The 70,861-nt window shown below is 42.1% G+C and overlaps 2 protein-coding genes across 3 annotated transcripts; one reads left to right on the top strand and one right to left on the bottom strand.

Moving 5' to 3' along the window:
- Window positions 1-10,591: 10,591 nt before the first annotated feature.
- On the bottom strand, window positions 10,592-16,054 carry LOC109871056 (nuclear receptor subfamily 4 group A member 2). Its single transcript, XM_020461844.2, has 8 exons — window positions 15,840-16,054; window positions 15,146-15,250; window positions 14,033-14,904; window positions 13,345-13,474; window positions 13,015-13,178; window positions 12,424-12,626; window positions 12,084-12,262; window positions 10,592-11,970 (listed from the first exon to the last, which is right to left on the bottom strand). The coding sequence occupies exons 3-8, from the start codon at window positions 14,900-14,902 to the stop codon at window positions 11,714-11,716; spliced, it is 1,803 nt and encodes a 600-aa protein (XP_020317433.1). The 5' UTR covers window positions 14,903-14,904; window positions 15,146-15,250; window positions 15,840-16,054; the 3' UTR covers window positions 10,592-11,713.
- A 3,141-nt stretch (window positions 16,055-19,195) lies between these two features.
- On the top strand, window positions 19,196-60,708 carry LOC109870627 (glycerol-3-phosphate dehydrogenase, mitochondrial). Of its 2 annotated transcripts, XM_020461184.2 has the most exons (17): window positions 19,196-19,317; window positions 25,644-25,750; window positions 26,336-26,507; window positions 28,634-28,758; window positions 29,888-29,985; window positions 30,766-30,929; window positions 34,474-34,638; window positions 35,716-35,860; window positions 36,812-37,005; window positions 40,377-40,511; window positions 40,884-41,059; window positions 42,012-42,143; window positions 42,808-42,966; window positions 46,855-46,967; window positions 47,286-47,364; window positions 49,464-49,562; window positions 56,731-60,708. In XM_020461184.2, exons 2-17 carry the CDS (start codon window positions 25,649-25,651, stop codon window positions 56,890-56,892), a joined length of 2,220 nt encoding a protein of 739 aa, XP_020316773.1. In that variant the 5' UTR covers window positions 19,196-19,317; window positions 25,644-25,648; the 3' UTR covers window positions 56,893-60,708. The 2 variants fall into 2 exon arrangements, with proteins under 2 accessions (XP_020316773.1, XP_031661991.1); XM_031806131.1 differs by lacking the exon at window positions 34,474-34,638.
- The last annotated feature ends 10,153 nt before the right edge of the window (window positions 60,709-70,861 follow it).

Below are 70,861 nucleotides of genomic sequence, written 5' to 3' on the forward strand. Positions count from 1 at the left end.
CCTAGGAAACATTAACTCTTTACATAAAGGGAATGTCATTTTTTTTATTTATTTAGTCAATAAGGTCAAAGGACAAGGTTCAAATGTTCAATACTGTTGCATGTTGCTTCTGAAAGCAACATTATGAAATGTTTTTCACAAGAACTATCCATGTTATTCATGTAAATAGCCATCTTAAAAACATTTGGGCACCACCTCCAGCCAGATAATTCTATCAATCTCATTGCATGAATAATTCCTTGTTGCCAGCACAATGGATCCCTAGTTCAAGTATTGCATTAATGCATTTCCATGTGTTGACCAAATTTAATATAATAATTTGACAATATCCATCAGAAATCAATGTGACATAACAGACTAGCCACAGCTGTTAATAGGAAGTAAATATGTATGATTGATCTGACTGGGCATCAAGTCCAGTCAATCTTCTTTAAAATAATCTTTGCAAACGATTAACCTCATTTTACTGGTCCTGTCCCTCTTGCTGATGGCCATTAGAGTTGAGGAGGACAGAGGACTTTGATTTTTGGCTCCTCATCATTCACAGCTTGTCACTTCCCTTCATTCGTCATACATGGCTGCTGAATTGATTATCTGTTTAGTCCTATGAATGATAAAGCCGCTGTGAGTCAGGGCAAGCCAAGGCCTCCAGAGGCTCCTTTCTCTTCTGTGCAAGGTGTATTCTGTCTTCACTCTCTTTTTTTGAAAAGCAGGGGGTTTTCCCCATTTTTGTTATAGATGTTTGACACAAACTTCCCTCAATATCATTGAGTAACACATGAACTGTTTCTCAGTATACAACAATGCATTTTAGCATCGGGATGTGCTTATCCACAGTGCCTCAATACTCATTTAAACACATGCCCTTCCAAATACTACCAAAATCAATGTCCAAGCAAGCGCCCAGGATAGGACATGTGCTGAAGGGATAACTACTTGTAAGGGGAAGGGTCAGGGGCCACGGGTGAGTGCAACCAAGCACAGTCTACCAACATGGTGGGTCTGTGGGCTGAAGATAGGCTTGATCAACTCTGCTGTTCTGACAGCACTCACAAGTTTCATACCATTGAGTAGCTGTAGCAGACACCGAGCTGAGTGTCCATTAGCTGGATCCTCGCAAGGAGAGACATTTTTTTGGTTATTATTTTTCAGGGTATCCTTCAGTAGGGTTATGTCTGGTCATCACATGCAGGTAAGAAAGAGCAGCTTCCTTCGCGGAGCTGAAAGTTGTGTAGAGTCGGTAGGCTAGAGTAAAGAGATGATGGGGAAGGATGACATGGGAAAACAGGAAGAACATGAAGTGATATGAAGTGCTTTGAGTTGTTATGAAGTGTTATGGAGTGAAAAGACTGCCTGGCCTTGGTCTCCTAACTCCGCTCACTTACAGTCAAGAGCAGGCCCTTGACCCACATCTTTTCTCAGGGTCACCAAAGGTCAAAGGTTCACATGAGTCATGCCAAGGGTTGTTCGGAATACATATTTGTGCATGAGCAGCTCCTATTTAGATAGATTCAAATTTGTATTTTTCTTGTCACATAAATGAGCAATCAAACACACTCATTGTGGTACTTGATAAAACTGCCACATCCAGATCCATGTTCAGTTCATATGGATATTTTGCTGCTTTGCAGGAAGGATTTGTGTGACTAAATCAAATCTAAATACCAGAGGTCCATAAGCCAAGCAGAACATCATAACAACAAAATACACCTATTTCCAGCATAGGCCTAATACTTCCTTGGTCAAATAGATTTTAGTGTATGATGTTGTACAAGTTAAGATAATGTCTGTTCTAGTATTTCTAGATCACAGGTTAGTCTAATTTCTTTAAAACAATTGTGGAGGTTTCAATATAATTCATGGTCAGCCTGAGTTTTTTTTTACTATTACATGATAACATTTCACCAGTGTTGCAGCACATCGAAGGACACTGAATAAATTGTGTGAGGAAATACACTGAAGAGGGATTTTAGCATTTAACTTGCATAGGTCTGCAGGAGTTAATAGTAGCCCTATGAACTAGCAGCACTCTCAGAGGAGGAGACTTTACCCTTATCATTTGGGGGCTTTCTCACTACCGGTGCAAGCACTTAGCAGAGGACATCTGGGCTCTGTTCCATCTCTTATGGAGACCGTCCGTAAGCATGCTATTTATGGCACTCTCTCTCTCTGCTGCTTTCTCTTTCGACTCTTTACAGACCATACACTTGCATAACCCCGTTAAGGTCCAATAACGCTATAAGATTAAAATGAGTGCTATAGTAAAATTTATACATTCAGGTCCATCATTATTGGCACCCTTGATAAAGACGAGCAAAAAAGACTGTATCGAATAAGTAATACAAATACTGAGGTAATATGTAAGTACGAGGTACTTTCTGCATATGCTTCCGTTTTTCAACGCCAAACCCACCGCTGGTGTGTGTGGCCAAAGAGCTCTATTTTCGTGTCCTCTGACCATAGCACCGGTTCCAATCCAAGTGCCAATGCAGTTTATCAAACTCCAGGCGGTGCCATGGTCAGATGACATGAAAATAGAGATTTTTAGCCGCGCACACTAGTGGTGGGTTTGGCGTTGAAAAGCGCATATCCAGAAAAGTACCTCATACCTACAGTCAAATATGGTGGTGGATCTTTGATGTTATGGGGGTATTTTGCTTCCACTGGTCCTGGGGCCCTTGTTAAGATCAACGGCATCATGAACTTTATCAAGTACCAGGACATTTTAACCAAAACCCTGGTTACCTCTGCCAGGAGGCTGACACTTGGCCACAATTGGATCTTCCTGCAAGACAATAAACTCAAGCACACATCAAAATCTACATAGAAATGGTTAATTGACCATAAAATCAACGGACTTGAACCCCATTGAAGACCTGTAGTTTGAATTGAAGACGGCAGTCCATAAGCGCAGACAAAGGATATCAAGGATCTGAAAAGATTCTGTATGGAGGAATAGTCTAAGATCCCTCCTAATGTGTTCTCCAATCTCATAAAACATTTTCTAAAAAGGCTCAGTGTTGTTATCCTCGCAATTGTAGGGTGCTGGAGTATTGAAAACAGGGGTACCAATAACTTTGACCCCTATCTTTATTAGATTTATTTTATTACTTGTTAAACAAAATCTCTTCATCTGAGTAATTGTATTATTATCAAAGAATGTACTGTTCACCAAAAACATTTGCATGCAATATAGCTCAGTATTTGTATAATTTAGTTTATACAGTCTTTTTTGCTCGTCTTTATCAAGGGACAAGGTTGGCCTTTTTTATGGAGGAATGTACAGTCAAACACCCTTGTATTGATGTTAAGTATGCTGGTAATTAAGCTGTAAAATGGGACTAAAATCCCCTTACATGTATGTGTATGCACAGCCACTGTCAAAAGTGTTAGTGTCTGTTTCATTGTGCAGAGACAGACATCTCCTAACCAAACTGTAGTTGGAATCAACAGAAATGAACTTGTGACATTGCAAAGCACCCCTTTCAACAGATCTGCTAAATGTCACCAGACCGGTTCTGAATGTAATCCCAATTTGTCTTGGAATTAGTACTATGCAGTAAAGATGTAATTATTTCGACAATATATAGCCTTCTGCTAAGAACTTTCAAGAGGAGCTATACTGCTGCCAGTGTTGATCATGTGATAATTCTTGTATCATTGTGGATAAGTCCCAGACATAGCCTCGAAGGCTCACATCACTTCTCTTTTACGGGAGAGTGATGTGACCAGCAATGACAGTTTAAAAAATCATACGCAACCAAAGCTATTGCCTGTTTGGGTATTTGCCTGTAGTTTCTTAATTGCAACTATAATGTAGCTTTACAATGATGAACATAGTCTCAGAAAAATATTCTATGTCTATCTACTTTTATGTGACAATGTCTAGGCTATGTGTATGTCGATATATATAATGCAGTGTGTGCAAACGAAAACAATAAAGAGATGCAAATATAAGAACTACAGATTTAGTGCATGTTGAGATGCTGTGATGTGTTGGTGGCTACGAGGCAGACTGAAGGAAAAACCTTAGGAAGACTTCGACATAGGCTACCAGTCACAAATTGCCAGTTGCATTCCCTGGGGGAATACTATTACATAGGTCTAAAACATACTGTATTTACTTGATGAGACACGCATTTGTCAAATAGCCATCTGATATCACAAAACGTGGCATGACAATTGAAATACCCTCATTACATCGATTCAAAGTGTTATTAAATGACTACAATATATGTCACCTTTTCTTAAATGTCAATCCCAGAACAACAGCAAAGGACCTTGTGAAGATGCTGGAGGAAACAGGAACAAAAGTATCTATATTCACAGTAAAACAAGTCCTATATCGACATAACCTGAAAAGCAGCTCAGCAAGGAAGAAGCCACTGCTCCAAAAGCACCATAAAAAAGCCAGACTACGGTTTGCAACTGCACGTGGGGACAAAGATCATACTTTTTGGAGAAATGTCCTCTGGTCTGATGAAACAAAAATAGAACTGTTTGGCCATAATGACCATTGTTATGTTTGGAGGAAAAAGGGGGAGGCTTGCAAGCCAAAGACACCATCCCAACTGTGAAGCACGGGGGTGGCAGCATCATGTTGTGGGGGTGCTTTGCTACAGGAGGGACTGGTGCATTTCACAAAATAGATGGCATCATGGGGGCGGCAAATTATGTGAATATATTGAAGCAACATCTCAAGACATCAGTCAGGAAGGTAAAGCTTGGTCGCAAATGGGTTTTCCAAATGGGCAATGACCCCAAGCATATTTCCAAAGTTGTGGCAAAATGGCTTAAGGACAGCAAAGTCAAGGTATTGGAGTGGCCATCACAAAGCCCGGACCTCAATCCTATAGAAAATTTGTGGGCAGAACTGAAAAGCGTGTGTGAGCAAGGAGGCCTACAAACCTGACTCAGTTACACCATCTCTGTCAGGAGGAATGGGACAAAATTCACCCAACTTATTGTGGGAAGCATGTGCAAGACTACCCGAAACATTTGGCCCAAGTTAAACAATGTAAAGGCAATGCTACCAAATACTAATTGAGTGTATGTAAACTTCAGACCCACTGGGAATGTGATGAAAGAAATAAAAGCTGAAATAAATTGTTCTCTCTACTATTTTTCTGACATTTCACATTCTTAAAGTAAAGTGCTGATCCTAACTGACATAAAACAAGGAATTTTTACTAGGATTAAATGTCAGAAATTGTAAAAAAGTTTAAATGTAGTTGGCTAAGATGTATGTAAACTTCTGACTTAAACTGTAGCTACGAATAGCAAATATTGGTTGGCTGTAAAGATGCTTTATAATACAACTCCTAGTACTTAACTCAAAACTTGCCTAAGAGCACGACATTCGTTTTGTAGTGGGCATTGTGTTTTGTAGCCACCGTGCTTCTACACCTGCATTGCTTGCTTCTACACCTGCACCTGCATTGCTTGCTGTTTGGGGTTTTAGGCTGGTTTTCTGTACAGCACTTTGAGATATCAGCTGATGTACGGAGGGCTATATAAATACATTTGATTTGATTTGATTTGATTTTGTGCTATGTTGCGGCAAAGCTGCTTTCAAAAACAACTTGTTTTTGTTCAGAGTAATAGTGTCAGTCGTTCCAACAATTCGGTATCTTTTGAGAAGTGTATAAAAAAAGATATGTTTGATTTCACCTAATTTTCTAATTCTGTCATAAAGAGCATGTTCAACTTCATTAAAAATATGTTTTCCCATCTCAAGAGGTTAAATTAAAAAAACGACTTTAGCGCCACATAGGCCTAAAGTAACGGGATTGACCATAACAGGGTTGATGATTTCATCTTAAATCAGTCATAATAAATCCTCTTATGACTGGGAGAATGGAAGCTTGTTGTGTGCAACATGGGGTGACAACTCTTCTTTAAGCCCCGCCACAGAATTTTGGGCAATCAGTCACAGCGCTCCAATGGATAGCAACGGTCATCAAGTCTGACACCTTGGACAAGCTCATGTTTAAAACACATGAAAGCCAGTGAGGGCTATGGCAAAACTGAGTTTTCTTCAAAAAATACATGTTTAAATGGCCAAATAATTCAACACTGCACCAGGAGTACTTGCTACTGTGATTCCTTGATGGAGGTTTTTGTTACATTGTTTGCTAGCTGCTCAGCTGCTTAGCTAGCTGTCAGTCTCATTTTGCCACCAAACGTTGCTAACGCTAGCTAGCTAGCCACTTAATATATGTATAGTACCAGTCAAAACACCTACTCATTCCAGGGTTTCTCTTTATTTGTACTATTTTCTACATTGTAGAATAATAGTGAAGACAGCAATAACATATAGAATCATGCAGTAACCTATTTTTTTTAAACAAATCCAAATTCAGAGGAGACTGTGTGAATCAGGCTGCATGAAAAGAAACCACTACTAAAGGACACCAATAAGAAGAAGAGACTTGCTTGGGCCAAGAAACGCGAGCAATGGACATAGACCGGTGGAAATCTGTCCTTTGGTCTGATGAGTCCAAATTTGACATGATTGGTTCCAACCGCTGTGTCTTTGTGAGACGCAGAGTCGGTGAATGGATAATCTTCGCATGTGTAATTCCCACCGTGACATATGGAGGAGGAGGTGTGATGGTGTTGGGGTGCTTTACTAGTGAACATGTCAGTTATTTGTTTAGAATTCAAGACATACTTGACTAGCATGGTTACCACAGCATTCTGCAGTGATAGTCCATCCAATCTGGTTTGTGCTTTTGAAAAAAAATTGTTTTAACCTTTATTTAACTAGAACAAATTCTTATTTACAATGACGGCCTAGGAACAGTGGGTTAACTGCCTGTTCAGGGGCAGAAGGACAGATTTGTACCTTGTCAGCTCAGGGATTTGAACTTGTAACCTTCCGGTTACTAGTCCAACACGCTAACCACTAGGCTACCCTGCCACCCCAGGCTACCCTGCTGTGCTTAGTGGGACTATCATTTGTTTTTCAATGGGACAATGACCCAACACACCTCCAGCCTGTGCATGGGCTATTTGGAGTGATGGAGTGCTGCATCAGATGACCAGGCCTCCACAATCACCACACCTCAACCCAAATTAGATGGTTTGGGCTGAGTTGGACCGCAGAGTGAAGGAACAAGTGCTCAGCCAACAAGTCCTCAGCATATGTGGGAACTCCTTCAAGACTGTTGGAAAAGCATTCCAGGTGAAGCTGGTTGAGAGAATGTCAAGAGTGTGCAAAGCTTTCATCAAGGCAAAGGGTGGTTACTTTCAAGAATATAAAATATATTTGATTTGTTTAACACTTTTTTGGTTACTACATGATTCCATATGTGTTATTTCATAGTTTTGATGTCATTACTATTATTCTACAATGTAGAAAATAGTCAAACAAATAAAGAAAAACCTTTGAATGAATAGGTGTGTCCAAACTTTTGACTGGTACTGTATGTTAGCTAGCAATGGTATGAATTGAACTCCCATCTGCTGTCGACATCAGGAAACAATTTGAGAGTGCTAGTTAGTTCCAAAAGTGGTTCTAGATATGACTGCATGCTGACATTGAATTTAGAGCAATTCAGTGGCTAGCTACACTTCAAACATAATTTTACTAGGTTCCCGCGAAGCAATTGTAATAACAGTCCACCACAACATAACCAAGAGTTTCGTGACTAGCAAGCAGTAGTCTGTGTTTAATTTATTTGTGTATTAGAAACACATTGAGGTCATTTCGCCAGTGGTTGAATGGGGAATTGACCCTTGTCAAGGCTCCCGCCTTGTTATTTTCCTGGGAAGCCTTTTTCTCCACTCAAATCCCCTTACAATGATCTCAAACGGTGTTTTTAATGCACAATGAAATTAAACAGACGACCCCTTGCTAATCAGGAAACTTTTTGATATGTTGTGGTAGACTGTCATTAAAATTGCTTGACAGGAACCACCTGGTAAAATTATGTTTGTCGTGTAGCTAGCCAATGAAGTCAGAATGCAGTCAAAGCTACTGGACACTTGGGAGCTAACTAGTGCTCCCAAATTATATACTAATGGGATGGGAGTTGTATTAATAACGTGACGAATATAGCTAGCTAACATACATATCGATAAAACAATGTATGTGGCTCGCTAGCGTTAGCAACGTTTGGTGGTCAATGAGACAGAGAGAAAAATACTCCAACAAGCTCTGCCTTTCAGAAATCACAGTAGCAAGTACCTCTGGTGCAATGTTAAATTATTTTGCCATTTAAACAATGTATTTTTTGAAGAAAACTCAGTTTTTCCCTCTTGCCCCGACAGGCTTTCGTTTGTTTCTAACGTGAGCATGTATGAGACTCGACAAACTGTTGCTATCAACTGGAGAGCTGCGATTAGTTGCCCAAACTTTTGGGGCGGGGCTTAGCGAAGGGTCAATTGAATGCACGCTTCACAACAACAAATATAATTAATAAAACAATTATTAGCTGTCTATCAATGGGTAACAGGGTTGACATGTTATGCTCCATCTGCTCAGTTTCCCACCACAAAACACTAGAAAATTGCCAAAAATGGTAGAACCAGCTCCCCTGCTTTTACACTATGATTTGACTGATAGATGTTCAATGTTTCTTTTCAAAATAACATTTATAAAGGAATTGTTTCACCATATTAAATCGAGAGTTCATTTCACATAAAAGGGTTGACCTTAAAATGAGGGACATACATAAATTAATCACTAATCACATGATAAATATGTATATATTTTTTTAAATACTCTGTCAAAGCAACAAAATATCTAGGGCTTTACAATGATGGTGAAAACTTAGAGAAATGTTGGGGTTAAGTGGGTTAAAATACTCCTAGAATTCACAGAGGGTGCATGGAGTCTTTAGTCATATAAAAAATCTGATTGATTGAATCCTCCATGTGGTCTATAGTAAATGGCAATTCATTTTTGGTGCACAATTACTACTTAAAATATCAAAGTGACCCAAAAGGAAATATGTTCTTGCAACGACCCAATACCCTAATGAATTAACTTGATGCTATCGCTTTTCAATTTGAGCAATTTCTTGTTTGACATATTATTTTGAGTCTAAGTCTGTACCGGCGTACTGCTCTGATGTTTGTTTGCACACGTCTGGAACAACTGATAACCAGAACAACTTCACAAAACGTCTGAGTTCACAAATGACAGACCTATTTCAATGCTGAAGGTTACGCACCTCTGACATCGCGTAGGCCAAGCAATACTCTACTAAAAGCTTAAACTTAAATGTATATTTTCAGTAATTATATAGTCATCATGTATATGAAAATGATTGAGACTGGTGCAATTGAAATAAGGATTCTTTATTTAGTTATTTTCCTAAATCTATACGCTATAAATCCAAAGTATTGACTATGCTTGTCTGTTAACTTCGTTCCAAAAAAAGCGCTTATTTTTTAAATTACATTGTCCATTATTTTGTACACAATAAATCCGATTTAGGACTACTGTTTTGTAGTTGTTGTTTTTTTTACAGAACTGTTTGTCGAAAATCCCAAACTGTCAGAAATTATGCTAAATGTGACGTCCATCCAACTGTTTTAGAACTGTTTTACTTCATAGCAGCCTAGTCTACCCGTCTTTCTGGATAATCTTTTCCGAGTTCCAAATTGTAAGAAGTGGTTGCATAAATAAAGACTGGGAAATCTCGTATTATGTTCTCGGCTGTCACTTATTCTATTCATTTCATATTTGAAAGTATGATGAGCATTGACGCTATATCAGCATGCCACTTTAACTTCTCTTGATATTTCAATGTCCCCACTTGTTGGTCTTTTGGAATAGCAGGCCAGTCGCCATATGAGAAATGAAAAAACAATGTAAACGTTTTGTCCAATTATTTTGAGTCCAAGACTGTTCAGCCTTCTTTTAGAAAACTGCTAGTGTGAGTTCCCAATTTTCTTGCAAAACGAATCCAAATAAAGTCTCCGACCTCAATGAAACACTAGCCTACGCTCTTAGAAAAAAAGGTTCAGTATAGAACTAAAAAGGGTTATATTGCTTGCTTCATATATGGCACCCCTAAAGGTTCTATATAAACCCTTATGTAGGGTTATTTGATCAGATCCCCGGGGGTTATTCTACACTGAACCAAAATCGGAACCAAAAATACTCCTTGGGTTCCATATTGGGTTCTTTAGGAAACCAATTATCTTATTTATATAACATTAAGGGGTGCCATATATGAAGCAAGCATAGAAACCTTTTTGGTTCTATCCAGAACCTTTTTTTCTTAGAGTGTAAACCATATAGCCTACCTTTCAAGCAAGCATGCCCATTTCTGAGGGTTATCTATTTTTAATCAACGATTTTTGTTTTTGCATTCATGTAAATTGTAAGTTATTTCACTGTAATCAAACATTCACTGTAATCAGAGCCTAATTAGTAACACCTCATTTCTACTGAGCTTGAACAAACTGAAAATATTCCATACAGCATAGAGCTACCGAGAAAGAATTTAATCAAAACGTAAAATCTATATTTATGCCTACAGGAAAGCAAGCAATATTTCACTCAGTTAATTTTGAATTAAATAATTTCATTTAGATGCACCTGCATTTGTAAAGAAAAATCAGTTAAGAGAAATTGTTTCGGAAGAAAAATGATTTAAAAGATTTATTTGTAAACATTAAATATCTCTTTCTCTCTAAACGTTTGGAATTCGGCACCGAATGCATTGCAATACCCTACTCAAATACACCATGAAGGCAAAGGACGTACCGCACACTTAATTATATTTTATATAGGACGAATTTTTCATTTTCAAATGTGTAAAATTATAACAATCTAAACGTCTATAAGACATAAAACATAGACAACGTGCTCAGCATGAATTATGAAGGTTTGAAATCATTTAAAAATGCTCCATGCTTAACGTCGCTTTTGGCAATAAAATAATAAATATATAAACGTTTATATTCAACAGCAACAATACTTACAACACATACAAACAAGGAATGTCTGACAGTTTTACAAACACCATGGATCCCTCTTTATCTATGCAGATGGAGATACTATTTCACATATGCGTCATACATAAAAGGTGTGCCAGTACTACGAATCTTTATAAAATCTAGCAGACTACATAGTGTCCAGTATATAATGTATAATATAGACATGTCTCCTCGACAGCCAGTGCCTATAAAAACCTACAACATGCGTTGTCTTTTCGAAATACTTTCGCACCTCTGGGATCCTGACAGAAACACATATAGGCACAAGTCATAAAAGTCAAATGAAATTTTGTCATTAACAAACTTTTTACAAGTGTTATAAATTGACGCTTTGGACGCATCACATAATCTATCATATATGTGTATATATAAATGGAATATATTACATCTCAGTATGCGTTATCAATGGAGCAGATGGTTAGTCAACAATAAGGAATAAGAATTGCAAGAAAGTGTTTCACTTGGTCGAAAATTATCCACATTAAGTCAAGAGAAGCCTTGGAGACTTTCCCCGGTGTGGGGTCGATCATGGGCTACTCACAACATTTCTGGCAATTACATTTAAAAAAATCGAAGATCAGTAGGTTTTCTGAACCCAATTTTCTCACTCTTCTTTATATCAATTTCGTGGATCCTTGATTGTAATATGGAGCTTGCAAATATTCAGAGATAAAATCTTTCAAATCTGTTAGGCTGACTCAAACAGAGTCTGTGGAAGTTCTTTGAGGTCTCGTCAAAAGTCCGTTTTAACGTCTATTTAAAAAGGTAGAGTGTCGAGGAAAAGTTTGTCAATTATTGCTGGCGGAGGAACCAAGTCTTCGAGTTTTAAGTAGAAGATACGTTGCAGACCTTGTGTACATAGGGTGCGAAGTTCAGGGAGCTTTCCCAAAAGTTTTGACAAGTAGTTCGGACGATTCAAACCTCCGCCATTGAATGTCACTTGGTCTTTAAGGCAGTTCACTATCTTGTTTTGAAGTTCTTCAACCCTTTTGGGTTCCTTAAGCCCATGCCTCTCTGTAATGTGAAAATAATAAAACATAATTACCAAAACGTGAATATAAGAAATGCATTTAAACAGTGTAACATTTGAGAGAGTGATTCAATTCAAGTATATCCTATTTGCGCACCTGTTACCATGGCAAGAGCGGCGATGCAGGAGAATGCTGATATGTCGATGTTCATGCTCTGCAGGTTAGAGGAAAACTCCACAATCGAGTCTATCCATTCCCCAAATCCTCGGACACACTGCAGCCTGTGTAAGACCACCCCATTGCAAAAAATGAGTTTGCCTTCCACTGGGTTGGACCTGCAATTAATAACAAAGTGTCATTAATTACCTTGAGCAATAAATAGGGATTTAAGAGGCTCCTAATTATTGGATAGCTAATAAAAGCCAAAGCAGCGGAGCTTGAAGGGGGCTGATCTTTATTATAGTCGAGGTTATTTCATAATTAAGAAGAGGCTTACCTGTATGCCAGCCGCAGAACAAAAAGTTCCAGGAAGGCTGATTCGAAAAGGAGATCTTGATCCTGCTTCGGAAGATCAGAAAACCCAGGGATCTTCTCCGCCCAACCTCGGATAATCTCCATGGAACCCGTCAGGAGATCATAGAACTGCTGGATGTGCTGGGTGTCGTCTCCACTCATTTGGTAGTCAGGGTTAGCCTGAAACTGGAATTTAATTTCAACAGGGCTTAATGAGGTCCTTTAAAATATATTACCCGTGAAATTGCAAAGCCTATTTCTAGGAGGGGAGTGCTTTTTTTACTATTACATTAATGTCTTCTTTTTATTGAGTTCTCCGTTTCAAAGTAATTTACTTAAGTAAAATATGCCACCTTAAAAGACTGACAAAGTTTAGAATGCAGACCTGTCTTGCACAAAACATTTGAAGTCGATACATTGTGTGGCAAATGCACATCCAAACACGATCAAATACATCCAGACATGCACTGCTTTGTACAAAGGCTGTATTTTTACTCTAATAATATTATAAATTAGCAGCACGGTGTTTATGTTCATACACAATTTGTTAAAGGGAATTAAATGGTAAACTCACTCTTGAGTAGTCCAAGCCAGACATGGACGGGTTGGAATCGACATGAGCCCTAACAAGGGCACTTATGAGACTGACAGGTGGCGAGGGTGGTGAGGGGTCTTGGGGACTTTTAGGTTTGGAGGGAAGACGGCCTCTTCGGCCTTTTAGATTAGCAGTCCGGACAACTGTGTTGAGAGGAAGACAAGAGAAAATATAGACTTGTATTTAACTTTGATTGTTGTGCGTAAAAGGTTAAACTTGCTTTACGCGCAAACTTTACGCGCAGGACCGCAGGTGTTTTATGGCCATGCACGGACACAAACAATCAAAGTGACCACAATATGTTCTTACCCTCTTTGACCATTCCGACAACCATGCACTTCTGGAAACGGCAGTACTGGCAACGGTTTCTTCGGCGTTTATCGACAGGACAATTTTTGTTCGCTAAACACACATATTTAGCATTTTTCTGAACAGTGCGCTGCAAAGAAAAATACAACAGGGTTTTAAGCATGGACATCAGCACATGTAAAATGAATACACCGTTGGCATACATTCAGCTGCGCTATGGGGGATAATTGATATTGTAACAGAACATCCATCCTTCCCGTTTTGGGCAATTATATATGTGAGGAACCGGAGAGGTAGACATTCAGTAAAAACAAAAATCCGTGGGCATTCATATTTTTACGGCCCTCTGAGACGACCTCTAATTAAATATGTAAGATTAGGCTATTTAATCGGGGGTTGGAAATAAAGTGACCATTCAATTTTACCATGGGGAATATTGCACTTCCTTGTCCAGACAAGACCGTAATTTCACAAAAAGACCTCACAACACTGACAGTTTTTAATGACGTGATGAAAGTGATATCCACAAGTTATTACAGTTGTCATAATTGTTTACTAGGCTTAGTCCCACCACTAATAACAAGGGGATTATGAAAATAACAATGCTAAAATTAACAGGACTGATAATACAATGAATAATTGTAATAATTGAATTAAGCTACATAATTCACAATCAGCGAACGCCCACCTTAAAAAATCCTTTGCAACCCTCGCAGGTTCTCACTCCATAATGTTGGCAAGCGGCGTTGTCCCCACACACTGCGCACAGACCCTCGTTTGATGGTGACCCTCGGGACGGGGGCGAATGAACTTGGCTGTCCATCAACTGGTGTCCATGGCCGAGCTGAAGGGAGTGAGGAAAGGCTAACCCGGCCTGTTTCCTTAGAGCACTGGGTACCGCGAAGCTCTGGCTGTCTAAGCCTCGGTGTGCTCCTGGGTTGTCGTGGTTCATGGAGACATGCAGTGGGCCATCGAATCGCATCTGGCAACTCGACACAGGGGTACCAGGAGGGGACTGTTTGAAGGAGAATAGTGACAGCCTTGACACCGGGTTTTTGCGCTGCTCTATCATATGAGAGGTCGCTGCCACATAGTTCTGGTGGAAACTGTGGAGGGACCCAGGGTCCTCCCACATGTGATTGGGCTGAACCTGGAAGTTTGGTGTGGTTGGGGCATGAGGCGAGGAGGGTTTGAAGTACATAGAGCCGGAGTGGGCCATCATCTCTTCCGACTGAGCTGGCAAATGGCTCTGCTGATGATAGCTGTGCATCTGGACGTCCTCGACTTTGATGGAGGACTGCTCTCCAGAATGCGGCATTTGATATAGACAGGGCGGTTTAACGTCGTAACTGGTGCTATAGTTGTCCATGAACGTGCTGAAACTAGGGAGAGAAGTAGTAGCTGTGATCTCAGTGTTGGTCAGGTCCATACTAAACTTAACAAACTCAGGTGTTAAGAAGTCGCAGCTGTATTCTCCAGCGGTGTGGTAGCTGTAGCTCTGAGAAGCGGGACTGGCTCCTTGCGGTGATGACCCATACTGAGCCTGAACGCAGGGCATGGCTGAAAACGAAAGTGGCAACATGTTCATGTTCAAACCCATTTGCAAGCTACAAAGTATAGACATTCCATATAATCTACAAAATAACAAGTATTGTAAAAAATTCTGATCCGGATCTGATGTTCAGATAACTTATTTAGTCGCATGTTTTAAACGGGCGATCGGGAACAGTGAACTTCATGAGATTTATTCATAATCTTTTTTATTATTTTTTATTATAGACTGTATAATAAGCTTTCCTACCTTTAGTCTTGAGACTGTTTTTCGGTGACACTTGAAATTGATAATGTTGTCTGGAGGAGTATGGGGTCAGGATTCAAGAAAGTGTCTCTTTTCTGGAATCGTCCCCTAATGAAATAGATACATTTAACTTATATTCATCTAGAAAACGCAATGCCATCAGATAAGTCAATGCTCCAACAATTCACGAGAAACAAGTTAGGCAATTAATAAGCACAATTTTCCGACACTTTCACTATGCTTTTACTTATATTTGCCTCACAGCCTGCCCTACAATATAGCCTAAATGACAAAAGGTCAATTATAAGACCATATGGATGAGCTTTAAAATCACACGCTGCTTCGTAGTTGCCTGTTATAGTCTATACACACGCATGACATTTTGAATGAAGAAATTAGAAGTTTAAATGTCGCTGAACATCCACCCTCCACGGCATTGACGTCGATGACTTTCTCCACGTCTCCTTTCCAAAGTAATGTTGCACATTCATTGTAAAATGTAACAATTCTCAACCCGTAAGTACCACTCCCAATGTGCAAAGTAACAATTCTCAACATGACACAATACGTGAGAAATAAACTGTTACAGTAAAACTGGTCTGATGACTCCCAATAAATTTTTAAAAAGAAGTAAGATGTCACAACACATAACGCGTATTAAAAAAAACATACCACTTATTCAAATAAATCAACCTACCTTCTTTCACGTCAGAATCGTGGTTGTCAATCCATGCATAAAGCATGTAGATAGTGCTTTTCAATTCTGTAAAAAGCTCCAAAGCGTGAGCGACAGTACAGCCTACAATACCAACCAAGCAATCTGTATGACTTCCTCAGAGCACTGCGCGCGATACAACCTTCGACTACCGGGTCTGCCAATGTGCCTTTGTTTATGTGAGCTCTCCGCACCACAGCCCACGTGTTTCAAATATCAACGTCATCTGCGTCGCCAGTGACATGCACCAATCCCTTTTGGAACATGGTCCAGCCAACATGATGAGTCCGTTGCATAGTCTGTGTACATGTGTACCTGGGACTACTCTCTTTTATTGATTATAACCATAAAAAGTATTGGAAACCGCGTTATTTAAACATTTGAATATTTATATTCAAGTAAAGCTTAACTGTGCAATTGTGTTTAGAATGAGCGTCATTCTCAGCCTCTACCAGGTGTCTCATCTTACGTGTTTCGAAGCAGCAGCAGCAAGGTGTTCAAATAGCCTAGGAAAGACGCACAGCAGGCCACATAGGTTTACACGATTTTGACGGGTAAAGCTCTGTTGCAATGTGTGAGTATGTCAGTCTTAACCACAGTAGTCTATAATATAGGCCGTTTTTGACGAGTGGAATATTTGCTCAACATTGAATAATGTTTCATTGGCTGTGATTTGTTTATCCAGGCATGTCATAATCAGAGTGGTTCACAACTTTGTTTGGTTAAATAATGGACGGTGGGTCAATATTATCCCTGTCTATCTTTAAAATCAACTAGTAGATTTCAATTGGACTCCAAATTTAGACCTCATAATCGCGTGGGCGTGTGGCCTAGTTGTTTCACATGCCGTCAGTCATGTTCTCTGCTGCTCTTGAGCAGACTATGGGGTGGGCAGGGCTCATTATTTAGTGTGTAGAGTCAGTTCTTCTGGCTGAGCCAATTTGATCGAGGAAGGGAAACGCGATAGTGAGAGCACAGAATGGAGAGTGACGCAGACAACGCAGGCTTTGACGCAGTCAACAGACCTCCAGAAATAGTCCTGGCCGTATTGTTATTGTATTGTAACAATATTACTGGTCTTTAGCTTACACCTGCACGTGTATCCATTATAGGCTTACTCACTTTTTTCCCATGACTGTTTATTTTAAAAGCATGGATCTGCCACAGAGGCTAATGATTGGGTATGAATATCCTGGGACAAATTTATGCAGCATTGGAAGACAAATGATTTGGCCTAAGCCAACAATTCAATGGTCTAATACTTGCCTATTTGCTCACTTAAGTCCATATTTCCGTGGAATTATGAACACACATAGTCCATGATCAGTGAGCTCTGTCCCATGTAGTCATAACATAGTGGACGTTGGGGAGAGAACCCTAACAACACTTCATGGTTGCACTCACCTCTAGAGGACACTATTGTTCATCATCCATAGATCATCCAATCCATATTTATCTTTGATTTGAATGAACTAATGCTACAGCATAACACTTCAGGAGCGTATAACAATCTACCATACAGACATGGAAAATCTAGTGTTTTGTAAATGCGGACTTAGCTATACTTGCTCAGTGGAATTTGAGGAGTTGTTAGCCTAGGCCTAGATCCTGAATGAGACTAGGTTCATCAGATCAATAGTTTTGAAACAGTGTTGCATTTGCATTAAGTGCTTGGCAAAACTGGATGGTCTCTACCTCTCAGTCAATCTACCCTCTGAAAAAGTAGACGGCCATAAGTGTGTGTTCAAAACAGAATTTAAAAAAGACCTCCAATCTTTGTTCTTGGCCTAAGGCGCATCAGTTACAAGTGAATTACAGGTGTTCTTGTATGGTGAGTCAATTGCAAAGTTTCTCAAATTGTCATAGGCTTGGCATCCTATAGGTCCACTAGTGACCATACAAAATGGGAGCATTTCAGGTTTTGCCTATACATACAGATACTCCCATACGCATTGTCATTTCTTTTTACATCAAGGACTCATTTGACTCGTTTACCAAAGGCAACTTAGTGAATTAGCATATAACAACAATCACATTTTATTGGCCTAACAAGGATGAGTAATAAAGTCCAACAACTTTATCCTGAAAGTCTGAGCCTACTGCTATTCCTTAATCTACTGTTATCCATTTACCAATTAAAGTTTAGAATGGAAATACAATTAGCAGTTTAATTGCCCATTTTACTGTGGAATAACAAAGCACCTCATTTATATGCACAATAAATTGACAATCATTTGGACGTGGGGAGCTAATAATGTATAATCAAATCAGAGCAAAGATATTTCCCCAAAAATATTTGTATATGTGGTAGATGGAATTCAAAATGACATTGCTAATCAAGGTCAAATGTGTGTGTGTGTGTTTCCGTGCGTGTGTGTAATGCACTCTGTATTTTATTGGCCCGGCAGGATATTAGGACTCTTTAGATGATAATTGTGCAGTGTGTTTGTGTGTGTGTGTTTGTGGGCGTGTGTGTGTGTGTGTGTGTGTGTGTGTGTGTGTGTGTGTGCGTACATGTGTGGGCGTGTGCGTGCATGTGTTCTGTCCATGGACTGACTATAAAAACATTTTTACTGTCCATGGTGCTGAAAAAGATGTGTTGTCATAGACAGTAAAAAAAAAAGGTGATCTGTCCAAGGTGCTGAAATAAGTGCTGTCCAAGAACCATCATGAATGCTTATGGACCAATAGTTTATATATACACTAGAGGACTTACAGGGGGCGCTGTTTTGAAGCCACTGTGCCACCATCTTGGCATTCCCCTACCTTTGTATAAAATATTTAGAAATTATACAAATGTATTTACTAACGTGTACATTTGTTTTTGCCACCTTTATTCTATTACAGACACTTTAATGCAAACTTTTAAATTAAACACGAAAATAAATAATGAAAAAAATATATACAAACATTTTTTCTTGAATTCTAATTATATGTACCTTAACCCACTACAACAACAAACACACTTAAATACATGTAATTTTGTCCTTGAAACATTCAAATGAAATAATGTAGAATTCCATTCATTCCTATGAGGACTGCTTTTCTGAGGAGTGCCAATATGGCCGACCAGAGGCTTCAAATCTGCTCCATGGCCAAAACATAGCATTATCTATACAGGGTTTATATGCATCATTGTTATGGACAGGGCATTCTAGCCCTGACAAGGTCAGCATCTGCTAAACCGGCCTCTGCCACAAATAGATCACAGGCAAGGGTTGCGCAGTTTAGCTCCAAGATAAAATAGGCTTGATCATGATTGGACAAGACTCTCTTATCTCTATTTTGATTGGTTTACTGTGCTGTTCATCATATTAATCTACTTCCTGGTTCGACTGCCAAGAGGTTGTTGCTAGCAACCAGACGCCTACCTGACTGTCAAGTTGTTGTTTTCACGCTCTGCAGTCATTGATCCGGGGGTCTGTGCAAGTTGATAGCTGCCAGAGACATCGGAAGAACTGTAAGTCCCCGGCATGCATGTCAGAATGCACCCACAGATTCCGAGCCATCTTATTTTGCATGCATTCTGAGCCTGTGCTTTTCTCTTGCTAACTCTGGCTACCGTAGCCAGCTCAGCTAAGTAACATTTAGGCTACGAGGTGACGACTTATGTCGGTCAAGATGTCATGGCATTTAGCTCGATCTAACGTTAGCTAGGGAGACTGCATTCACTAGAGTAGAAATACTACTCAAGTAGCCTAGATACAGCAACTGCCCTGCCCTGTCATAACAACCATGTCAGTGTTAAATAATAGCTACCTAAATAAACCATTTGTTTATTATGGCTAGCTAGCTAGTAGCCTAATTAACCAGCCACTATTCGTGGACCAAAGCTAGCTAAATTGATCATGATGATAATGATTGCTTCTCAGTAGCAGGCCTACATTTACTAGCTGATATGAACATGCATGGATGTCCAGTCCACCCAGAATGATACACAGGTCAGGTTGTTTTTGGCTACAGTACACAAGTTGCAACTTGCTCATGCAACTCATGAGTAGGTGGGTCATTCACATTTGAGAATTGTAACTTGGTTTGATTTCACCTAATTGTAACATTCAGTCATAAAGAGCAAGTTCCACTTAATAAAAAAACAAATTTCCCATCCCAAGGGGTTAAATAAAAATAGACTAGTAAATGCCTATTAAAGCAAACTGAAGACAATAAACAACTTATCTGATAGAAAGTGTTTATTTTGTCAAAACTGACCACAAATTGTAAATAGGATAATGTTGTTCATAAAGTCAGTCTCGTCCAAAGTTTTGTAGGTGAGTTCATCATGACTTACTTGAGGGTTGGATTTTGATTTCGACAATGCTCACTTGCCCAGTACCCACTAAAACAGGATAAACAGCTGTGGTGATTGCCTCTATCCAATCCTACCACAGAACACACAGATAACAGGACACACCAGCCCATCAGCACAGTGGATCTGACTTTGTTTAAATAAAGTAAAACAAGTTTAATTTTTTTTACGAACACCTTAGCTACATATAAATTCAATATTGGTGCGAGACTGACTTTATGAACAACATTATCCTATTTACAATTTGTGGTCGTAAAAAAAATGCAACTTGTTTTACTTTATTTAAACAAAGTCAGATCCACTGTGCTGATGGGCTGGTGTGTCCTGTTATCTGTATGTTCTGTGGTAGGATTGGATAGAGGCAATCACCACAGCTGTTTATCCTGTTTTAGTGGGTACTGGGCAAGTGAGCATTGTCGAAATCAAAATCCAACCCTCAAGTAAGTCATGATGAACTCACCTACAAAACTTTGGACGAGACTGACTTTATGAACAACATTATCCTATTTACAATTTGTGGTCAGTTTTGACAAAATAAACACTTTCTATCAGATAAGTTGTTTATTGTCTTCAGTTTGCTTTAATAGGCATTTACTAGTCTATTTTACGAATGTAAAATTGCGCTTCTACAACCTCTTTAAAAATGTAAACATTAACTACACATTTCTTGAGTTATCTTAGAATCATTCGGACTATTTTGAGGAAGTAATACTGCCTTTTTCCCTATGGTGTCTCATGGGGGACAAACATCAGTAACTGCCACATCGAACCACACCACCAAGACTGAAATCAGTTTTTTTCTTAATGAGCAACAGAGAAACATGCGGAATTGGTGCATTCAGTCTCTCTTTAAGTGTTTGACCATAACAGGGGGAATGGAAGCTTGTTGTGTGCAACAGGGTGGGGCAATTTAATGCAAACTTCACCCCCCAAAATGTTTAACGTTAAAACATCTCTAGCCTGTAGCCCTATCTATGGGTAACAGGGTTGATGGGTTAAGCTCGACCCACTCAATTTTCCACCACAAAGCACCAGAAAATTGCCAAAAAGAGTAGAACCAGTTTTCCTGCTTTGTTCAGGCTTTCTTTTGAAAAAAAATATTTAAAGAGGAATAGTTTCTCCATTTTAAAACGAGAGTTCTGTTCACGTAACAGGGTTGACCTCAAAATAAGCGACATATGAAAATGAATCACTAATCACATTTAAACAAATAATTATCTTCAAAAAGGACTTTGTCAAAACAACAAAATAACTAGGGCTTTATTTACAATGATGGTGAAAACATGGAGAAATGTTGGCATTAAAGTGGGTTAAAATATCCCTAGAAGTCAGAGGGTGCACTGGGGGGGGGGGGGCTGAATTTGGCACTTTAGCAAATCTTTATTCTATATTAAAGGGCACTTCATTTAATATAACATACGTATAAATTCAATATTGGTGCACCATTTCTACAGGAATGCAAAAGGCACTCTTTTTGTGGATTGACCCAGGTAACCTATTGATGTAATAACAATCACTGGCAGTATTACCCAGTATCTGCCTTTGTTACTACGATGCAATGTTTCAGGTCACTCATTGTTAACTAGGATAACGGATTAGGTTGCATACTGATACATGGATTTAGGCTAGTTTAGTACCTCAGGGGATAACAAGTTGCCACAGTAGGCTATTTGATTTATTTGTTGATAGAACTGACCAACCTCATGACATTGACTGGATGGAATCTCAACTTTCCCAGCAGTCTCACCCTGAAGGCATTCCATTGCCCTATGTCTTTTTTCCATTTCTACATTCCCATTTTACAAGCTTAAATGTCTACTTAATATGCTTTAATGCCTACTCTTTAGAGCCAGGGAGCACTTCATCACTTTAATACACCTTTATATAACATACTGTTAACTAGCAATGCCTTATGGAACAGCTTGTCTTGCAGCTGGAAGGCGCCGCCATGGTATGATGGAGGTACCCGTTCACCATTCACATTGCGACAGTAAAATGGGGATAGAGGCCTTTGCATAGTACTGCCTTTATATCAGTCAGTGATGAATATTCATGAATCACAGTGTCATGACATGCTCTGTAATTGGCAGCAACATTAGTAATGACACTGCTGGTATTGAGTGCCTGCATATTCATGTCGTGGGCCAATATTTCCTAGTTGGGGTGTTTCCCCCCCCCCCCCCCCTTTTTTTTCTTTCTCAAAATATATTTTGAAGCTGCAGGTGGCCTTGATGCCACAATCAATTGCCTGTTGGATTGTGCTCGAGTGAAAATCAGGGAAACCAAGCTTGTTTTGATGATTAATCTAGCTTGCCTAATCATCGTGGAAGACAAGGGGATCCAAACAGGCAAAGTTAGGCCTAGCCTAAATCTCATTGTTACGCTTTGTATGAATTTAGGTCTAGCATGTTTTAGGCCAGTTTATCTACTTGTATTCAGATAGGTTTTTGTTAGATGCGATTTTGTCTTACTCTGTCTTAAATCACCTTTCTATTATTCAATGAACTCATTCTAATTGATCCATATTTGAACCAGAAATAGAGAAAACCATGAGGCAACATTGTCTCTGACTGAGCCACTTGCCACTGTTTACTGTTATTCCATCTTTGCTTCATAATTTGCTGTGATTCCATTTCAGTCCTTCTAAAGTCTCCTGGAATGGATGAGGGAATTGGCTCAAGTTTTGTATAAACTGCATGGCTTTCTCCTTAAGCAGTTGGATGGCAGTATTTTCTCGCCTTGTGCCTGTGCTCCAACTTGTGGTGCTGATGATGTGGCTATCCTGGCAACAGTTTAATAGGCTAGGCCAGGTTTCCCCAACTGTACTTGGCCACCCAAGTTTCCTGAGCAAAATACAATAATATTTTTTTAATTTTTGGACATAAAATACCTTAAAAACACGAGCAAATCAGCTCCAAGTTATTAAAAAAAATATGTTCCAAAGTATTCCCACGCATAATTTAGATATACACTGAGTATACAAAACAATGGACTCTACAAGGTGTTAAAAGCGTTCCACAGGGATGCTGGCCCATTATTTCCCACAGTTGTGTCTAGTTGGCTGGATGTCCTTTGGGTGGTGGACCATTCTTGAAACACACGGGAAACTGTTGAGCATGAAAAACCCAGCAGCGTTGCAGATCTTGACACAAACCGGTGCTCCTGGCACCTATTACCATACCCCGTTCAAAGTTACTTAATGCTTTTGTCCTGCCCATTTACCCTCTGAATGGCACAGACATTATCCAATTGTCTCAAGGCTTAAAAATCGTTCTTTAAACTGTCTCCTCCCCTTCATCTACACCGATTGAAGTGGATTTAACAAGTGACATGAACAAGGGATCATAGCTTTCACCTGTATTCACCTGGTCAGTCTATGTCACGGAAAGAGCAGGTGTTCCTAATGTTTTGTACACTCAGTGTATGTGATCATACAGAAATGTAAGCAAGGTTTGAAAGTATTATGTTTTACTCAAATACAGTTGAAGTTGGAAGTTTACATACACCTTAGCCAAATACATTTAAAATCAGTTTTTCACAATTCCTGACATTTATTCCAAGTAAAAATTCCCTGTTTTAGGTCAGTTAGGATCACCACTTTATTTTACTAATGTGAAATGTCAGAATAATAGTAGAGAGAATGATTTATTTCAGCTTTTATTTCTTTCATCACATCCCAGTGGGTCAGAAGTTTACATACCAAATACTAATTGAGTGTAGCATTGCCTTTAAATGGTTTAACTTAGGTCAATTGTTTCAGGTAGCCTTCCACAAGTTTCCCACAATAAGTTGGGTGAATTTTGGCCCATTCTTCTAGACAGAGCTGGTGTCACTGAGTCAGGTTTGTAGGCCTCCTTGCTCGTACATGCTTTTTCAGTTCTGCCCACAAAAGTTCTATAGGATTGAGGTCAGGGCTTTTTGATGGCCACTCAAATACCTTGACTTTGTTGTCCTTAAGCCATTTTGACACAACTTTGGAAGTATGCTTGGGGTCATTGTCCATTTGGAAGACCCATTTGCGACCAATAGTTAACTTCCTAACTGATGTATTGATATGTTGCTTCAATATATCCACATAATTTTCCCTCCTCGTGATGTCATCTATTTTGTGAAGTGCACCAGTCCCTCTTGCAGCTAAGCACCCCCACAACATGATGCTGCCACCCCCGTGCTTCACGGTTGGGATGGTGTTCTTCAGCTTGCAAGCTTCCCCATTTTTCCTCCAGACATAACGAGGGTCATTATGGCCAAACAGTTCTATTTTTGTTTCATCAGACCAGAGGACATTTCTCCAAAAAGTACTATCTTTGTCCTCATGTACAGTTGCAAACCTTGTCTGGCTTTTTTATGGCGGTTTTGGATCAGTGGCTTCTTCCTTGCTGAGCGGCCTTTCAGGTTATGTCGATATAGGACTCGTTTTACTGTGGATATAGATACTTTTGTACCTGTTTCCTCCAGCATCTTCACAAGGTCCTTTGCTGTTGTTCTGGGATTGATTTGCACATTTCGCACCAATGTACATTCATTTCTAGGAGTCGGAACGCGTCTCCTTCCTGAGCGGTATGATGGCTGCCTGGTCCCATGGTGTTTATACTTGCGTACTATTGTTTGTACAGATGAACGTGGTACCTTCAGGCATTTGGAAATTGCTCCCAAGGATGAACCAGACTTGTGGAGGTCTACAATTTTTTTTCTGAGGTCTTTGCTAATTTCTTTTGATTTTCCCATTATGTCAAGCAAAGAGGCACTGAGTTTGAAGGTAGGCCTTGAAATACATCCACAGGTGCACCTCCAATTGACTCAAATGATCAGAAGCTTCTAAAGCCATGAATTTTCCAAGCTATTTAAAGGCACAGTCAACTTAGTGTATGTCAACTTCTGACCCACTGGAATTGTGATACTGTGAATTATAAGTGAAATAATCTGTCTGTAAACAATTGTTGGAAAAATTACTTGTGTCATGCACAAAGTAGATGTCCTAACCGACTTGCCAAATGTATAGTTTGTGAACAAGACATTTGTGGAGTGGTTGAAAACGAGTTTTAATGACTCCAACATAAGTGTATGTAAACTTCTGACTTCAACTGTATATCTGTTTGGGCTTTTGCAGTCAATTTGCAGTCTCCAAATATTTGCAATTATGTTCTGTCTCACTGACCCTTCACTCAAGAAAAAATTGGCCCGTGGCTGAATCTAGTTGATTATCCCTGGGCTAGGCTCTGGTGGAGATTGATGGTTTCAGGAAAAAGTCACACACCAAACCACCACTGTTAGTCAGGTTACATTAGCCAACACAACACTAACGCCCTTGAGAGCAACTTCCTGAACTTTGAACAAACTGAACAAGCAAAAAATGAAGGGGTATGTTAATACCAACTGCTTTCAAATGCAGATTAGTATCATGACTATCATGACTAGTCATGATTACTATCATGACTATCGTGTGTTTTTCTCAGTTCCAGTTGTATTTTGTCTTACAGGAGGCATGGCGATCCGAAAGGCAGTCAAAGGAACTGCTGCCGTAGCAAGTGGAGGCTTGGTAGCCTTTTATGGCCTTACACAGCTGACCGAATACAGGAAAAGACAGGTGAGCCTCTAGCGTTCACGTTGTTGAGATGCTACAGTGAAACTTGAAGACTGCATGTCAGCCAGGTCAAATACTGTATGTGCAGAAATCAGCTTACTTTTTGGTGACCTTGGTAATGTTTGTCCTTGTGGATCTCAATTTCTTGATGTATTAAAACGTTTATGTGTAGATTAGGCCCAGTTATCAGCAGATGGTTTGGGCAGGTTAATCCCTTCCCTCCTAATAGACTACTTTACTTCATTTTTGTTTGGTGTAATGCTCTTTTATTGTACTTTACCATCCTAGCTTAACATATATGCATGTAGCACGCAGATTTTGCCATTCATCTAGATGGACAATATTTTGAAATGGGGTGGGGTAGTAGGGAGATTGTAATAAATTAGCATGTGATTTATTGTTTTTTATTCCTTGGTAGGGTCTGAGTTTTTTTCCCCCACAGAAAATGCCTGCTTTCTTTTTTCCTAAATCCATCATAAAGAATGTGAAGACGTGCATAATAATGAAACACATTTATTAATGTGCACTGTCCCCTGGAGTCATATGACAATGAAATGGATGACTGGTTTGTTTGCGTGGATGGTCTAGGCCCGACTCTCGCGCGTGGAGGCGGTTGAACAGGTGAACATGGCCTTCCAAGACGAGCTCCCGTCCAGGCAAGCCCAGCTAACGGCCTTACGAGCCACCCAGGAGTTTGATGTTCTCGTTGTAGGGGGAGGAGCCACGGGCTCAGGTTGTGCCTTGGACGCTGTGACACGGGGTAAGTTGCCTTTTGCAGTCTTTGTCACTTGCAGTCTATCAGTTGTTCCTAATGCTTTAACTGTCCTTTGCATGTGGATCATTTCTGTCATCATCTTTTAGAATATCACCAACAAACAATACTCTGGGCTCATGGAATGACTAATCTCTGTAAAATAACTGCTAAGAAACATAGTGAAATTGGCTGATTGCTGTACATAAACTATGACCACTTCATTGTGGATATCACAAACTATTAAGGCAAAACTATTTTGATTAGTCTCACATTTTTCTCTCTCAAATTCAGATGAATCCCCTTTATTCAGCTTTCACAACAGCTGCAGTTTGAATCCGCATTTAGCAAGGACTTTGTTCACTTTTGTTCCGGTCCCCCCTCACAGCAGCGGGAGGATATTCTCTGTCCTGATATTGCATAACCTTCTAGTCATGGTGCAGAAGCTGCCTCCAAGCCATCTCCCTGGGATTCAGCCTGTAAGGAGCTTCAGAAGCCAGCTACGGAGGCTGGAACTCCAGAATAGCTAGGATTGAATAGCTAGGATTCTTTTCCCTGGAAGAGACTAAGAGTCCAATCACCAAAAATTGAAAGATGTCTCTTTCATTCCCCTGATGAGGGTTCCTCTTGCGGTTACCATTACATCCTAATCAATTATCTATGCTGCTCCAGTATCCCTGCACATGTAAATATGGTATCGGAACTGACTTTTCAAATATTTCCTGTATATAGTATGCTTACTTAAAAGCCTTTAACCAACAATGCAGTTTAAGAAAATCGATTTAAGGAAATGTTTACTAAATAAGCAAAAACATTATTCTTTAAAAACATTTTTTTAAGTCTGTGTGGTCATTTTATTAATTGTTCAGCAGTCTTATGGCTTGAGGGTAGAAGCTGTTAAGGAGCCTTTTGGACCTATACTTGACGCTCCGGTACCACTTACAGTGCGGGAGCAGAGAGAACAGTCTATGGCTTGGATGACTGGAGTCTTTGACAATTTTTTTGGGCCTTACTCTGACACCGCCTAGTATATAAGTCCTGGATGGCAGGAAGCTTGGCTTCAGTGATGTACTGGGCTGTACGCACTACCCTCTGTAGCGCCTTATTAATGTCGGATGCCGAGCAGTTGCCATAGCAGGCTCTGATGCAACTGGTCAGGATGCTCTCGAAGGTGCAGCTGTATAACTATTTGAGGATCTTGGGGCCCATGCCAAATCTTTTCAGTGTCCTGAGGGGAAATAGGCTTTGTCGTGCCCTCTTCATGACTTTCTTGGTGTGTTTGGACCATGATAGTTTGTTGGTGATGTGGACACCAAGGACCTTGAAACTCGCAACCTGCTCCACTACAGTCCCTTCAATGTGAACGGGGGTGTGTTCGGCCCTCCTTTTCCTGTAATCCACAATCGTCTCCTTTGTCTTACTTACATTATTGTGTATTTCATACTTCCAATTCTTATTTCTTGTGTGCATTGTTGGGTTATGAGTTTACAAGGAAGGCATTTCACTGTACTTGTGCATGTGCCATTAAAACTTGAAACTTGGTTAGAGGTTTCTTTAAGATGTTTTTCTCCTTTATCGATTTGACGGTCTAATGGTGAAATAGCAGGGGTTTTGTAAACCCCCGCCATATCCCCCTTTCCTAATCCACATTTATTTTCCCTTTTTTTTTTCTTCAAAATTGGGATTTACGGTGTCTTTCTGTCAGGGACAGCAAACAAGCCTCTAATGGTGGGAGTGAGGAGCAGTTTCAATGTTAATGAATTCTCTGGAAGTCAAGACAATTTCTCCTCCAATATACTCTCCTTTTTGATAACAATATAATTACAAAAACATGATTAAGTAAAGTGATTTGTACAGTCTTTTTTATTACATGTTTTACTTGTTAGGACCTTGAATTATTATCAAACATTTTGACTCGTTTTTGTGGTTCATACCGTCGGTGTAATGAAAATGTTTGCAGTTTTTACCCAATGGAATATGTATGCCTGCACAATATTTCTCCCATCATCCATTATTACAGCAGTAGTCCATGCATATGAAAATAATGTGTGATGTATTCTAAAGATTTGGGACAGTAAGTAGCCAAATCTCAGCTTGCCGTTGATCTGTTGCCTCGGTTCCCTTCCTGCCGCCAGATCTTAAAACTGCCCTGGTGGAGCGAGACGATTTCTCATCTGGGACCAGCAGCCGGAGCACCAAGCTCATTCACGGAGGAGTCCGATATCTACAGAAAGCCATTGTGAAATTAGATTACGAACAGGTAAATGCCTCATTTTTTCTCTGCAGCTGACACTTATCCGGTGAATTCCTGGTCCGTCTGGTCATATTGCTTTATTTACCATCTGGAATCATTTTTCATTCAAAAAAAGGTCTTGACATGCTTGCCTTGAGTGAGTGCCTATGATTTTCTAAGTTATTTCAAAGAATTCCTACAACTGGGAAAGAGAGGAAGGAGTAGCTAGCGCCCCTGTCATTATCAAGATGGGAATTAGGCTAATACAGGACATTTATATCAGAGTAATGGGAGGAATAAAGCATTTGGGCCTTGTTTTGTCTGTTTATTGTTAAGAAGAGTCACCGAGGTTCGAACTCAAATGTCACAGTTTTCTGTTACATTTCAGAGCACTTGAAGAATCTCATTATTTTAGGGCTGTGTGTTTTTTTTTTTTAAGTCCTTTTTTTCCTATCTGTTTGAACATGCTGGGGCCTTGGAGGTGAGCTGGAGAAGGGGCCAATTAGTGTGATTGCAGGAAACATAACTGCAAAGTCAGAAGCAGTGCAGCAAAGTACAGACTCCTCACCTACTCCACCAGCCAGCGAGGAAATGGAAAGCAAATTAAGGCAATTCATTCCATATTTGCTTTGGGCCGGCCACTTTGGTCATCCATGATAACAATAACATTTACACGTTTCTGCCTAGTAAATGATTAATCACCATTATACCATTTAAGTCCCTCACTTAAGAAGACATGACCCATGTATACTGTATATCTGTTAAAGAAATACAATGAACCTGATGTTACTGTATTTCATAGCACGCCATTAGGATTCAGGGTTAAATGTCTATTTATTCACACTTAATGGTTATATTAGCTACTCTGATAGGAGTCAGTGTAGTTCAGTATTTTTTTCTCACGTGACCTCAGCACTACCGCATTAGGCATTGAGAGAGACAAAATATAACCAGTCTTCAGAAAGTGCTAAGTGGATCATGTTTTTAATTGTATCCTTTTGCTCATTGTTTCATTTTTACATTGTATAAATGTAATTGTTTAATTTCTTAAATGTTTTAAATGTATATTTTGCGTTCCATGTCTGAAATGTGCTGTATAAATAAAGCTTGATTTGATTTGGATGTAATCCATTTTTGATCTTTTTTTCTCCTCCAGTATATGATGGTGAAGGAAGCACTGCATGAGCGTTCCAACCTCCTGAATATCGCCCCTCATCTGACTGCACTTTTACCCATCATGCTCCCCATATACAAGTAAGAATAACCTCCAGTCTCCGCCTCTCACATCGTTTCTCACTACATATACCACCGAAAATACCACATGACGCTGTAAACCTTTCACATAAAGTTTTGAAGATGGAGATAAGTTCACCTGAATGGCAATAAACTTTAAGACAATCACCCGGGGCTGAGAGGCCCATTGTGGGTATGGGTAAAATGGCTGATGGTCCACCTGTACCTGCTCACAATCTCACCATCTCACTCTAGCTCTCTGAGCCTTGTGTGAACTTAGGGGCTTGATTTGATTGGTGATGCCTGGTATCATGAGCATTAATTGCACATGACATTTAAGATCTTCTCTGGTATTTAAAGCAGTGAACAGGTGTGTCTCATTACTGAAGGGTGTGGGAAAACCGGTTTGGCTTCCAGTGCTCTGTCATGCACTGCCTAAAGTCATCATGCCAACACAGACCCTATATCCGTCACACTCAGAAGTGCACATCTTATACCTACCTTCCCAATTCTATTATAGTCCATAAACCTCAGAATGTATTATCTATTGTATATTTAGCGTGAACCAAAAATACACTTACTGAATGACACCTAATTGATTCTTAGTAAATCATCGGAACGTGATGACATCATCAAGTGGCACTTTCTTATGACCTTTTCTAATGATCTTTTTGATTACAGAACGTAGAAATGCAGCGTTTTCACATATGTAGACACTGGTATGGTGCTGGAGATGTTGAACATGAGGCGAAAAAGTGGTGGAACTCCCCTTTTAATTGTAACTTTTCCACTGTGTGTGAGGTGGTGGCAGCTTCCCTACTACTGGGCAGGGATCAAGATATACGACCTGGTGGCTGGAGCCCAGTGCTTGAAGAGCAGCTACATCCTCACCAAGACCAAGGCTCTGGAGCTCTTTCCTATGTTGAAGAGAGACAAACTGGTCGGAGCCATTGTCTACTATGATGGTAAGCCGCAAACCTTTTCACCAAATATAGAACCACTGACCCAATCAGTCCTGCAAAAAAAAAGACTCTGCACCTTTTAAAGTCCTTTTTTTCACTAAGAATCCTGTTTTGTAAGTGAAATCTGTGTCATTAACATATATGATATAATTAAGCAATAAAGCACGAGGAGGTTTGGTATATTGCCAATATATCACGGATAAGGGCTGTTCTTAAGCACGACGAAACGAGGAGTGCCTGGATACAACCATTAACCATGGTACATTGGCCATATATCACAAACCCCCAAGGTGTTTCATTGCTATTAGAAACTGGTTACCAACGTAATTAGAACAGTAAAAAGTATGTTTTTGTCATACCGTGGTATTATAGCACAGCTTTCAGCCAATCAGCATTCAGGGCTCGAACCACCCAGTTTATAATCCTGCATAGAATGTAAATTATTATTATTTTGTCTTTTATGTTCCTTCATAGAAATAACTCCTTTTGCGTACACAGCAGTGTAATTGCTGGCTATGTGGGCGTAAACAAATTAGAAACAACGTGGTTTTAAGCAGAAAATAGCCAGTAGGCAATCCCTTGTTGGTTCCATCCAGTCCCAGGACCCATCTTTCCTTCCGGCTATCCGTGGTGCGTGTTGGCATCAGAAAAACAAAGCATATGTTGATTGTTAGCCGGGGTGTACATAGCATGTCCTGTTTACTCAAGGTCTCCTACGTAGCCTCAAACTCCCAACTTGGTTTCTCCAGGCTATCTGTCAGACCTCATTAAACATTTTGAGGATATGTGGATTCCCATGTACTGCAAAAAAAAGGCAACATATTTATTTCTAAGGGAATGTGGCTGCGATCTGAGCAGTGATCTATCTGTCAGCCTTACTCATTTAGCAGAAGTGAGTGGGAGAGAGGGTGTTATGCTGGAGCTCTATCATTTAACTCTGTTTTATAATATCACTTCTCCGTTTGGTTTTCTTCAATGTCAAAATACAATTTTACATATATATTTTTTTAAGCACTTCTCTAAATATCATACTATTTTGGTAAATGACTGAAACTTAAAAGGTGTAAAGACCTGGATGAAAATATTACGTTGTGTTGTATGTGTTAGGCTAGTTTGACAGACATTTTTTTCCACCCCTTCTGTTATTCAATCGGTAACAATTATGGCAATGACATTTTAAAAGCTGACATTCCTTAGGTGGGATTGGGCTTTGACTGCTTCCGTTTATCTCCTCAGGATTCTTCAAGTCATCACGCTCACATAGTTTCAACATGTAGACATGCCTTAGCCTTAGATCATACAATTTAGTCCAAAATATTCAAACTGAAATGGATCCATTTCAAAGTTGATGGCAGTGAATACTATATATATATATTTTTTTTTTAAATCTAGGCAAATCAGTTAAGAACAAATTCTTATTTACAATGATGGCCTACCGGGGAACAGTGGGTTAACTGCCTTGTTCAGGGGCAGAACAACCTTTTTTTGTTTTTACCTTGTCAGCTAGGGGATTCGATCCAGCAACCTTTTGGTTACTGGCCCAACGCTCTAAACACCAGGCTATGCAATATCCTATGTCCTATGCAATATTACAGTATAGCTGTAATAATGTGATATATGACAATTATTACACTTCATTATTTTCATATGCATTTTTTAGGAAATACAGACTCTTTGTGTGTGTTTATCTCCCCTCCCTTCGTTGCCCTCCTCTCCTTTAGCCAGAGGAGTCATTCGCAGAAGCGTCTGGGATAATAACTGCGTCCCCCGCTGTACCTGCAACAATTTAATTGGACAAGTCAGCCCAGCCAAGCATCTCTCTCTCTCATGACTGGGAGACATGATGTCATTATTGTCCCTGTCATTTTGCAGCATTTTGTCCAGCCATGGAGTTCCTCTCACTCCAATGAGTTTTGTACCTCCAGGAGGCGCGGATTATAGTGGAGGAGGAGGTACGGGGCTGTAGGGGAGGAGGCCCGAGGCTCCCACTCAACTGTCTCTCCTCTAGGGAGACATGACACTCAGCTCCCTCCCTATGCTCATTATTGATGGCCTGCGCTTTAATGTTCAGATTATTTGTATTATGTATTGTCATTATTAGCGTTATCAGATTATAATCCCATTATTATAAATATGGCATAGTAATAATCCTTTGTTACGTTATCTGTCTAAAAAAAGTCACATTGAACATTGAACATTGTGGTGGTAAGTGTGGTGGTGGTAAGTGTAGCTGTAATCGGATTATTTTAACATTGTGATGGATGTAGCTGTAATCTGGGCGATGTGAATGTGTGACTGGCAGCGGAGCTAGGCTCATAGCGGAGAGCTGTGGATCATGAGGTTAGAGGTCAGCAGGGGGCTCAACAATCATCCAGGATCAGACACACTGACTGTACACCCACAGCACAACACATGTTAGCCAACCATACACTCTAATGGTCATATTCAGCCTACAGAGATGAGGAAGTGGATTCTATGGTCCTCCTAATACATCATGGCAGGGTGCATACTCTTGTATGTAATTCATTCTAAAATGTGGCCTTTAAATGTGTTGTTTTCTCATGTTTTACTTTTTGTTTCCAATTAATGAATTTATTTTTCTTAGTGGTGGAATGGCTCGGAGCATGTAGTAGCATTAACCAGCAGAGCCTACCAGTTACCTAGCCTCTGGTCGTTCAAACCGCAAATAAATCAAGGCACAAAAGAACATTCCTGCAAAGTAACAACATTCTCTTCCCCTCAAGGCCAACAATGAGGACTTGAACCTCGCCTGGCAATAACAAATAGAAAGAAAGTCGCCCAAGACACCAACATTAAAAGTGATTAATCATCTCTGTTCTTTTCTCTACTTTGAACCAAAGGATTTTCCAGCGATAAATCTTCAAAGATGTACATAAGAATCCCTTCCTAATGAAACCGGGCTTTGTTCATTTGTCACCTTTTAGACCCTTTCATTTAAATTACAAAACTTATGACCTCCTGACTCTTGAATATAGATCTGAGTATATTCTCAAGCCAGCGAGGGATTAATCCATAAATCTTGATACCAGATTCCTCTCTTCATTAAAAGGATTCTGCGGAGGGATCTTCTGCTTTACAAGTAGATCCGTCACTGTCAGAATCCCACTCCTGATGCTGATGTACCAGGGACATTGCAAAGAATTATTTTCGATGATCATTTCCCCACATTTTGCACCCATTTTGAAAAGGAGCAGTATTATTGATTGGTTGTAAGTAGATTTTGTCCTCACTTGATAGCTTGGTAGGTTTAACACTTTGACCAGCCCAGCCCAGCCCAGCCCGCTGTTGTTCTTGTGGAGCCCCCCAGCCCAGTGCAGGGTGGTGGGGGCTCCATAAGAACAGCACACACAGGCCAAAGGGCCACTGTGGCTTTAAGTGTGCTCCTTGTGTGGCCAGAGCAGCCATCCCACTGATGCAAAGTGACAGGGACAGATGTGACATATCGGTTCCGACACACTTCCATACCACCAGTCACAGGCTGGGGGTGACTCACATCCTCTCCCCTGGTCCTGTCCCCTCGCTGCAGGACAACACAACGACGCTCGAATGAACCTCGCCATCGCCCTCACTGCTGCCAGGTATGGGGCTGCCATAGCCAATTACACTGAAGTGGTGCACCTACTGAAGAGGGTAGATCCTCAGATGGGCAAAGAGAGGGTCTGTGGAGCGCGCTGCAGGGACGTGATCACAGGTGAAACTACAGCTACAAAGCTGCTGCTTCCGCCCTTCCTCCCTGCCCCCTAGCACTCACCACAGGGCGTCAGCTCTCAGAGCCTGCCTGTTAGGTAGCCCTGTTAATCAGTGGTATTTTGCACATAGTCATCGCAGATCTAATGTGGGGCTTTAATATTTTATAAGCATTTTATGGTGTAGAGAGCTCCTTCCGATCTGCTAGCAATATAATATGGAATTAGCGTACTCCAAATGGCCTAACTTACCTTTTTAAATGTCACGCATAGCAGTGGCTTTGGAGGAATAAAACATAACCAAGATTTGAGGGTCTCAACACATGACTGCCCCCTGATGTTTTGAAAGATATGTGTGCTTTCTTTCTTTCTGAAGAAGAAACGGCTCACTTTCTTTGGTGTGAAGAGAGGCCTCACAAGTAAAGCGCTTGTAAGAGTACTTTGAATCACGCTAATTCAGTTGACTGTATTCCTGTTTCTCTCTACGATGTGAATGTGTCAGGTGTTACAGTTATATGCTTGAAAATTCGTACAAAATGTCATTTCTATGTCGCTCAGTTTAGCTTTTCGCTACTTTCGTTATGACATGGTGTCACAAGTCAAATTAGGAGGGTAGTCCGTTCTTTTAAGTCGTTGTCAAAACAGATCATTTAGTATCATCGTGCTACGTTTGATATGGGCCCCATTGTAAAGGCTCGTCAACACCAGGCAGCACATTAACAAACATGGACTGCATCCCAAATGGTACCCTAATCCCTACATGGTGCACTACTTCTGATCGGCCCTGGTCAAAAGTAGTGCAGTAAATAGGGAATGGCATGCCATTTGGGATGCATACATTTCCCTGTGCGCATTAAAAGCACTCCCTCGCACACTGCCTCTTGGGCTGCACTTTGACACAAAGAGGCGAGAGGGAAATTAGGTATGTCTGGTTCCTATTAATTACAGTCTTCTGAAGTCTCCCATGGACACACGCGAGCCACTCTATTACGGAAGGGGTGTTGGCTGATAAATTAATAATCCCGGTTGTCACTGGGTACAGATGAATGGCCCCTGGTGATTGATGCTGTTTTCTTACATAGGGCAGGAATTTGATGTCAGAGCCAAATGTGTTATCAATGCCACGGGACCTTTTACCGATGCACTGCGGAAAATGGATGATCAGAAGAACCCCAACATCTGTCAGCCCAGTGCTGGGGTGCACATCGTCATCCCGGGCTATTACAGGTAACAAACGACGCCCCCTTCCGTCACCCCCCCCCCCCTTTGCATCACTGCATCATTAGCGCCTGGCTGATCAATTCATTAGCACCATCGGCTGAGCCACGAGACGGGGACAGCCAGGACAAAACATAGGCACTCTTACGATACAAGATGCTCTTGCATGGATGGTTCAGAACAAGTGCTTGGTGCTGAGGGGTTCTGTTCAGGGGAATCATGTCTCTTTGTGTTTCTTCACACTCCCTGTTAGGTCGAAAAGGCCATTTAGATGAGTTTAATCAAGCTAACAGATGGCATTGTATGCCGTTTATCTCCAGATGAATATGGATTTTTGAAGAGAGCTGTTGGCCTACTCAACCAGACTTTCCTGTAATGCCTACACTTTTAGGAAAAAAGGTGATATCTAGAACCTAAAAGTCCCAATAGGAGAACACTTTGAAGAACCCTTTTTGGTTCCAGGTAGAAGCCTTTTACACATAGGGTTCTACATGGAACCCAAAAGAGTTCTACCTGGGACCAAAAAGGGTTCTCCTGTGGGGACAGCCGAAGAACCATTTTGAAATCCTTTTTTCTAAGAGTGCTGGTTTTCTTGTTGATGCATGTTACTTGTGTTTGCAGGGCAACAAAAAAGTGCCCCCCCCTTTTTCCCGCCACCTCTACCCCTCCCCTGTTTCCTGTATTAAATTGAGTCAGTAGCGTGTGCATGTGTTTGAAACAGGACAATATGAGTGCTATGCTGTCGCTGGAACTATACGGGAGCAGTGGCGTAGCTGGAATTGAAACCAGCAGAATTAATCTCCTGGAAAGACCGTTGACAGGAGCCTGATTATGGGGTGTCCCCCAGTCGGCCTGCTCACGACCCCCAGCAGACCAAAGGTTAATGCAGTCTTCTTGTTTGCTTCCCCCACTCTACTTCCACCACACCCCCTCCACCACACCCCTGCACCCTACCTTCAGTCCAGACAACATGGGGCTCCTGGACCCAGCCACCAGCGACGGACGCGTCATCTTCTTCCTGCCCTGGGAGAAGATGACCATCGCCGGGACCACGGACACGCCCACGGAGATCACACCGCACCCCATCCCCATGGAGGAGGACATCAACTTCATCCTCACGGAGGTCCGCAACTACCTCAGCCCCGATGTCGAAGGTGACTATGACCTGCGATGACCTGCTTATGGTTTCTCCGAGGGATTCACAGTGCAGGGGTAGAAGATCTCTACTATAATCATGAATTGACATTTCTTTACCAAACTTTTCATAATGCAATATGCGTTATCTATATAATAACTCAATTAGCCAGTTATATCTTTATAATAACTGGAATATCCAGTCATTTCAGAAGTCTGGATCGTTTTGTAAAAATGATATATCAGTGAAATGCTTGTATTCTATACAGCTTTTTTTCCCCAAGTCAATCTTCCAGAGGGTGATGGACAGGAAGGCCATGATGCTAAAGTTATAAAGGTAGCAATGTCAACACATACGGTATTTCCTTTACAAGCCATGAATCACTCGTGTGCTATACTTTTACACTTACGGCACTATAATGACGTTACAATCATACCTCATTCATAACAGACATTTATGATAATAAATACACGTCCGACAATCTCACAGTATCCCCCCCCCCCCTCTAGATTTACAAATAGCTGATGGAGCAAGCAGCTGACTGATATAAATGGGCTAATGTGATGGCAGTGTAGCACAGTGTAGGACTTCCGCCAGATATTAATTCATCAGGCGGCCACAGAGTGCAGACAGATACAAATTCCTGCTTTAATTATGTATGGGGACCTGCAGTCGAGAAACAGGAGACATCAACCAACAACACTCTGAGGATTTCTTATCGGAACTTTGTGAAGCCCTATTTCATTTCGTCCATAGTTGTTTTGTTTCCTTCGACTATAATGCACTGCTGCTTGTTGTTTCCCTAAACACTTAGGACAAAATAGATTATCTGCTTTCTACTCACTATACCTCCACATGGGAGGTTTGTTATGAATAAGTGAAAAATAACCAATACCACATTAAATTATATTGTTTTCGATTTGCGATTTTTATGAGACCTTCCTGGAGCCCTTATTATGTATTTTGTATATGTTTTTCCGATTTGGGGCCTCTGATGGCCTTACCGATTGACTGGTTTATCAAAACCCAGGGAGACTTTATTAAATGAAGGACCGTTGGGTGTCTAAACAGAATGCAGTGCTATTGATTTTGGAGAAGTGGTCTAATTGTTTTCAGTGCACAAGGGGTTGTCGAGATTATTTGATTGATTAGCTTGATTCTAGTCTACATCCACATCCTCTCCTGGCCAGCCAATCTAATGGCACAGTAATGCCAAAGCACTGCATTCTCCATCATTATTTTCCATCTATCTATATCCAGCATAATATTTACCCCAAAAGGTTTTTGCACATTTCCTAATTATTAGCTGCCAGCTTTCCTTCTACCAAGACCTTGAGACAGTAGAGAGGTGGCACCTGTACAGTACAGTAGCTCTGTCTATATGGAGCGTATGGAGGAGGACTATGTGTCATGGGGGCTCTGCGACTCAGGTCTCAGACCAGCGTCCGGGCAGCTCCATGCTGCAGCCAGCATGCTCTGTGCTCTGGACGGCCCGCCAGGCTGACATGTGGCGTATGTCTGGGCGAGACCCTGTCTCCCCAAGTCCTGTGGTCACAGTCGGAGCAGAAGACCCTACGGCCTGAGAACAAAAAAACCACACAAGTGTGAAGTGATGGAGCCGGAGGCCATGAGGGAGCGGACTTTTCTCCTCCGTCTCATCTCTCCGTCCTTGCCTGTGGACGTGCTGGGGCTCCAGACGTGGAGTCTCCAGTAATTCTGAACGGCAGAGGAAAGGAGAAGAGGAGGATCTTTCCAGGGGGGATTTGTCACATTATGTGGCGGTGACACCTCAGAGGAGACATAGTGGCCTGGAGTGGACAGGCAGTGTTTCCTCAGTCCTTCCTCCAGTCCTTCCCGTAAGGAAGTGGTCTCCATGGCTTCTCACAGTCACACCAACCTCTGAGTGACACCCAGCAGACAGTTCAAGATCGCTACTGGAACCAAACCTGGGTTCAATTACTATTTGAAATAATTTCAAATACTTTAGCTGGGCTCGATTGAGCTTGCCTGGCACAATGGAACCAATAGAATAGTTATAAAACTGCAAATACCACCCATCTGGCACTCCAAGCAGGCTAAATCAATTGTTAATAGTGTTTAAAAGATTTAAAATAGTTTTGAACCCAGGTCTGACTGTAACAGGACCGTACCAGTAACACATCCCTGGCCTGCTGTTGCTGAAGCACTGGGCCTGCTTTGTTCCTCTACTGCAGTACGGACTGGACTCCATTATGTCCCAAATGGCACCCTATTCCCTATATAGTGCTCTACTTTGGACTTGGGCCCATTGGGCTCTGGTCAAAAGTAGTGCACTATATAGGGAATAGGTTTCTATTTGGAATGCACCCTCTCTCGGCATGGTGGAATGTTTCCACACGGCCTCCATTCCCTGATAATGAGTCATCCCAACAAAGGACCCGTCAGTTCAACTCATATTGTCTCTTATAATCCAAAAATGGCACTCTTTTTCATATTGTATCCTTCACATCCCAGACAACCCACATTTCTGCGTGGAAGAATATGTCCTTTGTTCACAGCCATACTTTTTGAGGAAGGGTAAATGTATATGTTTTCAGTGTGAGTTGAATGGTTTTTAGGTATGAATCAATCTCAGCAAGACTTCTGAGACTGTCCTAATATGGACACCATACTGAACTAGAAAGTATACCCACAAAGTTGAAGTCAATCAGACTGAGCCGGTGAACTCTTGAATGCAGCCAGCAGGTCCCCTATGTTGAATACAGCCAGAGTTGGAGCCCGAGCGGGCTGTTTCCCTATTCCCCTATATTGTGCACTAGTTTTGACCAGAGCCCTATGGAACCTGGTCGAAAGTAGTGCACTAAATAGGGAACAGGATTCCATTTGGGTTGCAACCAGAGATGTTGTTTATCATGCATAGCTCTCACTTTGCACCGCCGTACAAATGAGCTTTGTCTCTATCTGCTCCCGTTTTACTGCCCATGTGAGGCCTTCAGCCCCAGAGCTACTCAGCTGTCATAAATGTTTAAAAAATGCCCTTTGATAACGAGTTTGTCATTGTTTTATTCAGAAATATCAACCAGCCCATTATAGTGGCAGCTATTTTTTCAATCGATACACAACATCATATTAATATTTAATTCTTTATATGTCACCGCGATATGAAGAGAGAGCGGCTGTTGTGGCATATGAGTTGGAAGTCATTTATTTTCTAGCAGTAGAGGAGGGAGGTGTTATTTAGGCGTGCAAGGATTCCACTAGCTGTCCATCACTCTCATAGCTTTGTGTTTCTACTGCTTTGTGTAGCCTAACGTGTGTGTGTGTGTGTGTGTGTGTGTGTGTGTGTGTGTGTGTGTGTGTGTGTGTGTGTGTGTGTGGTCTCACTCTGTCTGGACTCTTTGTCCTGTGCAGTGAGGAGAGGAGATGTCTTGGCAGCCTGGAGTGGTATTCGTCCGCTGGTCACAAACCCCAACTCCAAGGACACTCAGTCAATCTGCAGGAATCATATTGTCCACATCAGTGACAGCGGACTGGTCACCATCGCTGGTTAGTCTGTACAGTCAAATGTTTCACTGCATTTTATCAATGCTAATCATGCTGTACATGTAACTTACTCTGTGTGAGATAATATAGGCCTATACTATACTTGAATTGCAGCACTAACAAGTCTATTACAGATAGTGTGGTAATAACAACATATTAACACAAGTCTATTACATATAGTGTGGTAATACCACCATATTAACACAGGTTTTACATATAGTGTGGTAATAACACCATATTAGCACAAGTCTATTACAGATCGTGTGGTAATAACACCATATGAACACAAGTCTATTACAAGTAGTGGTAATAACACCATATGAAGTCTATTACAAGTAGTGTGGTAATAACACCACATTTTAAATCCTTGTCTAGGTGGGAAATGGACAACATATCGCTCCATGGCGGAGGATACCCTGGATGCTGCAGTCAAGGCCCATAACCTTTCTGCTGGCCCCAGTAAGACAGTGGGCCTGATGCTAGAGGGAGCTAAAGACTGGACTCCTACCATGTACATCCGCCTGGTACAGGACTATGGCCTGGAGGTGGAGGTGGTTGCAAAATTACTACTAGTTGCAAAATTCTGTTAACTTTCCCAACATTCCCAGGTTTTTCTGAAATCCTGGCTGGAAGATTCCCGAAATCAGGAAGGAATAAGCAGAAGATTCCCGGAATCCTCCACCTAGGGTTTCTGGAAAAAAGTTACCAATCATTTTAGGTAGTTGTAATGATTTATTGAGGTGCCAACTTTAAAGTAATGGTCTGCCATAATTGTATGACATCAATTTGTAGGTGGATACTAATGAATAGTCAGGCCCATTTGTAAAGCTGAATTGAATGGCTCCTTTGGTACATGAGTCCACACAATCCCGGAAGCTGCTGTCAAATGAAGATTGTGCCATCAGTACCCTGACATCCCAATGATGAGCCACATGTGTTCATCTTGGCCAATGAGTGAATTGAACACCAGTGCTTTTAGCACAGTGGATTAACAGTGCAGCTTGCACTCTCTCTGTCACTGCACCACTCAGACACATCTCCAGGACAGTCCACGCCATGTTAGACTTCAAATGAACTGTACAATGACCTGCAAATGACAAGCCGAGAGAGTTGCAGCCCCCTGTGACTTAGTGTGAATGAGATTTAACCCTTCGTTAGCACGGAATAGGGAAGAAAGCCTAATCTATGATCCTGATGTTGCCGGAATGTTTAAAAAGGTCAATGTGCTGATATTTTTGACAGCGCGTGACCTTTAGTGGAAAAAAAGTAACCAAACCGGTTGAATTGAAATAACTTCTTCTTTGTTTAGTTCTGGCACATAATGTATCACAGTCAAAGCATGCTGTCTCCTCTGCAGCCATCTCCACCATGAGTGACTCGACTGTTAATACATCGTATTGATCTCATATCAAAAGGTGCTGTTTAAGTGCAATGGATTTCCCAGGGAACATTGGCCCATTCTGTTTGGATTTTAACTGGATTGCAAATGTGTGTGGTGTCCAGGTGGCCCAACATCTGGCCTCTTCCTACGGAGGGAGGGCTTACGAGGTCGCCAAAATGGCCCATGTCACCGGCAAACGATGGCCCATTGTCGGCAAACGCCTCGTATCTGAATTCCCCTACATTGAGAGTGAGGTTTGTATGTACATTATATCCAGGGCTGCAAAATTCCAGTCACTTTCCCCAAAATTCCCAACCGGGAATTCTGGGAAACATAGGAAGTTACTGTAGTTAAAGACATGCTCTGGTACTTTGGCGTATTTTTTTAACATCCCACTTTGGGCTAGGTGTGTGAGTGTGTAGTTCATACATGCATAATCTATGAGCAGAATGACTGTTTTACCTCAATTAGCCACAAAATCCCTAGTTTGAAAGCAAATGTTTTCTTGAAGCTGTGCCTCGCTATTTTCCCTACATTTCCCCTCACCTGGGTCAGTCCCCTAGCAATTAGAGTTCTAGAAAATGAGCTTCAGCCCCTCGCATTTGAATGACTGCTAGCAAGAGGTCTGCCCAGCGTTATCCAATGAGTTTGCTGGGTGGGCCCAACGGCTCAGTGGACACAGCAGAGAGAGAGCGAGAGATCAGTGCACATATCTGCACATACAGTATGTGACACAGTACGCAATTTTCAGGGACCACTTTTGGCTAGCGAGTGCTACTTTCAGAACTACTTGCTAAAAATAATACAAAAGTACCGGAGGATCTCTTTAACTCCTAATCAACAGAGCTAAAAGAAGAGTGAATAGGTGAATGACCAGAGGTGCATAAAATGTAGACTAAAGCATTATATTGTTTCCAGGTCCAGTATGCCATTAAAGAGTATGCGTGCACGGCCATTGATGTGATCGCCAGGCGCACGCGGCTGGGCTTCCTGAACGTGCAGGCGGCCGAGGAGGCCCTTCCACGCATCGTAGACATCATGGGAAAGCAGCTGACGTGGAGTGAGCAGAGGAAGAGGGTGAGCTCCACCACTCTCTCACAGTAGGGTTGCAAACTTCCAGAAACTTTCCAGAAAATTCCCAGGTTTTCCAGAAATCCAGGTTGTAGGATTTCCTTCTAATTTCCTTCTGATTCCAGGAATCCCATAGACATTTTGGGAAAGTTTATGGAATTTTGCAACCCTATTTCACAGACAAAACCACTGCATTCAAACCGCCACATCTTTCCTTAACCCATTTGTCCAGTATACAATCGATATGTAAGAAAATTCCTATTGACTGGCACCATTCCCAGTATCTCTCTCCCATCCCGTCACTGATTTTCCCGCTCGGATACTCCCGCACGTGCATTTTGATCGACCTCACATTAACTTGGGATACGTTTGGTCTTTATTAAGTGCCATATATTGGCTTTGGTCATTACCATAGGTTAATTATGGAGGTTTGCTTTATGCTGTTGCTACATTCACACTGTAATCATATGCAGCTAACAAAAGCCAATTACTGCTTGGGTATCCCCTAAATAGGTATTGTTTTGATATTTCTATTCCAGTCTAGGTTTTGTTTGTATTGGACTATTAATAGAGAAATGCCTAACTAGAGCTTTGATACAGTTTGATTCTCATGAATTCAGATGGGGCCTCACCCTTCCTCTAATTCTCCTTCTACATTGAACTTTAGCCCAGTTATGGAGTGATTCTTGCCTGCAATCCTTAGAGCACCTTTACCAATCCATGACAAGTCACATTCAAAGCAAACCGGTGTTGAATGTAAACGTATTAATTCACCAATATGGATAACTGACCCCTGTTTTTACAGTTTTTAGGTTGAGAAGGTATTTAGAAAGCCACTAACCTACAGCATTCGTGGTAGATTGCAGGCCACCTGTTTGTATGTGGGTGTCTGAGTGTCTGCTATGTGATCAATGTGTGCTAATGGAAGTAGTGCTAGTGCTGCTGTGATGAACGTCTGGTATTCCAATGGGCCTTCAAATCAAATCGTATTGGTCACATACACATGGTGAGCAGATGTTATTGCAAGTGTAGTGAAATGCTTCTGCTTCTTGATCTGACAGTGCAGCAGTATGTAACAGGTAATATCTAACAATTCCACAACAAAACCTAATACCCACAATCTAGTAAAGGACTGGGATAAGAATATATAAATATAAAATATATGGATGAGCAGTGACAGAGCGGCTAAAATGCAATGGATATTACAGAATAGATAGTATACAAATCAAATGTATTTATAAAGCCCTTCTTACATCAGCTGATATCTCAAAGTGCTGTACAGAAGCCCCAGCCTAAAACCCCAAACAACAATCAATGCAGTTGTAGAAGCACGGTGGCTAGGAAAAACTCCCTAGAAAGGCCAGAACCTAGGAAGAAACCTAGAGAGAATCCAGGCTATGAGGGGTGGCCAGTCCTCTTCTGGCTGTGCCGGGTGGAGATTATAACAGAACATGGCCAAGATGTTCAAATGTTCATAAATGACCAGCCGGGTCCGATAATAATAATCACAGTGTTTGTAGAGGGTGCAACAGGTTAGCACCTCAGGAGTAAATGTCAACTGGCTTTTCATAGCCGATCATTCAGAGCGTCTCTACCGCTCCTGCTGTCTCCTCGAGAGTTGAAAACAACAGGTCTGGGACAGGTAGCACGTCCGGTGAACAGGTCAGGGTTCCATAGCCGCAGGCAGAACAGTTGAAACTGGAGCAGCAGCACGGCCAGGTGGACTGGGGACAGCAAGGAGTCATCAGGCCAGGTAGTCCTGAGGCATGGTCCTAGTGCTCAGGTCCTCAGAGAGAAAGAAAGAAAGAAAGAAAGGAGAGAAAGAGAGAACGAAAGAGAGAAAGAGAGAGAGAATTAGAGAGAGCATATTTAAATTCACACAGGACACCGGATAAGACAGGAGAAATACTCCAGATATAACAGACTGACCCTAGCCCCCCAACACATAAACTACTGCAGCATAAATACTGGAGGCTGAGACAGGGAGGGTCGGGAGACACGATACCCCCGGACAGGGCCAAACAGGCAGGATATAACCCACCCACTTTGCCAAGCACAGCCCCCACACCAATAGAGGGATATCTTCAACCACCAACTTTCCATCCTGAGACAAGGCCGAGTATAGCCCACAAAGATCTCCGCCAAGGCACATCACAAGGGGGGGCACCAACCCCGACAGGAAAATCACATCAGTGACTCAACCCATTCAAGTGACACAACCCCCCTTAGCGACGGCATTGAAGAGCACCAGTAAGCCAGTGACTCAGCACCTGTAATAGGGTTAGAGGCAGAGAATCCCAGTGGCGAGAGGGGAACCGGCCAGGCAGAGACAGCAAGGGCGGATCGTTGCTCCAGTGCCTTTCCGTTCACCTTCACACTCCTGGGCCAGACTACACTCAATCATAGGACCTACTGAAGAGATGAGTCTTCAATAGACTTAAAGGTTGAGACCGAGTCTGCATCTCTCACATGGGTAGGCAGACCATTCCATAAAAATTGAGCTCTATATGAGAAAGCCCTGCCTCCAGCTGTTTGCTTAGAAATTCTAGGGACAGCAAGGAGGCCTGCGTCTTGTGACCGTAGCGTACGTGTAGGTATGTACGGCAGGACCATATACAGTATACATATACAGTATATACATATGAGATAAGTAAAGTGACTAGTGTTCCATTTTTAAAAAGTGCCCAATGATATCAAGTCTGTATGTAGGCAGCCTCCTCTCTGCTAGTGATGGCTGTTTAACAATCTGATGGCCTTGAGATAGAAGCTGTTTTTCAATCTCTCTGTCTCAGCTTTGATGCACCTGTACTGACCTCGCCTTCTGATTGGAAGCGGGGTGAACAGGCAGTGTCTCGGTGGTTATTGTCCTTGGTGATATTTGGCTTTTATTTTATTTTTGCCTGCAGTTGCCGTACCAGGCGGTGATGTAGCCCGACAGTATGCTCTCGATTGTGTATCTGTGAAAGTTAGAGAGGGTTTTCGGTGACAAGACACATTTTTTCAGCCTCCTGAGGTTGAAGAGGCGCTGTTGTGCCTTCTTTACCACACTGTCTGTGTGTGTGGACCATTTCAGTTTGTCTGTGATATGTACACTGAGGAACTTAAAACTTTCCACCTTCCATGATCAGTCCATGATCATCTTTTATTTTGCTGACATTGAGTAAGAGGTCATTTTCCTGACACCACCACACTCCAAGGGCCCTCACCTCCTCCCTGTGGGCTGTCTCGTCGTTGTTGGTAAGCAAGCCTACCACTGTTGTGTCGTGCATGGCCATGCAGTCGTGGGTGAACAGGGATTATAGGAGGGGACTGAGAACGAACCCTTGTGGGGCCCCAGTGTTGAGGATCAGCAGAGTGGAGATGTTGTTTCCTACCTTCACCACCTGGGGGTGGCCCGTCAGGAAGTCCAGGACCCAGTTGCACAGGACAGCGTCAAGACCCAAGGACTCAAGCTTAATGATGATTTTGGAGGGTACGTTGGTGTCGAATGCAGAGCTGTAGTCAACAGCATTCTTACATAGGCATTCCTCTTGTCCAGATGCGATAGGGCAGTGTGCAGTGTGATGGCGATTGCATCGTCTGTGGACCTATTGGGGCGGTAAGCAAGTTAAAGTGGGTCTAGGGTGACAGGTAGGGTGGAGGTGATATGATCAGCTGACTAGTCTCTCAAAGCACTTCATGATGACAGAAGTGAGCGACAGGGCGACAGTCATTTAGTTCAGTTACCTTGGCTTTCTTGGGTACAGGAACAATGGTGGCCATCTTGAAGCATGTGGGGACAGCAGACTGGGATAGGGATTGATTGAATATGTCCGTAAACACACCAGCCAGCTGGTCTGCGCATGCTCTAAGGACTCGGCCAGGGCCTTCACCTTGTTATGTGTATTCCTGTAGGAGGAGCTATCTGCAGCCAAACAGTTCCTGTATTATGAGATGGGCTACAAGGCTCGCTCAGAGCAGCTGACCGACACCTCCGAGATCACCCTCACTCCTGCTGAGGTGGGCAGGTAAGGCAGACAGGCTGGTGCCATCGCGGAGTGTTCACCATCGCGGAGTGTTGGTGCTGCTCCCAACACAAATGTGACTTCCCACCGGAGACCGGGGTTCAAGCCCGGAGTCGACCCTTCCAACTATCCCGTTTGTATCCCCTTTGTAACTTCCAATCTGTCTAAATAAAGCTTTTACATATATTTGAAAAAGACACAGACAGACTTCACACTACTGTGCCCTTCTCCTCCCCTCTCCTCTCCTCCCCTGTCTGTCTCAGAGGGCTAGCCTAGCACCGACCCAACAGCCACCCACCACTTCCTTTCTTCTGTCAACAGGTATATGAAAAGGTTCCACAAGTTTGACAAAGAAAATAAGGGCTTCATCACCACCGTGGATGTTCAGCGGGTATTAGAGGTAACGAATGATGCTCAGTCTCATGTTGCGTTTCCCTTTGTCCTCTCCGCTGGAAGGTGTGTGTGTGCAATTAGTGTGCATTTGTCAGGCCTGTAGAAGGAGTATCAGATTTCTCTGCTTTAATATAACCACGGTGCTCCACAACACAGCGTTGCTCCGATGGTCCTTTTTTAGTTCAGTAACCATGACACTCCGTTGCTCAGTCACACGACAGCAGCGCTCCCTCCAACTGATCATGAGCATGAGGAGCTGTTGGGCTAATTATAAGTATGAGTTGACATAGCATTGTCAAATGATGTTTGAAGTGTAATTCAGGCCATTTAACATGTAGTGATAAGGTGGTGTTCATATGCTCTTAACCTTATCACACTCTTTGGATCCAAAACAACTTAACTAGAGATCCAATCAAAACGTTATAACGGTGTACTTATATAGGATAATGGTGAGAATTGAAACAAAGTAGTAGTAGTAGTAGTAGTAGTAGTAGTAGCAGCTGTAGTAGTAGTAGTTGTAGTAGCAGTAGCAGCAGTAGTAGCAGCAGTAGTAGCAGTAGTAGTAGTAGTAGTAGCAATAGTAGTAGTAGTTGCAGCAGCAGTAGTAGCAGCGGTTAAGTAGTAGTATCAGCAGCAGTAGTAGTAGCAGTAGTAGTAGTAGCAGTAGTAGTAGTTGCAATAGTAGTAGTAGTTGCAGCAGCAGTAGTAGCAGCGGTTAAGTAGTAGTATCAGCAGCAGTAGTAGTAGCAGTAGTAGTAGTAGCAGTAGTAGTAGTTGCAGCAGCAGTAGTAGTAGCAGTAGTAGTAGTAGTAGCAGCAGTAGTAGTAGCAGCAGTTAAGAAGAAGTAGCAGCAGCAGCAGTAGTAGCAGCTGTAGTAGTAGTTGTAGTAGCAGTAGTAGTAGTAGTAGCAGCTGTAGCAGTAGTAGCAGTAGCAGTAGTAGCAGTAGTAGTAGTAGCAGGATAGGTAACAGCAGTAGTAGTAGCAGTAGCAGCAGTAGTAGTAGTAGTAGTAGTAGTAGTAGTAGTAGTAGTAGTAGTAGTAGTAGTAGTAGTAGTAGTAGCAGTGGCAGTTTTAGTAGCAGTAGTAGTAGTAGTAGCAGTAGTAGTAGTAGTAGCAGCTGTAGTAGTAGTTGTAGTAGCAGTAGTAGCAGGAGAGGTAACAGCAGTAGCAGTAGTATAAGCAGTAGCAGCAGTAGTAGTAGTGGTAGTAGCAGTAATAGTAGCAGTAGTAGTAGTAGTATAAGTAGTAGTAGTAGCAGCAGTAGTATAATTAGTAGCAGCAGGAGTAGCAGTAGTAGTAGCAGTGGCAGTTTTAGTAGCAGTAGTAGTAGTAGTAGTAGTAGTAGTAGTAGAAGTAGTAGTAGTAGTAGTAGCAGCAGTGGTAGAAGTAGTAGTAGTAGCAGCAGTGGTAGAAGTAGTAGTAGTAGTAGCAGTAGCAGTAGAGGTAGTATCAGCAGCAGTAGTAGTAGCAGTAGCAGTAGCAGCAGCTCCTGCTGTTAGAATGACGTGTAGTGGAAAACAGTAGTGTTTGGTTTGAAACCCACTGGGGTATAACTATAGGGAGTATATAAGGTAGGCGCCTGTCATTAATCCCAACCTATTCACATCCATTCCATTGAAAGTGTATGGATTAGCTGTACACAAAGATTCAGCTAGCGACAGGCCTCTGCAAGAGACCACTCTCTCTCTCTACTAATTGAGCTGTGGGTTGGCGGTGGGGGATGTGTGGGAGTTTCTGTCAACACAATCGAAATGAAATGTGTTTCATTGCTAGGGAGCAAATACCGGGGTGACATATTCATAAGAAGCCTCATCTCGGAGACGATATGAATATACTGGATAGGTGTCGCTCTGGATATTACTGTAGCTGAAGGGACTTGATGAGACCAGGTCTGCGTCCCAAGTGGCACCCTATTCCCTATATAGTGCACTACTTTTGACCAGAGCTCTATGGGGCCCTGGTCAAAAGTAGTGCAGTATACAGGGTATAGGGTGCCATTTGGGACGGCAACCCATGTGGTTCATAGTTCTAGTGTTTGAGATGCGGACTCAGTACCTGCACCAGTTTACTGGTGACTGTTCTAAACTATGTTTCCTTTGTTTCAGAGTATCAATGTCTATATAGATGCAGACACCCTCCATGAAATTCTGAATGAAGTCGACCTCAATAAAAATGGACAAGTGGAATTTAATGAATTCTTGCAGGTAGAGTATATTAATTTTGTCTGGTTATTGTCTGGTTATTTTTGTGTCAAAAATATTTTAAATCCCACCTCCATTTTTGTTGTTGTTGTGTGTATTACATTTTCTTTCCACTCTAAAAAAAAACCTATATTTTTTTGGTTTTCTAGAGCTTGTAATAGTTCATGGTTTGAATAGATGTGTGTGTGCATGCTTACATGTGCAAGTGCATGCATGTGTGTCTGTTAGAGAGAGTGTGAAGCACACGCGCACACACATGGATGTGCTCTCCTCTCCTCTTGACACTGCCAGGCTCCTCCTGCTCGGTGACAATGATGAATGCAGAACACGAGACACATTAATGCAGGGGATTCTGGTCAATGTCAGCTCTTTCTTCGCCATGTCAAGTTAAACAAACAAGATCAAGGCAAAGGGAATGGTAATTATCCCTCAAGAGATAAGAGACGTGCCGTGGAGGCCTGGTTATGGGGGATCCGGCTCCTCTGCCATTCCTAAACATGGTCAGTCTTCCTCTGCCACTAGGGTCACTTCTGATCACCCTGCTCTTAAAAACAATGGTCCGTATTCACAAGGCGTCTCGAAATAGAAGTGCTAGTCTAGGACCAACTTCCCGCTGTCCATGTCATCTCATTTATTATGATTTAAAGTCAAAACTGATCCTAGATCAGCACTCCTACTCTTGGACGCCTATGTCCAAGATGGATGGATGTCTAATGTGCTTAGAAAATGGGTTTGTCTCAAATCAGAGAGGGAAGCATTTGCATGTTCTCTATACATTACATTGACTTCGCTCGGCGTTTAAGGGGGATTTCATTTGAGGTTGAGGTGGAGTGACCTGTCTGAGGCCTTTGTTTCACGTGTCAGACGTGTGAACATTTTCTGGCGTCTTAAGAGCATATGCACTCTGCTGAAATCCAACTAATTAGGAGAAAGGAATGGAGATCTTTACGTTGAGCTGTTATATTACGGATGAATTTCATCAATGTCTTTTGGACGTTCATTTAGTTAGGAATATGCTGTGTGCATGGAATCAAAGAAAAATAACTCCTCTGAAGGAGACAGACTACCTATCCACTTAGTACTCTTAGACTTGGGCATCTCAGAGTGCTGATCTAGGATCAGTTTCACAATGAATAAGATCAAATGGACAGGTGGAACCTGATCCTGATCAGCACTCTTACTCTGTGACATTTTATACATACAGCCCCAGGACCAAATTTAGTGTCTCCAAAAAGCTGGTATAATCTTCATTAGTGTGCTTTTTGAGTGGCAGAACCATTTATTTCCTGGTTTTGTGGTGGTCTTGGAGTGGAGTCCAGTGGCTGAAGTAGGAGGTTCTGGTTATGGTGGTATTATGGGTAGGCATGGTCTTCCTCACATAAGGCATGAGCTGACTTACAACCAGGATGGCCGGTGAGCTGAACATGTTCTAGCATGATAATGATTGAGCCAGCATCCCCCCCTCTCTCTCTCTCTCTCTCTTACTCACTCTCTTTCTCAATTCAATTCAATTTGCTTTATAGGCATGACGTAACAATGTACATATTGCCAAAGATGTTTACAATATTAAGATGATGAGAATCAAAATTGATGAGAGAATCAAAAAGCAATGTAGTGCGCTGCCAACCCACAGCTCTCTGCGTCCTCCCCCAACAGGACGGGTAGCCTACTCTCATCAGAGAGGTCTTTGAAACCTTGAATAAGGGTTTCAAATTTGGGGAAATGACACTCTCTAATTGTTTTATATTTTTTACATTTTGTCAGGAAATGCAGCTCCGTCTCAGATTCTGCTTTGATGCAGTGGTTGCACAGCCTTTCCTCTACAGGGAGATAGGTTTTCCCATGTCTCCCCTTCTCAATGGCAAGGCTGTGGTCACTGAGCCTGTACTTTGTCAAGGTTTTTCTAAGGTTTTGATCAATAACCATGGTCAAATAGTTAACCACTGTGTACTTTCAATTTAGGGCCAGATAGCACTGCATTTTGCTTTGTGCTTGTGCATCCCAATAAGCAATGTAGTTTTATTTTGATTGTGTTGTAATTAGTTTTATTCTGATTGATTGGATGTTCTGGTCCTGAGGCTTCAGAGTGTTATTAGAACAGGTTTGTGAACTCAGCCCCAGGACCAGCTGGATGAGGGGACTCTTTGCTTTGTTCAGCTCTTGGCATTGCAGGGCTTGGTAATGATATGAGAGGGGTCACTGTATTTGAGATGTTTCCAAAACGTAATTGCTCTTTTTTGAGTTGTTATTATTAGTGGATATTGGCCTAATTCTGCCCTGCATGCATTGTTTGTAGTGTTCCTCTGGACATGTAGGAGAATCTTACGGAACTCTGTATGCAGGGTTTCAATGAGGTGGTTGTCCCATTTGGTGACTTGTTTTGCAAGTGAACCCCACATCTCACTGGCATAAAGTGCAATTGGTATAATGACACATTCAATTCGTTTTAGCCAAATTTTAATAGGTATTTCAATTTACTTTTTTAATGGTGTAGAATGCCCTGTGTGTCACGGCCGTCTTCCTGGAAGGAATAAGTGGACCAAAGCTCAGCGTTGTGAGCATACATTACTTTATTTCTAATGTCGCCAACAAAACAATACAAAATGACTGTGACGCTTAAGAGGGCTATAGTGCCACTAACAAAGTCAACTACCCACAATGACAAAACGGGAAAATACTGCCTAAGTATGATTCCCAATCAGAGACAACGAATGACAGCGGTCCCTGATTGAGAACCATACCCGGCCAAAACAAAGAAATACAAAAACATAGAAAATAGAATATAGAATGCCCACCTAAATCACACCCTGACCAAACCAAAATAGAGACGTAAAAAGCTCTCTAAGGTCAGGGCGTGACACTGCGTGCTTTCTCTCTCAGTTCATTCACTGCATCATTAAGGTGTCCAGTTGAGCTTATTTTGAAGTATTTTTAAGTGATTGTAGTGTGTGCAGTATTCTATATTTTGTACCAATTGAGAACTTAGTCTAATTCCCTGAGATCTGGATCTTTATTTTTGTATTTTTGGGGTTTACTGCAAGGGCCCAGTACTGCTCTAGCAGGTCCAGGTTCTGCTGTTGGCCATGTGCTGTGGGTGACAGCAGGCATAGGTCATCTGCGAAGAGTAGGCATTTAACGCCTGAATTGTGGAGACTAACACCAGGGGCTGACTATTTTTCTAGAATAGTGGCTAATTTGTTGATGTACATTTTGAAGAGTGTTGGGCTCAGATTGCAACCCTGGCGAAGGCCCTGCCCCTGGTTAAAGAATTCTGTTCTTTTCTTGCCAATTTTAAAGCTACACGTATTGCCAGTATACATTTATTTAATTCCTACACCACTTTCAATAACATTGTAGAACAGTCCTGTATGCCAAATAGAATCAAATGTTTTTTTGGAAGTGGATAAAGCAAGAGTATATTTTGGTGGACATGTTTATCTATCAGGGTGTGTAGGGTGTAAATATGATCGGTCGTGCGATGTTTTGGTATAAATCCAATTTGGCTTTTACTCAAGACATTGTGCTTATTGATGAAGTTTAGAACTCTTACATTTATAATACCACAGAAAACGTTCCCCAGGTTACTGTTCAAACAAATGCCTCAGTAATTGTTAGGGTCAAATTTGTCTCCGTTCTTAAAGATTTGGGTTATGAGTCCTTGATTCCAGATGTCAGGGAAATAACCTACACTCTACAAATTAAACAGTTTTAATATAGCCAATTTAAACTTTGCACTAGGGACTTTGAGCATCTCATTTAGGATGCCATCCGGTCTGCATGCTTTTTTAAATTTGAAGGCCTGATGTTTCTTATAGAGCTGGTCAGTAATTGGGGAGTCCAATGGATTTTTATTGTCCTTTATAGCTTTTTCTAATCCATTCAACTTCTCATGATTTTGACATTGCTCTGCGTTTGTGTCAATTTGAACGGTGTTGTAGAGTGTTTTAAAATGGGTTGTCCATACGTCAACATTTTGTATCACTAATTCCGATTGTTTAGATTTTTTTAAAAGTTTTTCCAAATTTTGCCAGAAGTTGTTTGTGTTTATGGACTCCTCAATTACTGTCAGCCGCTCGCTGTTGTACTGTGCTTTTTTGGTTCTGAGTGTACATTTATAGAGTTTAAAATCTCACAGTAATGAAGGCGTAATTCACCATTATTTGGGTCTCTGTGCTTTTGTTTGGATAGTGTTCTAAGTTTTTTCTGTATAATTGTACAATCTGCATCAAACCAGTTGTCATCTGTGGTCTTTTTTGTTTAGTTTTTTAAAATCAATTTCAGTTGTGCTTCTTTTGCTGTTTGCCTACAGTTCGTAGAAACATGGCAAACGATGTATAGAATCAATGTTTAGAATGTTTTTTTCATAAATCTTCAATAATGTAGAAATGAAAGGGAACGCAGCTCGCTCGCACGGCCGTGCGCATGACTTAGCTCATGGCATTCTGCCAGACCCCTTAGTCAACAACTCTTATTCGCTCCCCCTTCACAGTAGAAGCCTGAAACTAGGTTCTAAAGACTGTTGACATCTAGTGGAAGCCTTCAGAAGTGCAATCAGACCAGATTTACACTATCTTGGATAGGCAAAGACTTGAAAACCTACAGACCTCAGATTTCCCACTTCCTGGTTGGATTTTTTCTCAGGTTTTTGCCTGCCATATGAGTTCTGTTATACTCACAGACACCATTCAAACAGTTTTAGAAACGCCAGAGTGCTTTCTATCCAAATCTACCAATAATATGCATACCTTAGTTTCTGGGCCTGAGTAGCAGGCAGTTTACTCTGGGCACCTTATTCATCCAAGCTAGGCAATACTGCCCCCCATCCATAAGAAGTTAACTTGGGTCAAATGTTTTGGGTAGCCTTCCACAAGCTTCCCACAATAAGTTGGGTGAATTTTGTCCCATTCCTCCTGACAGAGCTGGTGTAACTGAGTCAGGTTTGTAGGCCTCCTTGCTCGCACATGCTTTTTCAGTTCTGCCCACAACTTTTCTATAGGATTGAGGTCAGGGCTTTGTGATGGCTACTCCAATACCTTGACTTTGTTGTCCTTAAAACCTCTTAGGGATCCCTTCACCCCCATTCCCGCTCGGATCCCGTTAATGGGATTGATTTGACAACATCCAGTGAAATTGCAGTGCGCCAAATTCAAAAACAGAAATACTCATAATAAGAATTCATTAAACATACAAGTGTTATACATACAAGTGTTATACATCAAAATACAGCTTAACTTCTTGTTAATCCAGCCACAGTGTCAGATTTCAAAAAGGCTTTACAGCAAATGCAGACAGTGCAATTATCTGAGGACAGCACCCCGCATACAAACACATGAAAATCAGGTTTCAACCAAGCAGGTGCTACACAAAAATGAGAAATAACGATATAATTAATGCCTTACCTTTGATGATCTTCTTCTGTTGGCACTCCAAAATGTCCCATAAACATCCCAAATGGTCCTTTTGGTTGATAAATTCCTTCATTATATCCCCAAAATGTCCATTTATTTGGCACATTTAATTCAGAAATACACCGGTTCCAACTCGCCCAACATGCCTACAAAGTATTTAGTAAATTACCTGTAAACATGGTCGAAACATTTCAAACAACGTTCCTAATCCAAATTTATGTATCCTAAAACGTAAATAATCAATCAAATGTAAGATGGGAAATACTGTGTTCAATACCGGACGGAAACAAAGTGAAGCGCGTTCCAGGTTGCACGCTCCAAAAGACTTGAGTCCCTTAGTGTGACACATGGAAAGAACAGGGCTACTTCTTAATTTCTCAAAGGAAAAACAACCAATTTCTAAGGACTGTTGACATCTAGTGGAAGACATAGGAACTGCAAGCATATTTCTATTAAAAAGGGATTACCATAGAAAACTAATAGAAAACACATTGAGCTCAAACACTTTTCCCTGGATGGATTGTGCTCGGGGTTTCGCCTGCCAAATCAGTTTGTTATGCTCACAGACATTATTGAAACAGTTTTAGAAACTTCAGAGTGTTTTCTATCCAAATCTACCATAATATGCATATCCTAGCTTCTGGGCCTGAGTAGCAGGCAGTTTACTTTGGGCATGCTTCTCATCCGGTCGTGAAAATATAGAATACTGCACACACTCATCCGGCCCCTAGCCCAAAAAGGTTTTAAGCCATTTTGCCACAACTTTGGAAGTATCCTTGGGGTCATTGTCCATTTGGAAGACCCATTCGCGGCCAAGCTTTAACTTCCAGAATTATGTCTTCAGATGTTGCTTCAATATATCCACATAATTTGCCTTCCTCATGATGTCATCTATTTTGTGAAGTGCACCAGTCCCTCTTGCAGAAAAGCACCCCCACAACATGATGCTGTCACCACCGTGCTTCACGGTTGGGATGGTGTTCTTCGGCTTTCAAGCCTCCCCCTTTTCCCTCCAAACATAACGATGGTCATTATGGCCAAACAGTTCTATTTTTGTTTCATCAGACCAGAGGACATTTCTCCAAAAAGTACTATCTTTGTCCCCATGTGCAGTTGCAAACCTTGTCTGGCTTTTTTATGACGGTTTTGGAGCAGTGGCTTCTTCCTTGCTGAGCGCCTTTCAGGCTATGTCGAGATAGCACTCGTTTAACTGTGGATATAGATACTTTTGTACCTGTTTCCTCCAGCATCTTCACAAGGTCCTTTGCTGTTGTTCTGGGAATGATTTGCACTTTTCACACCAAAGTACATTAATCTCTAGGAGACAGAATGCGTCTCCTTCCTGAGCGGTATGACGGTTGCGGGGTCCCATGGTGTTTATACTTGCGTACTATTGTTTGTACAGAGGAACGTGGTACCTTCAGGCGTTTGGAAATTGACATCATTTTCTGGAATTGTTTTAAGCTGTTTAAAGGCACAGTCAACTTGTGTATGTACACTTCTGACCCACTGGAATTGTGATACAGTGAATTATAAGTGAAATAATCTGTCTGTAAACAGTTGTTGGAAAAATTACTTGTGTCATACACAAAGTAGATGTCCTAACCGACTTGCCAAAACTATAGTTTGTTAACAAGAAATGTGTGGAGTGGTTGAACAACTAGTTTTAATGACTACAACCTAAGTGTATGTAAACTTTTGACTTCAACTGTTTAAGGATTTAAACGTTTTTAAATGGTCCTGCTGCTGTGTCCTGTCTTCAGCTGATGAGTGCTGTGAAGAAGGGCCAGGTGTCGGCCAACCGTCTGGCCATACTGATGAAGACGGCTGAACAGAGCCTGGACCAGACAGAGTCCCTCGAGCAGAGGGAACCTGTCGACCAGAGGAAGCCTGTGTCGGTGGACCGTAGCGGGGGAGGAGTGTGAGACTCAGCACCCCTGGCCCTGGTTCTTCCTCCGGACGATCCTCGTCACACAACTCTGGGACCGTATGTATTGCACCTCAAAGTATGAGTGCCGATTTAGGATCAGTTTTGCGTTTTAGATAAGGTTATATGGATGGCTGGACCTGATCCTCGATCAGCACTCCTACGCAGAGATGCTTGATGCATACGGCCCTGCTCCAGCCTGGTCGCCACAGATCTATGTGCTTTTAACAACCCTTCTGACTTGTATGTTGCCATGGTCATGTCATGTGATATCATATCATAGGTGTCATGTATGACATGACAACGGAAGTCACAAGGGTTGGCTAAAGCTCATATGGTATTGTATACAGGCCTGGACAACCCAAAGGTACTGAAGCTCATTATCTTATGTCTTCCATGGGAGTTGCTCTGCTGACACAGGCATTTTCTTTCACTGCATCAACACACATGTAGCCGATGCCTCGCCTTGAATCTTCCATATTTATTGAGATATTTATTGAGATATGAAATGAGTAATTATTGGGACACTGTTGTTTATTTCAACGTATTTATTTCAATGTATTTATTTGTTGTTTGTTTTTACACAACATATCAACAACAACAACAACACAATTCTTAATGTATGATGTTACTGTTGTTTTTAACATTGCCCAAGAGCGTACAACTGAATGTTAGATACAATGCAAAGTGATGTGCAACGTACGTTGACGACTTGAATTGCACTCATTGTGGTCTTTTTCAAAAAGGGTTTTGTTGTGTACCGTACTCCTGTGCCATTTTATACATTTTAAGATACTGACAATCTAAAGGGAGGCATTTTGTACAAATAGTGTTTGCTGGATGTTGTGAGTTTTGACCGTACTTTCAGCAATGTTCTATGGTCCTCATTTAAGTAATGCAATTTAATTGTTCTATTCGATGCAAGGCTTAATTGGAAAATGATAGCATTTTTCACTCACTGCCATTTACATCTATATTTTATCCCTTTCAAATGGACTCTAAATGCTAGATATTTATTATATTCATTTAGTCGACGTCAAATGAGATACAAATCAACAGCGAGCATCTTTAAATATTCCACAGTAGGTGCATGTGATTGGTTCCTGGAAACGTTATTGTCTTGCATGATTTTATTATGCTGAATGGGATGAAGTGTTGTGTTTGATGCTGGCTTTTAATTTCTGGATCTGTCTGTGCACTTGGTGTTTTTATGACTATTAATTTATTACTTATGGTTTGTCTGGTTAGCCACTTGCATTTATAGAGTAATAAGGGAATGTATTTAATGTGCCTTGCTTTCAGATCCAGTGCGAATTGAGAGCATGAATCAACAGAGCTGATTAAACCATACCCTTCCTGGCTTTTAAGCGTGCTTAATTTCACAGTAACTATAAACAAAGCAATTATTTTCTCATGCACACTGTTAAAGTAAAAAAAATGTCATGTGTTTGCCCCTAGTACAACAATTAGGTATGAGGGCAGATTCAAATCTCTTAATTATCAGTTCTTAATTAACCAACTTTGAAAGTTGACTCGGGAGCACGAGACCAATTCACTGGAACTCGTGGTTGTTGTTGTTCTTTTCATTTGTTTTTAATAAAACTCACATTATTAACAAATTGGTTTTTAGAATACATTGATGGGAAATGTAAGGGTTAAATGTAGGGAGTTATAATACATATTTATGTCGGGCTTAATCTACAGATTGTTTCTCACCCGCCATAGGGGTGTTATGCAATCTAACTCCTAAAAAAGGACAACAACAGTGATATTCTCAATACATAGTACGTGGGAGGGCTTATCCATTCTTCTACTGCACTAGGATACTTGATGTATGAATTGGATTTACTCTTTTATTTGGATGGTAGGATGGTCAATTGTTGTTCTAATGCAGTTGGGTGAAGTTTTGTCTTCCTTCTGACAAAAGCAATGGAATGTGAATTTAGTTGCTGCATGAAGCGACTGCTTTCAGCAATAAGTATTAATATAGTACCAGTCAAAAGTTTTAGAACACCTACTCATTCAAGGGTTTTTATTTATTTTTACTATTTTCTACAGTCTCAGAATAATAGTGAAGACATCAAAACTAGGAAATAATACATATGGAATCATGTAGTAACCAAAAAAAGTGTTAAACACCTTTGGGATTGGTGTCCCTTCCGCTGGACGGTTGAGCTCACGTAGGCTAATGCGATTAGCATGAGGTTGTAAGTAAACAAGAACATTTCCCAGGACATAGACATATGATATTGGCAGAAAGCTTACATTCTTGTTAATTTAACTGCACTGTCCAATTTACAGTAGCTATTACAGTAGAAGAGTACCATGCTATTGCTTGAGGAGAGTGCACAATTTTGAACATGAAAAGTTATTAATAAACAAATTAGGCACATTTCAGCAGTCTTGACACAACATTTTGAACAGAAATGCAATGGTTCATTGTATCAGTCTAAAATGTTGCAAATTCGCAGCTGACATCTACTGGCCAAAATCTAAATTGCACCTGGGCTGAAATAATTAATTATGGCCTTTCTCTTGCATTTCAAAGATGATCATCCCAAAAAAATATAAAATAATGTTTTTTTTCTTCTTTGTATTATCTTTTACCAGATCTATTGTGTTATTCTCCTACATTCCTTTCACATTCTAAAAACTTCTAAGTGTTTCCTTTCAAATGGTACAAAGAATATGCATATCTGTCATTTTAGGCGAATATTTAAAAAAAGAGGTCATTAAACAAACAAGATGTATTTTACATTTGAGATTATTCAAAGTAGCCACCTTTTGCCTTGATGACGGCTTTGCACACGCTTGGCATTCTTTCAACCATCTTCATGAGGTAGTCACCTGGAATGCATTTCACCTGGAATGCCTTGCCTCTCAGATTGCAGCCCAAATAAATGCAAAAACATCTCAAAATCAACTGTTTAGAGGAGACTGTGTGAATCAGGCCTTCATGTTTGAATTGCTGTAAAGAAACCACTATTAATGGACACCAATCATTTGGTCTGATTAGTCAAAATTTAAGATCTTGAGTTCCAAACGCCATGTCTTTGTGAGACGCAGAGTAGCTGAATGGATGATTTCCGCATGTGTGTTTCCCACCATGAAGCAAGGAGGAGGAGGTGTGATGGTGTCGGTGTGCTTCGCTGGTGACACTGTCATGATTTATCTAGAATTCAAGGCACACTTAACCAGCATGGCTACCACAGCATTCTGCAGCGATACGCCATCCCATCTGGTTTGCACTTAGTGGGACTATCATTTGTTTTTCAACAGGACAATGACCCAACACACCTCCAAGCTGTGTACGGACTATTTGACCAAGAAGTCAAGTGATGGGGTGCTCCAATTGAGATGGTTTGGGGTGAGTTGGACCGCAGAGCAATTGCTCAGCATATGTGGGAACTCCTTCGAGACTGATGGAAAAGCATTCCAGGTGAGGGAATGCCAAGTGTGCAAAGCTGTCATCAAGGCAAAGGGTGGCTACTTTAAAGATTCTCAAATATAAAATATATTTTGATTTGTTTAACACTTTTTTGGTTACTACGTGATTCCATTTGTGTTATTTCATAGTTTTGATGTCTTCACTATTATTCTACAATGTAGAATAGTAAAATGAAAGAAAAAGTCTTGAATGAGTTGGTGTGTCCAAACTTTAGACTGGTACTGTAAAAGATGCTGGTAAGTTCATCAGTATTGAACTCCAACAGTTATGTCTGTACTTCTTGTATTTATTTTTTTGTGAACATTGTTTTTAACGAGTCACTTAATCAGTACAATGAATGTGAAATATTAAAATTGTTCAAAAATCTTTTGCCTGTATTTCTGACAATATTTTCTTTTAACATTAACATTCCTCTGTTTCCACAGGAACAGGAGTGTCTCCCCAGCAAAATAAAATGAGTTCTGGGAAAGTTCCAGGTCGAGGCAAATGTCCTCATAACACAAAAACTGTCCAGTCATACTGATGATTATAGAATGTTTATATAAAACGTTTGCCTGATGTTGCAAGAATGTTCCTAGAACACATTTAATCTCTTCTTTAAATGTTCCCAGAATGATTCATATAGTTGTGGGAACAGTGTCTTTAACTAACACTCTTAGTTCTCTGCCCCCTGGTGGTCAAGATTGTAAATGCATCTCTCATCTGGCATTGTTCCTTGAAAACAGTGACTATAACTCCCATACTGAAGATACAGAGCCTGGACACTGAGCTCCTCACCAACTACAGGCATAGGCTCCCCTTCCTCGCCAAAGTGCTTGAACGGTGGTAGCATCACAACTCCAACAACACAGCTTTTTGAACCAGTCGGGTTTCCGGGCTATGCATAGCACTAAAACTGACTTTTAACATTATCCTGGGCCTGTCTGCAGCATTTGACACTGTCTGTCATCACATTTTAACTGACTGCAGGGAGAGGCTTCTTGGAGTTTTCTGAACACCTCTTGCCTGGTTCCACTTCTAACTATCTGATAGACAACAGTTTGTCTCCATTGGCAACTGCAGGTCTGCTTCAGACCCTGTATCACAAGGTGTCCCACAAGGTTTAGTGTTAGGTCCATTACTATTTAGTATTTACATGCTACCACTTGGTCAGATCGTCCATCAATTTGGACACAGATTTCACTGTTATGCAGATGACACACATCTACCTCAACACAAAACCCAATTCCCTCTGCACCATAAACTCCAACTCCACAGTCAGGAACCTTGGTGTTACATTTGATCCCACTGTCATTTCAACCCCACATCTGAAACATCACCATGTCAGCCTTCTTCCACCTGAAAAACAGCTCACGACTCACATCCTCTCTCACTGAGCCCACTGCTGAAACCCTCATTCAACCCTCATTGGGGCAGCAGGTAGCCTAGTGGTTAGAGCGTCGGGCCAGTACCCGAAAGGTTGCTGTATCGAATCCCTGAGCTGACACGGTAAAAATCTGTCATTCTGCCCCTGAACAAGGCAGTTTAACCCACTGTTCCCCGGTAGGACGTCATTGTAAATAAGAATTTGTTCTTAACTGACTTTCCTAGTTAAATTATTTGTTTTATCGTGCCTGGAGTACTGTAGCACCAGTCTCTACAAACTCCCAGCCATAACACTGGACAGACTTCAACACATTCAAAAGTCAGCTGCACAAGTCCTCACACACACTAGACATTGCGACCACATCACCTCAACCCTCATCAAACTCCACTGGCTCCCAGTGCAATACAGGATCATCTTCAAATTGCTCATGCTCACCTACAAAGCACTCAGTTGACTGGTTCCCACATACTTTACTGACCTCCTACACCCCTACACTCCCACCTCTTCACTGTGCTCCTCTCACACTGGCCTCTTCACCATCCCTCACACCAGGCTCCGCTCAATTGAAGACCGGGCTTTTAGCAGTACAGCTCCCCAACTCTGGAATTCCCTCCATCTCCATGTCAGAACCCCACATTCCATACACATATTCTATCCTTCTGATTCCTGCTTACAAGCAAAAATGAAAGCAGGAAGCACCAATGACTCGGTCAATAAAAAAAGTGGTCAGATGAAGCAGATGCTAAGCTTCAGGACTGTTTTGCTAGCACAGACTGGAATATGTTCCGGGATTCTTCCGATGGCATTGAGGAGTATGCCACATCAGTCACTGGCTTCAATAAGTGCATCGATGATGTCTTCCCCACAGTGACTGTACGTACATACCCCAACCAGAAGCCATGGATTACAGGCAACATCCGCACTGAGCTAAAGGGTAGAACTGTCGCTTTCAAGGAGCGGGATTCTAACCCGAAAGCTTATAAGAAATCCTGCTATGCTGTCCGACGAACCATCAAACAGGCAAAGTGTCAATACAGGACTAAGATCGAATCATACCACACCGGCTCCGACAATCGTCGGATGTGGCAGGGCTTGCAAACTGTTCCAGACTACAAAGAAAAGCACAGCCGAAGTATGCACAGCCGAGAGCTGCCCATTGACACGAGCCTACCAGATGAGCTAAATTACTTCTATGCTCGCTTCAAGGCAAGTAACACTGAAACATGCATGAGAGCATCAGCTGTTCTGGACAACCTTGTGATCACGCTCTCTGCAGCCGATGTGAGAAAGACCTTTAAACAGGTCAACATTCACAAAGCCGCAGGGCCAGAGGGATTACCAGGACCTGTACTCCGAGCATGCGCGGACCAACTGGCAAGTGTCTTCACTGACATTTTCAGCCTCTCCCTATCTGAGTCTGTAATACCAACATGTTTCAAGCAGACCACCATAGTCTCAAGAACAAGAACACTAAGGTAACCTGCCTAATTACTACCGACCCGTAGCACTCACGTCTGTAGCCATGAAGTGCTTTGAAAGGCTGGTCATTGCTCACATCAACACCATTATCCCAGAAACCCTAGACCCACTCCAATTTGCACACTGCCCCAACAGATCCCGTATGATGCAATCTCTATTGCACTCCACACTGCCCTTTCACACCTGGACAAAAGGAACACCTACATGAGAATGCTATTCATTGACTACAGCTCAGTGTTCAGCTCCACAGTGCCCTCAAAGTTCTTCACTAAGCTAATGACCCTGGGACTAAACACCTCCCTCTGTTAACTGGATCCTGGACTTCCTGGCAGGCCACCCCAGGGTAGGTAACAACACATCCTCCCCGCTGATCCTCAACACGGGAACCCCTCGGGTGCATTCTCAGTTCCCTCCTGTACTCCCTGTTCACTCGTGACTGCACAGCCAGGCACGACTTCAACAACGAGACAGCCTATAGGGAGGAGACCTGACCGTGTGGTGCAAGGACAACAACCTCTCCCTCAACGTGATCAAGACGAAGGAGATTATTGTGGACTACAGGAAAAGGAGGACCGAGCACGCCCCCATTTTCATGGACAGGGCTGTAATGGAGCAGGTTGAGAGCTTCAATTCCTTGGCGTCCACATCACCAACAAACTAACATGGTCAAAGCAAACCAAGACAGTCGTGAAGAGGGCACAACAAAACCTATTCCCCCTCAGGAGACTGAAAATATTTGGCATGGGTCCTCAGATCCTCAAAAGGTTCTACAGCTGCACCATCGAGAGCCGCCTGGTATGGCAACTGCTCAGCCTCCGACCGCAAGGCACTACAGAGGGTGGTGCGTACAGCCCAATACCTCACTGGGGCCATGCTTCCTGCCACCCAGGACCTTTATACGAGGCGGTGTCAGAGGAAGGTCCTAAAAATTGTCAGATACTCCAGACACTCCAGACATCTAATCAAATGGCTACCCAGACTATTTACATTGCCCCCCCTCTCTCTCTTTTACACTGCTGTTACTCTCTGTTATTATATATGCATAGTCACTTTAATAACTCTACCTACATGTACATATAACCTCAATTACCTCGACTAAATTGTGACCCCGCAAATTGACTCTGTACCGGTACCCCCTGTATATAGCCTCGCTATTGTTATTTTACTGCTGCTTATTAATTATTTGCTACTTTTATTTCTTATTTTTGGGAGGGGCATTTTTCTTAAAACTGCATTGTTGGTTAAGGGCATATAAGTGAGCATTTCACTGTAAGGTCTACACCTGTTGTATTAGGCGCATGTGACAAATACAATTGGATTTGATTTGATAATCAAGTCCACACTAAAGACATGCCTCGTCACACATGCTTAGCTGGATTCTCTGTTGTTTTAGCGTATATCCTCTATCTAACTTCACTTCCCTGGTTAGTCTGTCATCATGTTTAGCGTTCTCCATGGTTAGTCTGTCATCATCTTCAGTGTGCTTTTATAAACTTACTTGTTGAATCTGAGTTTATTTATTTTTAATTGATATTTTTGTGAATGTACAAGTAACTTTGGGTGTCGTGAAAAGCACTATGTATTATTATAATTAGAACATTGGGGGAACATCACAAAAGATTAGTTCCCAATTTACAATAACATTCCCAGAACACATTTGTCTGCTCTTAAAACCTTTGTTCTGGGAACGTTCTTGTAACATCAGATTTGTGATTTTTCGGGCTAAAATAAACATTGTAGAATCATCCGCAAACATGACAGTTTTTGTGTTTTGAGAACATGTTCCCACAACCTAATGAAACATTCTAAACTCAGCTAAAAAAAAGAAACGTCCCTTTTTCAGGATCCAGTCTTTCAAAGATAATTCGTAAAAATCCAAATAACTTCACAGATCTTCATTGTAAAGGGTTTAAACACTGTTTGCCATGCTTGTTCAATGAACCATAAACAATTAATGAACATGCACCTGTGGAGCGGTTGTTAAGACACTGTCACGAATACCACTGAAGGTGGCTCCCCTTCCTGCTCGGGTGGCGCTCGGCGGTCGTCGACGCCGGTCTATTAGCTGCCACCGATCCCTTTTTCCTTTTCGTTTGTTTTTGTCTAATTGTTTTCACCTGTTCCTTGTTGGGGTTTTGAGATGGGTGTTATTTAAGTTCGTTTTGCCCGCTGGTGTTTGTGTGGGCTTGTTGGTTTGTTACGTTTGGTGATGTATTGTGTTTGTTTTGGGTTTTCGCTGTCCAGTGTTTGTAACTAGGTTTTGGGTTTGTTTAGCGCCAGTGTTTTAGGGCATTCACCCATGTTTGGACCTGTTACGTTTTGAAGGACATTAAAGCGTTTTTCCTGTTCACTTCGCTCTCTGCATTTGACTCCTCACTCATCACTCACCCGATGTTACAGAAGCCCACACCACCAGATGGAGTCAGCAGGAGCAGCCACCACCCCTCTCCCCATGATGGAGGAGAGAGTCCTTCATCATACGTCCATCGCATCGGATCAGCCATGGATCAAATGATGAAGAGGATGGACCATTGGGAGAGGAGTGGTTTCCCTACTACCCCACCTACCCTCCCACCAGCAACTCTACCATCTCCTCCAGCGGGATCCGGTGCCAGCGCTCTGCGCATTACGCCTCCAAGGGAGTACGATGGAGCGGCGGCGGGGTGCCAGGGATTTCTGCTACAACTAGAGCTCTACCTGGCCACCGTTCGGCCTGCTCCCTCGGATGAGGAGAGCGTGAGTGTCCTCGTCTCCTGCCTGACGGGTAGGGCCCTGGAGTGGGCCAACACTGTCTGGAACGGGCCCGACTCAGCGAGGGGCCACTACCTGGAGTTCACCCGCCGTTTCCGGGCTGTGTTCGATGATCCTCCGGAGGGCCGAGCGGCGGGTGAGATGTTGTTCCATCTCCGGCAGAGGACGAGGAGCGCGCAGGACTTTGCGTGGGATTTCCGGACTTTGGCCGCTGGAGCTGGGTGGAACGACAGTGCTCTGATAGACCATTACAGGTGTAGCCTAAGAGAGGACGTCCGCAGGGAGCTGGCTTGTCGGGACACTACGCTCAGATTGGATGTGCTGATCGACATGTTTATCCGGCTAGACCGTCTGCTGGCTGCGCGCGGACATTCTGAAAGGGTCCTGTCAGTTCCACCCCCCCCCCCCCCCCGCTCCCATCCTGATGGAACTAGGAGGGGCTGCGACAAAGGGAGACCTGAGGAGGAGGCTCCTCTTGTACCCATTGTGGCCGGAGAGGGCACACTTCCGGTCGGTGCTGGAGGAGTCCATCTGGGAGTCGAGAGGGCAGGCGGAACACTCCTTGGTCACCCCAGGTGAGTCAGCACCACACTCTCCCAGAGCTTCCTGTTGGACACATGTTTTTGTTAATCTGTTTCCTTAAGTTTTTCCCCTCTCTCCAGCATAAGGCGCTAGTCGATTCAGGCGCAGCGGGGTATTTTATAGATCGCGGACTCGCCCAGAGGTTGAGGATTCCGTTAGTTAAGGTAGACCCCCCCTTCCCCGTGCACTCCTTAGATAGTCGACCGTTAGGGTCAGGGCTGGTCAGGGAGGCCACGATTCCTCTGGAGCATGACCTGTACGTGAAGGCAGAGAAATGTGAATTTTCCAAACGAACCGTTTCCTTCCTGGGTTATCGCATTTCCACCTCGGGGGTGGTAATGGAGTCGACCGCGTCAAGGCCGTGCGTAATTGGCCGACACCCACCACGGTAAAGGAGGTGCAGCGGTTCTTAGGGTTTGCCAATTACTACCGGCGGTTTATCCGGGGTTTTGGCCAGGTGGCGGCCCCTATTACCTCACTGTTGAAGGGGGGGGGCGGTGCGTTTGCAGTGGTCAGCAGAGTCGGACGGAGCATTCCGTCGTTTGAAGGCGCTGTTCAATGACGCGCCAGTGTTGGTGCATCCGGACCCTTCTTTGGCATTCATAGTTGAGGTGGACGCATCCGAGGCTGGGGTTGGAGTGGTGCTCTCCCAGCGCTGAATCTTCGTCAGGCAAGGTGGGCCATGTATTTCACCCGATTTCGTTTTACGATCTCGTATCGACCAGGTTCCCTCAATACTAAGGCCGACGCGCTGTCCCGCCTATACGACACTGATGACCGGTCCATCGATCCTACTCCCATCATTCCGGCTGCCAAGCTGGTAGCACCGGTAGTATGGGAGGTGGACACGGACATCGAGCAGGCACTAAGGGAGGAACCTGCGCCTCCACAGTGCCCGGAGGGTCGTAGGTACGTGCCGCTCGCTGTTCGTGATCAATTGATTCGATGGGCACATAGTCTACCCTCATCAGGTCACCCGGGTATTTTGAGGATGGTGCGAAGTCTTAGAGGGAAGTACTGGTGGCCTACCTTGGTGAGAGACGTGCGATTCTATGTCTCTTTCTGTTCGGTATGCGCTCAGAGTAAGGCTCCTAGGCATTTGCCACGAGGGAAATTACAACCCCTCCCCGTTCCACAGCGGCCGTGGTCCCATCTATCGGTGGATTTTCTTACGGATCTTCCCCCGTCTCAGGGGAACACAACGATCCTGGTCGTTGTGGATCGGTTCTCTAAGTCCTGCCGTCTTATCCCGTTGCCTGGTCTGTCTTGCAATGTCCGTACTGTGAGACGCCTAAGACAGCGCTAGAGGTAGACAGGACGGACAGCTGATCATTCTCGCAGTGGCAGACCACGTGTAACAACACCTGCACAGGATCGGTACATTTGAACATCACACCTGCGGCACAGGTACAGGATGGCAACAATCCGCACAATCCCTCCATCAGTGCTCAGACTGTCCGCAATAGGCTGAGAGAGGCTGAACTGAGGGCTTGTAGGCCTGTTGTAAGGCAGTTCCTCACCAGACATCACCGGTAACAACGTTGCCTATGGGCACAAACCCACCGTCGCTGGACCAGACAGGACTGGCAAAAAGTGCTCTTCACTGACAAGTCACGGTTTTGTCTCACCAGGGGTGATGGCGGATTCATGTTTATCGTCGAAGGAATGAGCGTTACACCAAGGCCTGTACTCTGGAGCGGGATTTCCTGCAAGACAGGAATGTCAGTGTTCTGCCATGGCCAGCGAAGAGCCCAGATCTCAATCCCATTGAGAACGTCTGGGATCGGAGGGTAAGGGCTAGGGCCATTCTCCCAGAAATGTCCGGGAACTTGCAGGTGCCTTGGTGGAAGAGTGGGGTAACATCTCACAGCAAGAACGGGCAAATATTGTGCAGTCCATGAGGAGGAGATGCACTGCAGTACTTAATGCAGCTGGTGGCCACACCAGATACTGACTGTTACACCCCCCCCCCCCCCCCCTTTGTTCAGAGACACATTATTCCATTTCTGTTAGTCACATGTCTCTGGAACTTGTTCAGTTTATGTCACAGTTGTTGAATCTTATGTTCATACAAATATTTACACATGTTAAGTTTGCTGAAAATAAACACAGTTGACAGTGAGAGGACGTTTCTTTTTTTGCTGAGTTTAGGAACCTTTAAAGAACAGACATGATGTGTTTTAGGAACTATCACGGTCGTGAGGAGAGACGGACCAAGGCGCAGCATGATTGTAGTTCCACATCTTTATTTTAGTGAAAATTAAACAAACCAAGAAACAAACAACGACCGTGAAGTACCGTAATGCTGCATGCACTCACTCAAAACAATATCCCACAAAGCAGGTGGGAGAAAGGGCTTCCTAAATGTGATCCCCAATTAGAGGCAACGATTACCAGCTGCCTCTAATTGGGAACCATGCCAATCAGCAACATAGAAAATAACTGACTAGAACACCCCCCCCCCCCCCCCCCCCCTAGTCACGCTCTGACCTAAACACCATAGAGTACCGAGGGCTCTCTATGGTCAGGGCATGACAGGAACGTTCTTGCTACATCAGGTGAATGTGTTTTGACCTCTAAAAGAAACATTGTAGAATTTTGAGAAAATATATTTTGTGATGTCCCAACAATGTTCCCACCAGACTGTTCCCACAATTGAATGAAACATCCTGGGAACGTTTAAAGTACAGACCAAATGTTTTCTGGGAACATTCTTGCAACATCAGGAAAATGTTTTATATGAAGGATCATCAACATGACAGTTTTTGTGTCATAAGAACATTTGCCGCAACCTAACAAATGCTCTGGGAACTTTCACAGACAGAGACCCTTTTTGTTGGCTGGGAAAATATTACTGGTACATTGTGTTATAGCATTGCCTGGAAACCTCATGAGAACTTTTAGGGAATGTTCTGTTGGAGGTTGTTACAAATGTTCTGCACGACAATTTTGTGAATGTTAGGAGAACATTCCAAGGATGTTGAATTTTTAACATAAAATAAATCATTGATATCCCCCCCAAAAAGATGTGAATGTTTTATGGATGTTATCATCCTAATGATAGATAAAACCCTAACTAGAACTTATTGGGAATCTTAGCTAATGTTCTGGGAATGTTCCCGGTTTGCTAGGTCCTCTATTATCCTTTGAATAAATTGTGGTCCAGTGACATGGCTGTAATGTGGACAGCTAACAAGACATAGCTATTGATCCACCTCTCTGGCAGGGTAAACATAGCCTTGTGTGGTGCCAGTTAGATAAGAGTGAGTGACAGAGATAGTGGCAATCAAGGAGATCTTTCTTTCAATCCATTAAAAGGTCAAATTGAATGTCAAGTGTTGCAAAATTCTGGAAACGTTCCCAGGAAAAGTTCCTGGTTGGAAGATTACTAGAATCAAGAGGAAATTGCAAGAAATCTGGAATCCTCCAACCAGGATTTCTGGAAAACCTGGGAATTTACCAGCATCTTGCAACCATATCATGTGAAGGCTATTGCTTGCGTTGTGTGGCTTAGATAAGGCAAACGTTCTTCCAGCATTACAGGCTTACAGTGCCAATACCTAAATCCCGATGGACATGCAGTTTACCACGGGTATTGAATGCCATCCACTCCTCATGTGGTATAACTGCTACCTTCCAATAACACCTCCACTGTGTACACATACAAATGGTGCTGTGTATAATTACGCATGCTCGTCAGAGTATCCAAATGTACCGTAATTAGAAAATAATGGGCTTAACGTTCATGGATGGGAGAATTCTACTTAACATTTCCTCACATAGCAAACGGGCCAAAGTCTAAATTAACCTGAATCGGCCTGTAAGACCCTAAAATAAAAAGTTAGTGATATTGCCAGTTAAAGCAGGTAGCTTTGCACAGAGTGGTGTAATGACCATGGCTACTCTATTAAGGCTAACAGCTCCCATCATTTAGTAATGGTGCTCATTCAGCCTAATCAATGGTTTAAGCGGCAGTGAACCATTAAATAAAATAAAAAACTCTCGAGATGAGGTGCTTCTGATTGGGGTTAATTGGATGTAATTGAAATTTATACTATACAGTGGACGACTCATTAAGAACACATTGAAAACTAATGTAGTTTGAGCTCAGGTCATTTAACCATTTGTTTAGGGGGGGAGAAATGTAATGGCAGACTTGAGGGAGAAAATAAACTGTTAGACAACATTACGTGAAGATACTGGTAGTATTCAAAGGTCATATACACGACATGGAATTGACTCTGTTCTATACTCCTCTGTGGAAAGTTGGCGGCGAATACAAAATTCTGTTAGCCTATTAATTGATTATTTGGTGCCATTGTGTTCAAGTGTCTAGTTGAA

Source organism: Oncorhynchus kisutch, linkage group LG26 (genome assembly GCF_002021735.2).
Source record: "Oncorhynchus kisutch isolate 150728-3 linkage group LG26, Okis_V2, whole genome shotgun sequence".
NCBI lineage: Eukaryota > Metazoa > Chordata > Actinopteri > Salmoniformes > Salmonidae > Oncorhynchus > Oncorhynchus kisutch.

Excerpts from the sequence above, each read along its gene's own strand:
- LOC109871056 (XM_020461844.2), bottom strand. The coding sequence starts at position 14,902 with ATGCCCTGCGTTCAGGCTCAGTATGGGTCATCACCGCAAGGAGCCAGT. Across the intron at positions 13,475-14,032 it reads GTTGCAAAGGATTTTTTAAG|CGCACTGTTCAGAAAAATGC; the intron begins GTGGGCGTTCGC and ends TTTTCTTTGCAG. Across the intron at positions 11,971-12,083 it reads CGCTCTTGCCATGGTAACAG|AGAGGCATGGGCTTAAGGAA; the intron begins GTGCGCAAATAG and ends TTCACATTACAG.
- LOC109870627 (XM_020461184.2), top strand. The coding sequence starts at position 25,649 with ATGGCGATCCGAAAGGCAGTCAAAGGAACTGCTGCCGTAGCAAGTGGA. Across the intron at positions 25,751-26,335 it reads CCGAATACAGGAAAAGACAG|GCCCGACTCTCGCGCGTGGA; the intron begins GTGAGCCTCTAG and ends TGGATGGTCTAG. Across the intron at positions 29,986-30,765 it reads ATCATGCTCCCCATATACAA|GTGGTGGCAGCTTCCCTACT; the intron begins GTAAGAATAACC and ends ACTGTGTGTGAG.